General features: G+C 37.2%; 1 long non-coding RNA gene across 1 annotated transcript; it reads left to right on the top strand.

The window, feature by feature from the left end:
- Positions 1–21,426: 21,426 nt before the first annotated feature.
- LOC125925509 (uncharacterized) lies at positions 21,427–56,637 on the top strand. Its single transcript, XR_007458851.1, has 4 exons — positions 21,427–23,244; positions 53,849–54,006; positions 55,699–55,762; positions 56,402–56,637. It is a non-coding gene; the product is annotated as an uncharacterized LOC125925509 (long non-coding RNA).
- The last annotated feature ends 15,452 nt before the right edge of the window (positions 56,638–72,089 follow it).

The raw sequence follows: 72,089 nt of genomic DNA on the forward strand, positions 1-72,089 counted from the left end.
GAGATCTGCCGAGACACACATTGGATCCCAGCCTAGATTTACTGAATCCTCAGTTTTCTCTCAGGTCCATGAGAATAGAAGATTATAGTTTTAAGCTATTTCATTTTTGTGTCATTTGTTACACAGCACTTTTTATGGCAATAGCTAACTGATAGAGGAGATACACACCAACTGTAGTGTAATATTTCTATCTAAGGTGAAGAAACATAAATGTTTTGTACTCAAATGCTTTTTCTTTTAAAATTGTCTCTTATAAATATGAAAAAAATTAACATTTGTTAGATTCAGATGATAGATATATGTCTGTTGTAATTCAATATTTTGTACATATTTGAAATATCTTAGTACTTTTTCAAAAGATAAAATATTTAAAAAGTAAGACTAGGGGTGCCCGGGTGGCTCAGTCAGATGAGTATCTGACTCTTGGTTTAGGCTCCGGTCATGATCTCACAGTTCATAGGATGGAGCCCTGTGTCCAGCTCCATGCTGATGGCATGGAGCCTGCTTGGGATTTCTCTCTGCCCCCCGCCCCGGCTTGTGCAAGCATGCTCTATCTCTCTCAAAATAAACATTAAAAAAAAAAGTAAAACTAAACGGTGCTACATCCAGATATGGAATATTATTCAATGCTAAAAGAAATAAGTTATCAAGAGATGAAAGACGTGAAGGAAACAAGTGCATATTACTAAAATATGTAAGAAGCCAATCTGAAAAGGCTACATACTATATGATTTCAATTGTATGACATTTTGGGAAAAGCAAAACTATAGAAATAGTAAAAAGATCAGTGGTTGCCAGATGTTGGGGGATGGGAGAGATGAATAGGTAAAGCCTAGAGGATTTTTAGGGTAATTAAACTACTCTGTATGATGTTTCATAACGGCAGATACATGTCTTTATACATTTATCAAAACCTATAGAATGGACAACACTGACAGTGAATCCTAATGTAAACGATGGACTTTGGGTGATTCTGATGTGCCAATGCAGGCTCATCATTTGTAACAAATACACCACTCTGATGGGAGATGATGATAATGGGGGAGGCTATGCATGTGTGAGGACAAGGGGTATATGGGAAATCTCTGTACCTAGTGCTGTGAACCTAAAACTGCTCTAAAAAATAAAGGATATTATTAAAAAAATTAAAAAAAGTAAAATTAGAGCACCAATTGCCCACCTTTATATTACTTCATTTGTGATTTCAAGCCAATATTAATTCTCTGATACTTTTCCACATTCATTGTTGGTTTATTTAAATAACTCTTGTTTATAATTCATATTTATGTTTATGTTCAATTATCCCTTCAAAAATGTTTAGCATTTGTCCTCCCAGATTTTTCATTTTTTAATAAAATACTTATTGTATTGCATTAACATAAAATGGAATGGACTTGGTGACCTTTTATTTTATGTTTCCAATACCTGTCATGATTTAATCTACTAATCTGTGAATCATATGGCAGTTAAAGAGAGTTCATATCCAACACATGGTTAAATCTGAAAAGCAATGAGTGATAACATATCTCTCATTTTCCTCCACCTTTTCAGAGATATTGAGACCTACACAGTACCCAGAGATAGCCACATTCCTCTGGTTTTGCATAGCCACAGGAAAAGTATTTGAAGCCTTTTTCCCAGCTAGTGTTTTTTGCACCAGCCATTTGTGCCCTGCTCTAGCCTTTATCAAAATTGGAAGAAAAAACCAAAAAAGAAAAAAACAACTCATGTTAGTGAAGTCACTGGGAAATACAGGAATTAGAAAGTTAGTTGCACAGGAAGCCTCGCCAGGAAATAGATGCTGAGCACTCTTGCTGAAGAATGAGCAGAAGGTTGTCTGAATGCTTTTGCAAAAGTGTTTTATTGTTTATTCATCCCGTGGGTATCAACATACAACTACTCAGTTATTTTTTTATTTATCTTGCAACAAAACTCTTTCAGCAGCCATTAAGCCAAAGTTTATATTTAGTAAAAAGCTGAGTTATTTTTGTTAAGAAAGTTGATAATGGAAGTGAGCTTGCACAAAGCATTTGTCAACATTTTCCATCTATGGTGGCAGCTGCAGTGCTATGAGTGACCACATGAAAAACGGAAGACACAGTTGTACTAAAGCATCAGCATGTACTTTTCATAAGTGAGTAATTGTGTCATGAAGACTGTGCACAGAGATTATGAATATCAGCATGTGAGATATTAATGCAAGTCTCTGTGATCTTAGTTAAATAGAGCCTGGCAACCACAAACTGCTAGATCTCTCGGAAGCCACCTTGATATATTAAAATCATTTTACATGCTGACTGGAGGGCGGTTTAAACTTCATCTCATGTACTTACTCAATAAGCCAGTAACTCTGAGCCCTTCAGGCAATCCTCAGACACACGTCCCTCTCCAGTCTGCTATCGGCCTCTATATGTCCACGTTTCGGCTACCATGTCACAGCATGATTTTGAGGCACGCCCAAAGTGTGGTTTTCAATAAGGATAACATCCAGAAAGGCATTAGCTTCAGTTCATCCCATGTTCAATGCCCTCATATTTTTTAACATATTTTTTGTAAATTCGCGTTTCCTTCAATTGCCACTACTTTAAAAAGAGGAATTATAGGGCACCTGGGTGGCTCAGTCAGTTAAGCATCCGACTTCAGCTCAGGTCATGGTCTCGAGGTTCATGAGTTTGAGCCCCACGTCGGGCTCTGTGCTGACACCTTAGAGCCTGGAGCCTGCTCCAGATCCAGTGTCTCCCTCTCTCTCTGCCCTTCCCCTGCTTGCACTCTGTTTCTCTCTTTCTCTCTCAAAAATAAATAAACATTAAAAGAAAATGGAAAAAAAAAGTAAGCAATGGTGTGAAATACAGACAGCATTCTCAGTGAAATATTCCTAAAAAGTGGGGACAAAATGTCATTTTAGCTACATTTCTTGGTACAGAAAAATTTCTCAGTAATACAGTCTCTAATCGCAAAGATTCTTTACTTGGCCAACTTTAGTCAAGGCTCCTGAACCTTCTCCTAGGTCCATCTGTGCACTTCCTTGAAAAATCCAATTTTAGCCAGACCCTTGCTAAATCAGTTTAGCAAAACCCTCCCGTCTTCCATATCTGATCATTCTCAGTATCTAACTGAGGTCTTCATCCTCCATCAGTCCCAGGTGATGTCTGATCACTGTGCCCTGTCTTTGGCAAGAATCTTGCTTGGTTAGTTTGACCACAACCCTCTTACCCGTTATGCTCCTCTTAGTAATTTTTCATCCACTAACCCCCACTCTGCTCCTTGGTTATAAATTCCCAAGTGCCCATGTTATATTCAGAGTTGAGCCCAATTCTATATTGAGATCCCTTTTCTTCTTTTGTGTTACTCTTGAATAAAATCTATTTGGGGGCACCTAGTCAGTTAAGCATCTGACTCTTGATTTCAGCTCAAATCATGATCTCATGGTTCATGGGTTTGAGCCCCACATGGGGCTCTGTGCTGACAGTGCAAGCCTGCTTGGGATTCTCTTTCTCTCTCTCTCTCTCTCTCTCTCTCTCTCTCTCTCTCTCCCTCCCCCACTCCTACGTGCCCTCTCTTTCTCTTTCTCAAAATAAATAAAAATAAGCTAAAAAATTAAAAAAATAAAATCAATTTTTACTGCCTTTACTACTGTCCAGCTCTATTGTTTTATTAAGACTAACTTGTGTTCTCATAGAAATAAAAGAAATATTTATGTCAAGAAAGATTTTGTACCACTGGAAATAATATTTATAGTTCCAAAAGTCTGCCTTCTTTCCCCTACCATAAGAGCTATAAATTATTAAGTGTCTTAATATTATTATCCCTAATAATTTCTATTATAATCCCAACATTATAGCCATAAATATTAATCTCTACCAAAGACTTCACATAGTTTGGTACAGATTTTTTTCATCTTTGTGCTATTCTTATGAAGTTAGAAGTGATAAAAAATTTATTTTCTTTTAGAAATGGAGAAATTTTGTAGGCCCTACCAGGAGTTAATGAGGTAGGGATGAAATGAAACTTATTGATTCTCAGCTCGTGGGTTAGTCTCATTTTTTATGGGTTCCTCATTAGAAATGACTAGGAAAAATGAGAACAATGGTGATAAGATTATTGTCACTGGGAATTTTCAAGTTGTCCATGGAGGTGCTTTCTTTTTAGGAAAGAATATTCGATGAATCACAGTTCCTTGCATAAACCCCTTTGAAGAAAAAAAAAATGTTCAAAGGGGATGTCCAGAGGATAACTCTCTGAGACTACAGTGTATTGATTCTTAGTCAACAGGGGAATTTCTCAAACATTCTTAAAGCTCCACCCAGGACAGCATCTGTCAGCAGTATCTGTCTTTCAGGTCAGACACATTTACAACTGGAGCCTGAGATGTTAAGCATCTCTAACTCCCTCTTAAACTAACTGTTTTCATCCCCTTAAAAGAAGAGAAGCCAAATAATGGAACTCTGCATGTCTGACTGATTACTCATTTCCTGCAAATGCAAAAGCTAACAGTTCACATGAAATGAGAATAGCAACAAGTTGTGTATTATAAATTTGTTGCAAAGAATTAGAGCTCCTCCAAAATATTTCTGTTTAATTAAAGGCCAGACAAAGAGAAGTTCTTTAAGTCTGTCTCTACTCCAGGAAATTTCCCATGCAAACCACCAATGGGAATTTCTTTCTGCCACCAACTGGCAAAAAAGACCCTATTCATGTTGCTTATTTTGTAGTTCACAGTTCCTACACTAAATCATAGTTGTACAGGTGAAATTTCAAGGAACGCTGTTCATTAGCATTTAGCCTGAAACTGTAAGTACGCTAGAAATTTCTAACATTCATGGGATTGTTTCATAATGGTGAGTTGTACTTGAGGTATTACCCTAATCCATCGGACTTTAGGTAAAATCTCAGAAGAAAATATTCTAAAGAGAATTTTTAGAATTCATTTGGAATTCTGAAAAACATTTCCTTTGTTAAAAGATATAGAGAAAACGTGCTTTCATAACCATCCATGGCAAGTTGTTATGACATTTCATAACCTTTATAATTTAAAATAAACCATTATGAAGTTTTTATAGATAAAGTAAATTGTATTTTTATGATTTAATTGACTAGCAAGCAGATTTAACAAGAGTAGAAGAAAAAGGAAAAAAAGGGTAAGGCCTTCTCTTCTCAAAGATAAAGAAAACATTAGGTAAAGTGGTTAAAGAAGATTTTATTCATTAACTACTGATGGTAGGGGAAAGGGCTGAACCCCATTTACATTTGCATGGAAGCACTGTGGCTTTTGAAAGGGAGAGTGAGAGAGGGAGGAGGAGCAGTGAGGGGCTTGAGTAGAGTCCAGGGAGTGAAAACCTACGAAGGGTTGTTCAGGGTAAAGGATCAGCCAGCTGTGTCTGTTAGCAACAGTTATGCAAGTTAGGATTGTGTCCTCCCACAGAGACTGAGAGACAGAGGCCCTTTCCTTCCTGATGATCACTTTTCAAGGAACGGTTTTCAGGTCCTTGAGGAGATACAAATATATCTCAAAGGGACAGAGGAAGGATTCATAGTTGTAAGCCCTTTTTTATTCAATGCTCTAAGAAAGGGAGTCAGAGGCCTATCATCAGGAGCTGCCTACAACAAGCAGTAAATTCTTTTGACAGTTCTGACTGAGCTTTTTCAGAAAAAAGGCCTCTCTCTCTCTCTCTCTCCCTCCCCCCTCCCTGTCTTTCTCTCTCTCTCTCCTCTCTCTTATTCCTTCTTATTGTTATCTGACAGGATGAACTATAGAAAACAGAAACTATCGCTGTAGGTATTTTAAGCAAGATGAGTTTTAATACAGGAAATTATGTGCTTACACAAATATTGGAAATTATAAGAGAAAAGATTCTAGGCTGGGCCTTCAGGACTGATCCCAGATTGACCCCACTGGGAAGCTGCTATCTCTGAGGTCTTTACCAGAACGGTAAGTTTAAGAATAATTCCCTGAGCTGTAATGCAGGTGTTGGAACGCTAAAATGAAGAAGCTGTCACTGCAACCCCTGTGTGTGCCTTGCAATATTAAGGACACTAGAAAGCGGATTCCCATAGCTAGAAGTTAGGCATTGACTCTTGACATTCAAGGAGCTATAGGAAAGATGCTAGAAGTTGGCTGCAGGAATACCTCATGTTTCCACAACCTTGCTGGCAAGCAGAAATAAAAAGATAGCTTTGACTCTGCTGTACTTCCGAATCTTTCATCAACAGAAACTAATTTGTATCCAGAACACTAGCTACAAAAGTGCCTTTGTTTCTTTTCATTTTGCCCCTCTTTTTCTCTCCACCCCCATCTTTCAAATGTATGAGTATGTACTTATCCCACCAAAAGTGCTAAACTTTGCTGAGCTATGAAAATTACACACAACAGGTGAATCTCATGCTTTTATGTAGTTTGCAGTCTGGCAGGGAGATAGATGAGGAGTTGCTGTCCCACAGGTGAGTGCTGGAATAGAATTGTGGGTGCAGGGCTCCGGAAATATAGGAGAGGTTGTCTCTTGATGGTATCAGAGATGTTGTTACAAAAATGATCCTAATGTTGTCTATGAAAAAATGACTACAAAGTTGTCCATTGTCGGGGGGTCTCTTTAGAGAAATCATAGTTAAGGAAGTCTGGTGAGCTAATGGAATAGCAAACCGTTTAATATAGTTCTGATATAAGGATAGCGGCTCTAACTCTAGAAGAGAATAGTTGAAGACAAGACCTTACCTCTCAGCATGAGGCTATAATTTCTCAAAGCACAATAATATCTAAACAGGATGCCACTGACCTTTTTCCAACCTTGCTTCACAGTTGGTGTAGGCATTAGGTCTGGGCCTGTGATACCCAAAACGTGATTCCCTGATGAACAAATATTTTCCCTCTAACCTCCTAACTCTGTGTTTATTTCTTAAGCTTGAAAGAACACAGAATGCCTCATTATTATGGGCATACACATGTCATTTTCTGATTCATTTAACAAATAATAATTGCCAATTTTGTGCTGTGTGGCATACACAGTACAGAAGAAAAGCAGATGCTTATGTCTGTGATGAAGAATCTTTAGTCAAGATACAGATGTGTAGACATTAGCTATATAAGTGGACTACTGCTCTGAAGGAATAATGTGTACAGAATGCTCCAGGAACCCAGATGAGGGCTCTCCATAGTCACATGGAAACATCAGCAGAGGCTTCCTGACAGAAACAGTATTTGAACTGAGAAGTGAAGACTGAGTAGGAATTTTCTAGATGGTTTAATATAAGGAGATGGAAGGATGTTCTAAGGAGATGCTTTTCATATATCAACTGTCCTCAGTGAGAAAAAGCCGGCTACTGGGAGAAGGCCAGTGTGGGATTGGAATGGCACGTGATGATATGCAGATACATAAGACAGGTCAAACACTGCATTCAAAGGTATAGCAGAAATTGTGTAGTAGAAACTGCATGAGCTCCTGGAGAGGAGAGGTTTCCTGAGGCCCAGGGAAGGCAACAAGGACTTGTTGGGAAGTCCAACAAGGGGTGGAATTTGATTAAAACTTGGATTTGGAAGGACTTCGTTCCAGATTTGGCAAGTGATGTGAACTACTCTCTGGAGATAATATTAGTGTGGTCCAACTACTGGAGAGCATGAAATAGAGCTCGTCTTTAGCAGAGGCACATCTTTGAGACTGGCAGAAATTACTGTTGGCCATGTTACTGGCCCATATAATGGAAAGCTAAAAATGCCAAAGCACATTTAAGGGAGTAGCTAGAGAAGTAAGCCACTTTCAGTTCTAAATGGCTACATGGCTTTAAGACGTGTTGAAATTTCTAGTGGATTTTATTGTGGGTGCTATTGTTATTTAGCCTTAAGAAGGTAAAATTAAATTTGGGGAACTGGGATTTCAGCTCTGCGTTTGCTAGTTTCATGACCTTGAGAAAGTAATGGACTTTTTCTGAGTCTATTTCCTTATCTGCAGAGCTAGGATAAGGTTCGCCTTACCCACCACTAAGGTTGTTTGAGGATCAAATGTGATGACTATATAAAATATTGTGGGGGCGCCTGGGTGGCTCAGTGGGGTAAATGTCCTACTTAGGCTCAAGTCAGGATCTCAGAGTTCATAGGTTCAAGCCCCACGTAGGAATCTGTGCTGAATGCTTGCTCAGAGCCTGGAGCCTGCTTTACATTCTGTGTCTCCTTCTCTCTCTGCCCCTCCCCTGCTAGCACTCTGTCTCTCAAAAATAAATAAATGTTAAAAAAAATTTAAATATTGTGTATTCTATAAAGTGTTACAGGACGCATTTTAAAAGAGGTAAAGTAGCATACCGCATAGTAATCCTGTGTGAGAAGACATGATCTGGACGTAAGTAATGCTATGCAAATAGACAATAACAACAAACATATATGAAGGTACTTTGAAGGAAATGCAGATAGAAAATAGTGACTTACAGGGTTTATGGACAAGAAGATGAGTTGGAGGTGGTGAGCTGCTAATAATGAAAAGAGAGGTAGTTAACATATCTTTACAATCTTTGTGCTTGATGCAGGATCTCAGGCTCATCCTAGACCTAGGGAATTAGAATATGAGCCTTAACAAGATGTCCAAGTAATTTGTGTAAACATTGACGTCTAAGACCCACTGTGCTAGAAGATACCAAAACTGAATGTTGTGTCATAATAACAGTCGCTAATAGACTAATGCTGATGGAAGGCCAGAGACTGAATGGTCCCTGTGCCTCAGAGTGACAACTGAAACTGATGTGAGACTTTTCCCTAATCAATAAAACAGGGGGATTATTTCAAACAATGCTCTGCTTTCTGAGGAAGCCAGGCAGATAAAATGCTGTTAACTTCAACCAGAGAAATGTTGATGATACTTTGAGGACAAGTGGCGCAGAGAATTTACACTTAAAAAGAAAAAGAGAGAAAAAGAATCTGTTGAACATGATGTGACAAAGCCACCAATGTGAAAAGTGATGACCACAGCTCCAGCAAACAGCTCAACTGCAATCTCATGAGAGACCCTGAGTCAGAACCACTGGGCTAAGCTACTTCTGGGGAAACTCTGAGAAAATAAATACTTGTTGTTTTAAACTGCTAAAAACAAAACAAAACAAAACAAAATAAAAATAAAGTAAAATAAAAATAAAAATAAAAATAAAAAATAAAATAAAATAAAATAAAATAAAATAATATAAAATAAAATAAAACCTCTGTGCTGGACACTGCAGAAAACCGATTTTAATGCAAACGAATAGTACAGTAAACCAAGTTTTTGTTGTCGGGTTCAGAATCAAGCCAGAATGAGAAACTTATTTTTTAATTTCAAGCATATGCAAAGAGAACAAGATTTTAGAAAGATATGTGCATCTCTGTAATCTCTAGCAATATTTTAATACAAAACATTTTAGATAACAAAAAGATGACAATCTATTTTTTCTACTGTGGAGAAAAAAAGATCAATTACGAAGCAATCAAATTTTATCAGCTCTTTTCGGGATTGAAAGAGGATTTCCGTTTTTTTTTTTTTAAGTTTATTTATTTATTTTGAAAGAGACAGACATGGTGCAAGTGGGAAAGGGGTAGGCGGAGGGGGACAGAGAGAATCCCAAGCAGGCTCCACACTGTCAGCACAAAGCCCACTGCGGGGCCCAAACCCATGAAACTGTGACATCCTGACCTGAGCCAAAACCAACAGTCAGATGCTTAACTGACTGAGCCACCCAGGTGCCCCCAAGAAGAAGATTTCTTGATGCCTTGCAAATAAAGTCCAAGAAATACAAGTGCAAAGGGGACACTTCTAGAAATTGTAGTGAGTCCTGGGTACACAATCCTAGGGTACGTTTCTGCTCCAGGTTCCTGCAATCACTACCATAAAGGGAGAATTTCAGATGTAATGCTCTGTAATGCTCTCTTCTCAGGAATGCCACCAATCCTGATACACGGTGGCAGGAATGCAGACCTCTGGAGGTAATATTTTATGTGTTGCTATGGAACTGTCTAAATATTATGAACAGAGCAGTAGTATTTGACATACAATGGTACAACGTCGTGAAATTATGGCAACTAGAAATCATTTTCATATCTCTGAAAGGTAAGCTTCCAGTTTAAAAATGGCACCAGTGCCTTTAATAAATGAATTATCCTTTAAGCACTAAATTAGATCTTAGGTGGGAGATATAAAGTCTCAGACTTCAAAGGAGCTTGAGTGCAGGGAGAGTTGTGTGGACCCTAAACAAGGAAAGGCACAAGCACGCCAGGGAAGGCCTAGTGAAGGTGGGTTCAATAAAGAGCTTGGTAGTGAGGGGTAGCGCAATATGCGACCCCAAAACATGCCACTTTGGCATGTGGGTTATTTTGGGCTGAAGGCAATCGAGACCCAGCCAACTTAAGTAAAAAAATCCTTTTTCGTCTATAACTACTTAAAATAATTTAGATAGGGGCTTGGGCCAGAAAAAAAAAGATATTATCAGAGATGAACTTTTTATCTGAATGACCTACCTATATGGCAGGGCAAACATCTAGTTACCTAACATCTACTCTTGTTATTGTCTGGGGAGTTAACCTCTCCCCCTTTTGGAGCCTCAGATCTCCATCCCGTTCTTTAGCTCAGGATGGCATATAAGCCTCAATTTCCCAAATTGTCCCTGGGTCTTATCTTCTTATAGAACCACCCCCCCATACATACGTAATAAAATTTGTTTTACTCTTGTTAATGCATCTTATATCAATTTATCAGCCAAAGAACCAAGAAAGGGTAGAGAAAAAAGCTTTCTTTTCCAACAGTTAGTGTAGTTGGCAGGATACTTTGCTGGCTGGACACCACATGCTCCAGGGTTCTGCTGCAGGGAGATCCTGGCCCCTCTGACAAGCGCAGACAGAAGGTAAGAATTTTTACCACGTCAGTCTCCTGGACCTCTGCCTACAAGGGTCTGCTGGAAGAGAGAGTGGCGAGAGTCCTTTTTATTCCCTTTTCTAATTTTAAAATTGGCAGAAATGTTTGTGGAGGTTGTTTCTTGGATATAGTGACTCTGGTAAAGATGTATTATTATGAGCTATTGATTTTTATTGATACTTTTCCTTCCAGGCATGGTCGCTGTTTTTCTTTGTCTCTGCCTGTTGGGTTTGTCTTAGGAGGGAAACCATAGGACAGAGGCAAGCATGGGTCCTAGAAGCCTGGGGTTTAGTCAGTCTCACAGACTTGGTGAGGTTGTGATTCTCACCAGACCAGCATCTACTTAAACAAACTTTGTTGTGGGTTAATGTGCACATGAAGTAAGGGCTGTTGCTAAAGAACAACTTGGAAGCCAAAGCCACAAAGTTGGTGGGCATGGGTTCAGTACATAGAGCACTCACCACCTAACTCAAAAGACTCCCAGGCTGGGATAAGTTGGTCACAGAGTTGGTTGGACTGACAGTTGGTCACTTGCCAACCTCAAAAAAATTTTGTGCAATGAGGTACACTATGAAACGCTACACAATTCTCAACTCAGCAGCACATCCCTCTTAGGTATTAGTTTGGCACTAAGAGAACCAAGCCTTAACTAAAGATATTAAAGTGCATATAAGAAAAACTGGACGAGGTTTTCTTTTTGTCTTGTTCTGTGTCTTTAGAGCTTGGTCTGGTGACCAGTGAGAACATTCTTTTTGGTCTCCCAGCTGAAAGGTGCACATACCAGTGTGTATCTTGGTGGCCAGTCGAATAGACTGGGGTTCCAAGAGAGAGAATTACAAGGAACACTCTTTGTCTGACTGTGCCTGCTCTCGGAGACATGTCATCAAGGGCCCCAGTCTATTAGGGGCTTTTGTTGTCTCAACCTTCTTGCTTTGGTAGTGCTGGAAAAATCCAATTCCCAGGGTATCTGCCTGGTGTCACAGATTAGTGGGTCTGTGACTGGAGGTGTCATGTTTGTGTGGGAAACCAGAGAATAATACCATTTTCATTACACCTTTCTTACCACCTGTAACAATAAAGAGCTTTTACTTTCTTAGACTATCTTTGGGAGTGAACTTTCTGGATCTTATGAAGGCTGCATCCTTTGCATGCTTCTTTGATGATGCCTTTCACACCTTTGGTTAAACCATGAAAAGGCTTATTGGTTTGAGACACTATTAAGGTTAATAAGATCCTGCTCATCAAGTGGCCAGAAGATGGATCCTTTGAATTGGCTATATTTGAAAGAAAAAAATAATTTTCAGCACCTATGAAAAGATCAAATTGAAAAGTGGATACAAAGAAATATAATAGCTAGCTTTAGGGACACCCTTTACAAAATGAAAGTCCAGAAATTAAACTTAGACCAAAAATTAAAGTCCACATCCAATGTAAATCATTCTTCTCACCCCTTAAAATTTTGAGTTAAGCACACCATCTGCTTATTTTATGTCTAAGAACTGTAGTCCTGGAAGCCATATATATTGATAAAAATGACAAAAACTTACTAAGCTTGTTTAATGTTCTGAGAATTTGGCTTGTTAACTCTCAGGTTGAGAACTCCAAAATATGACCAGACAGAAATGTGGGTTGTGTTCCATTTGCAGCTAGATATAGCTGGATAGAAAATTTGAACTGAACTCTTGTGGCTAGGTCCTATCAAACTTCTGCCAGCCCTTGGGGGAATTACAACCTAGAACAATGATGACCATTATGAGAAACTTTCCAATGAGATAAGATCATTTAAGAAGGGCACTTAAGAGGTGCCTGGGTGGCTCAGTCAGTTAAGTGTCCTTGACTCTTGATATCAGATCAGTTTGGAATCTTATGGTCTCAGGGAAGAGTCTGCTTGGGATTCTCTCTCTCTCTCTCTCTCTCTCTCTGCCCCTCCCCCACTGGCCTGTGCATACTCTCTCTCAAAATAAACAAACATTAAAAAAAAAAGCTTCCAAATCAAATGAACGTATTGGAATATCTATTTTAATTGGTATGCAGAATCCTCCAAAAGTCTTCAAAATTCCAAAATAGCTTCACTGAAAGATTTTCTGTAAAACTGCTAATAAAAAATTAGAGATATAAGAGGTACCTAAAACAAAAGACTGTAAGATTGATGTAACTCATACTGCTCCTCTCTATCTTCCTCTGAATGTTCATTTTAATGATCCTTTGTTTAACTTGCTCTTCCACTCTGAAGAGACTATTACACCATTACCTTTTAAAATAAAACCACCAGGGGCACCTGGGTGGCTCTGTCAGTTGAGCCTCCAACTTCAGCTCAGGTCATGATCTCACAGTTCGTGAGTTCAAGCCCTGTATCAGGCTTTGTGCTGACAGCTTAGAACCTGGAGCCTGCTTTGGGTTCTGTGTCTCCCTCTCTCTCTGCCCCTTCCCTGCTCATGCTCCGTCTCTCTCTCTGAAAAATAAACTTTAAAAGAAATAAAAATAAATAAGTAAAACCACCAGAAGCTATAGGCATTTTTCTTCAGGTATCTTTTACTCCTTGGTCAAAGCTGAACTAAGGGCCATAGTTAAAGAATTTCTTAAACCCAGAGAGGATCCTCAAAAGTTTTTGTAAATGAACTACTTCTGAGATCAGTGGATACAGAAAATAAGATGAGAGGCTACTGGTCTGGTTGAACTTGAGATATTCAGAGCCTAATAGGATTTTTTTTTTTTTTTTTTTTTTTTGTCTTTTTCCTTAAGCTAAAATAAAGCTATGTGCCCACAGGGAAAGAATCAAATTGGATATAACACAGTTGGATAGATGGGTCCTTCCCTTGACATGCCAGCTAGAATCAAGTTCTTTGGGGAATTGGAAAAATTGTCTTTGCCTTGCAAATCTCTACAAAACCAGAAATGTGGATCTAGAAGGAATTCAAAGTCAACTTGCCCTTTTTACCAAACCAAAAACCTCTCCTCTTTATCTTTGGCTTGTAAGTATTGTCCTTAAGAAACCAAAGTCCTTCTTGGAGTACTCTGGATACTTCTCCCGTGTGATATAGATTTTCTACCCTTATCTTCTCCAGGACCCAAGAACCATTTCTTCAAATGCAAACTTTTAGGGAGAGGTTTCTTATCAGAAAAAAAAAAAAAAAATGGAGAGATGTATTTGGAAATTGGACAAATGAAAGGTCTTCTCCACAAATTATAGGGTCTCTGTGTGTCTGTATGTTTATGTTTATGTATGTTATATATGTATGTTGTAGATGTGTGATATTTTCCTACCTCTGGATGGGATTGCCAAACTTAATTTTTAAAATAGCTCTATTTAATTGGCTTAAACAAGCAAGCACTTATATAAATTTATTATTTATAAAAATTCTCAAAAAATGAAATAGAAACTAACCTAAATGCTTTTCAGGATCATGTTGCTTAGGAAAATATTGGTGTTGAAGCAAGTTTAAATTTGGTGGTTTCATTAATACAGATATGTCTTTAGAGTTTTTAGCATTAAGTATACTTTTATTCTACCTGTGTTATTAGTCAAATAAGCTCATGTTATCTCTTACAAAATTTATCAGCAAGAAAAAGAATTTAAGATGGTGGCTGACTGCTCTAATGGCTCATGAAAGCTTCAGGAAAAGTCTGAGTATGATTGTTAAGACCAAATGAATGAAATGGATGTAAGTGTGATAAGAGCTTTTAGGTCAATTTTTGAAATAGTTTCCCCAAATCTCTTGGTAACTTGAAACCTTAAAGTATTGCTGAGTTAAATTATATGATAGTCATTAAATATTTAGATCATTTCCAAATAAGATAAAATCTGAAATAATCACAAAACATAGATTTATCCATTTTGGGAGCTTCCTTTTACAGAGGAAATAAAACATTTGAATATTTTAGTAAACATGTTTTTGTGCTACATTAAAAAAAAAACCTTGTACTGTGAAAAGCATATGTCTCTAGAACTTCTGAAATGTATTCATAATTCTGCCAATCTAAAGAATGCTGGCATAATGTGATGAAGTTTTGGGGTGGTGGGGGTCCAAAGCCAACAGCCAAGAAAGAATTCTTAAGACATCTTTAGTGTAAAATTGTGCTTTTTAAAAATGTTTATTTATTTTTGAGAGAGAGGGAAAGACAGAGCATGAGCAGGGAAGGGGCAGTGAAAGAGGGAGACACAGAATCTGAAGCAGGCTCCATGCTCTGAGCTGTCAGCATAGAGCCCTACGTGGGGCTCGAACTAATGAACTATGAGATCATGACCTGAACCGAATGGGTTGCTTAACCTACTGAGCCACCCAGATGCCCCAAAAGGTGATTTTATTAAAGCACAGGGAAAGGACCTGCAGAAAGAGCTGCAGTGGGGTTGTGAGGAGTGACTGATTATATACTATGGAGTTGGAAGAGGCAAAGGCAAAAAGGAGGCTTCCAGAAGGACTCTCACATGCTAAAGAAGACTCTTAAGATACTGGAGGTCTTGCTATTGTCAAACTAAGGTTGTTTTCCCTCTAGTAAGGGATTAACATTAAGATAGTAGGGAGTTCCTGGAGAAAGGTTATACTCTGCCTAACTCAAGGATTGGTCAGTGGGCTGCAGGTTATAAGGAAATTTAATTTTACCTACTGTTTCCTTCTTGCCTTTGTTCCCCACGTCACTATGGAGGGGAGGGTGATGTTGGGGCTCCAGGAAACTGGAGTCTATAGGTTTCTAGAGATGAGGCTATTGATAAGATTGCCTTTTTCTTGTAATTTACTAAAACATTTGTAAACTGATGGAGACTCTTGTCCTGCGTGACAGTGATCTCTATCAGTTAATCATTTGTTTTCTTTCCTTTCCTCTTGAGCAGTCAAGTGTGTCTGTGGAATATCACATATATCCCACCTTGGGTGTGTGGGGGGGGAGGATGTTTGTGGGGTATCAGGTTGCCTTTGCTTCCTCATCATAACAGACGGTTCACAATTGCTTAATTCTTAGTTTTCACTAGAAATTAGGATTTCTGAGTGCTATGAATTCTAATTAGTATGTCTGGTTAAAGTTACTAGAAACAATAAGGTAAAAATCTCCCCATGCAAGGAAAGTAGTACTTTTAGCTAAAGAAGCTATGAGGAATGGAGATATATTTCTGTTGAAGAAAAAGAAAGCTGTAGAAGGTTTGTGGAGAAGAAATCTTTGCAAAGGAATTTTAAAGTGTAGTCAGGCTGACTAAGGTCAGAATAAATTTAAGTTTTTTTAATGTCAAAGTAAGCTGGTGTAAAATTAGAATTGTTTTTCTCTCTTTTAAAGATGATAATATTTTCTTGGGCTTTTGGTCTGCTTTTGATAATAGATTGTGAAAATGTCTTTACCTTTTAAGTAATCTGCCTAGAAAGCAAAAATTCTATCTTTTATCAAAATAATTCTCTGTGCTTTATCAGGTCTTTTATTGGTTTTGCTCATAACTATGTCATTCCTTGCATTTGCCCTTAAAATCTTTTCTCACTTTCATTAAATGGATAACTAAGTATTAGCTCATAATGAACTATGAATCTATTTAGCCAAGTGTCTACCTCTTTTATTATTTTTTGACATGTTTCCTGAAATCAAATTCTAAATAAGCCTTTTTTGACTTCAAACTAAATTTGAGAATTTTCAGATGGTCCCTGAAACATTTTAAAAGATTTGTTCTCTCTCCTTATAAAAAGAGATATGTTACACAACTTGGGCTTATTTGGTATGTTAAGTTACATGGGGAGTGTTGTCAAATAAGTGATGACAAACCTTTTTAGGTTATTATGTGGATAAATGTTTTTAATGTAAATATATGAAATTTGGTCTGAAATTTCTAAAATTCTGATATGTCCTGGTACAGTGTTATCAGTCACAATTCTAGTTATTACCTTAAACTGTTATGTGTTATAAAAATAACCAAATTCTGTTGTCAATTCCATTACAATGAACTCCTCAGATCTTTAGGAGCAGGCATTTAGGGGAGCCTGGGTGACTCAGTTGAACATATGACTCTTAATTTCAGCTCAGGTCATGATCCCAGGATCATGGGATAAACCCCACGTCAGGTTCTGCACTGAGCCTGGAGCCTGCTTAAGATTCTCCCTCTCTCTCTCTCTCTCTCTCTCTCTCTCTCTCTCATTTCTTTTGTCCCTCTCTCCCAATGACACACACATTCTCTCTCTAAAAAAAAAAAAAAAAAAAGAATGGGTTATTTAAAATCTTTGGTTTGGTCATTTACAGTTATTACTCTACATTGGTGTTTTGTAAAAGTCTTCCTGCGAAAGTACTTTGCCTTCAAGAAGATTCAAGGAAACATCTTTTGACAAGTACAGGTTTCTGATAACTTCAAGATTATGAAACTGAAACTGAGCTGGGTAAGAATTTCCAGAACTAGAGGAAAACTGGATTCAAGCAGAACAAGTGTTAATTACATGGGCCTGAATAAACTGACGAGGATGACTATAATTTTTATGACTTTTGTTTGAAACATTGCCAGTTCTTTTTTATTTTTCCAGATTTAAGGAAATTTTTTCTTTTCTCTTAGGCTATCAACAGTTTGGTAAGATATACCTTTGTGAGCAATGGTGAAACAATCACCTTTTTTCTCTACCTGATCCCTCCAGAATTTGGAAAACTTTGTATTCTTATTCTCATGGCAATATAGTTATTTATATAACTTCAGTAAGAATTCTTCTTGTGAAAGCTCACAATTGGAAACACTGGTTATATCACATAGGCATTGACTGGAATGTCATATTTGAGAGACATACTTGTATCCTCAGAGATATGACCAGACAACTTTAAGGAAGTAAGGTTGACTTTATGGAGCCAATAAAGCCTCTGGGAAAAATTGGCTTGGTACCTTGCTTACAGAGTTCTTAGGAGCCTTATCAGTTGAGTAAGGAAAGTCACTTCCTGACAGGCTCAGGAAACTTAAGATATTTGGAAGACTTTAAGAAGAGAGGAATTCACCCAAATTTATAGACATTGAATGCAAGGTCTGATGGTGGGTCCTTGGCATGGCTTCTTAGCTTCACAGTCTTTTACAAGTTCAGTCTAAAGTTTTTTATAAAGAGGCGCCTGGGTGGCTCAGTCGGTTAATCGTCTGACTTTGGCTCAGGTCATGATCTCACAGTTCAAGAGTTCAAGCCCCGAGTTGGCCTCTGTGCTGACAGCTCGGGGCCTGGAGTCTGTTTCGGATTCTGTGTCTCCCTCTCCCTCTGCCCCTCCCCTATTCGCAGTCTGTCTCTCTCTTTCTCTCAAAAATAAATAAACATAAAAAAGAAAAATTTAAAGTTTCTCATAAAAAATTCCATCAAAGCAGATTTAATAAAGCCTATATGGTCAATCACTACTCTTGCTGCACTTATATAAATAATCATGCCAAGATTCTTGAAACTAGACTTAATTTGCAAACACATTAGTCTTAAGTTGGCTATCTTTGATAGAAATGGGATGATTTGAGAGAAAAAATATGTTTCAGTGGAAATTATTATATACACTTTTGGGTCTTACATTCTAGTGCTGTTCATTGTCTTTGAGGTTTTAGACTGGATTTTGAAATCTTCTGTTTCCTCATATCTGGCTACAACTCTCCAAACTAACATTCCCAATTTTCTCCCACCTTTTTGGCTTGGAATCACTAAACAAAAGCTGCCTTCCCCCACCCCATCAAGTCCTTCAAAACTAAGGGTGAGCAACTTGTTACAAACTCATGAGAAATCACCACAATAGCTCATGCATGGATTGTTGCTGTGTGGTCACTCAGAAAGACCACCAGAGACATTCAAACTGTGAACCAGGAAAATCTGTCAGACTGCCAATGCCTGTCTTCATTCCATCTGAGATGCTTCAAGGCAGACATCTAGAAATCTCAACTGATTGCCTTCAGAACTCAGAAACCAGGATTATAGTCTGTTCTAATCATTAACCACTATGTTTCTCTTGTTGCAGAGAAACACCTCTTATTAAATACTGGACTGGGGTGCCTGGGTGGCTCATCTGGGTTAGCCTCTGACTTTTAATTTTGGTTCAGGTCGTGATCTCTCAGTTTGTGAGTTCAAGCCCTGTGTGAGGCTCTGCACTGACAGTGTAGAGTCTGCTTGGGATTCTCTCTGTCTCTCCTTCTCTCTGTCTCTCTCCTGCTCTCATGCTTTTTCCCTCCCTCTCTCTTAAAATAAATAAATAAACTTAAAAAAAAAAAAAAAACAACCTTGCATGATAGGTCTCATTTTGGAAACTTACCTGCATCACCACCTCCTGAAATGAGACACACTGTTTAACTGAACTGACCTATTCTCAGGACCAAGAGACTGGTTCAGTGAGATGAAGCAATCTACCAACTGCATTTATGGACTGTGAAACTTCTTGGGGAAGTTTCAAAGGTGTGACTGAGGAACAGCAAAGTAAGGGACTCCGAAATATGCCACTTTAGCATCATGTGGATTATTTTGAGTTGAAGGCAATCAAGCCCCAGCAGACTCAAAAAAACTTTTGACCTCTTCCTTAACTACGTAAATGAATTTAGATAGGGGGACTTGCCCAGAAAGAAAGCTATTATCAGAGATGGAGTCTTATCTGAATGACCTACCTATCTAGCAGGACAAACATCTAATTACCAAACATCTGCTTTTCTTATTGTCCTGTGAATTACCCTCCCCTTTGAAGTCCCAGACCCCTATCTCATTTCTTAACTCAGGATGGCTTATAAACCTCAATTACCCAAATCGTCTTTGGGTGTCATATTCTTGTGGGGCTTCTGTCTGTATGCAATTAAATTTGTTTTTCTCCTGTTAATTTGTCTTATATCAATATACCAGCCAAAGAAATCCAGAAGGATAGATTAAAAATGTTTTCTCCCCAACATTAGCCTCAGGGACCTCAGTTTAATATCAATGTTACAACTAGAGCTGCTTAAGTCTCACCCCAGAGGTGTGGTTGGAAGTAAACAAGAAGGCTCATCTCCCAGCTCTGGGAAATCAAAGCAAGGCCAAGGCAAAGCAATGACCCCTTCTTCCAGACCCCTCCTTTGAGCAGTGAGACCCCACACTCTCAGCTACTCTGGTTTTGGTGTTTGACTCTCAGATTCCAATAATTGTTTATGCAACTTTGTTCAAATTTAAAATCAGAAGTTACCTATCATAAAATGTATCTAGCCCCTCCCTCCCCTTTAAAGCTAAGGTGAAGTTCATTTAAATAAGAAATACAGCTTTCTGTGCACCTTTTCAAATAACAGTTCTGTGAATGCTATTTTCTTCTGCAGATTATGCTGAAGCCAGTTTCCTCTTTGAATGAACTGTTCTAACCTGTGAATTCAAAATACAACAAGCCTACGTCACAAGCTGCACTGAGTGAACAGGAACTAAGTGCAGCTGGGGCTTTGTGGCTTCTCTTGTTTTCTTTCCTTTTTTTTCCTCCTCTTCAGACTGTTGCTATTGAATACTTTTTATTTTTTTAATTAAAGAGAGAGAAATATGTTTTTATAAATCCTTTGCCTGCACCAAAAAAAATCAAATTAAAAAGTTGAAAACTTTCAAGAGAATGAAGAAGTTTCACTTTGCAGAACACAGAAAACTCCATTTGTCTCACTATCTGGTTGTTTCCCTAACAGTAGAGAGTATCTACTTCTCATTGTTTTTCTGTTTTCTCATCTGCCCTGCCTATGAAGAGAGGAAGAATGCTTTCTCTCTTTTTTTCTTTTTTTCTTGTTCCTCATTAAAACAAGAAGAAAATAAATTAAAAAAATTTTTTTTCTGTTTATATCAATTTTCTTAGAACTATCACCACCTGGATGTTCCTGTCTGGAATATACCTTAAAAAGTGTGGGAGGTATAGAAAAAATGCATAATAAGTAGAGGAAGTTAAAAGATATCTGTTGAATGAAATATTGTCTCAGAATTATTTCCAAGCATCGAATTGTCCAATATTCTTTTCTTTTCTTTTTTTGAGGCCATTCATATACAATTGATAGGGTGGGGGTCCAGAATTGACAGCCAAAAAAGAATTCTTGAGACATCTTTGGTGTAAAAAGGTGATTTTATTAAAGCACAGGAGCAGGATCCATGGGCAGGAAGAGCTGCACTGGGTTGTGAAGGGTGACTGGTTATATACTATGGAGTTGGGGGAGGTAAAGGCAAAACAGAGGCCTCTAAAAGGGCTTTCATGTGCTAAAGAAGACTCCTAAAATACTGGAGGCCTTGCTATTGTCAAGCTAAGGTTGTTTACCCTTTAGTAAGGCATCAAGAGAGTAGGGGATTCCTGGAGAAATGTTCTACTCTGTATTTGCCTCAAGGATTTGTCAATGTGCTGCAGGTTATAAGGAAATTTTTTATTTTACCTGCCATTTCCTTCTTGTCTTTGTTCCCCACGTCATTATGAATGAGGATCCTGGAAATAGAGTCTATAAGTTTCTGGAGATTAGGCTATTGATAAGATTGCCTTTGTCTTGTAACTTACTAAGACATTTGTAAACTGATGGAGACTCTTGTCTTGTATGACTGTGATCTCTATCAGCTACCATTTGTTTTCTCGATTCCTTTGTTCTTGGGCAGTCAGGAGTGCCTAAGGAACCTCAGGCCTATCCCGCCCTGGGGTAGGGGTGGAAGGGTGCTGTTGTTAGCTTGTGCTTTGCCAACAGCTTGCCGTAAGCTCCCTCAATCACAAGAAAGTTAGCAAAACAGGGTCAAAGTTCAACTACAAGAAGTGTAAATATAGGAGTTGTAAGAACTAATCAAATTCTGTGACATTATCGCTATTGTACCAAATATTATTCAAAATAAGAGGCATGTTCGTCTGGTCTTGAAAACAGGTTTTGCTACAGAGACTCTCATACTCCTCATAAGAAATGCTTTATGTGCATGAAGTCTGTACAGCTTCGTTTTTCTGCAAGCACAAAACAAAAGATAAGAATGCAGTGGACAAAAGAGAAAAGTAGTTCGGATTTACTTATGATTCAGTCAGAAGTTTCCAACTGTGACTTTTTCCATAAGAAATGGAAATGTAAGCAACTGGCAAAGCTTTTTAAAAGTCTGACCTGAAAATTAATTGCATTAAAAAGATGTCAGTGGTAAGGCATGCTCAAAGTTCAGCTTTTATCAGTAAACAGATTAACAACCAACAGATTAAAAAAAACCAAACAAACCTATAGTATAATTCTGTGGTCTTCCTGCCTTTTGCCCAGCTTAATGAGACATAGATCCTACTGAGTGGACAAAAAAACGGCCTGATACTTGCTGTTTCTAGGCTAAATTTCTGAAGAAGGAAGTAGATTAGTCAACTGTGTCATCTATGAGTGGCAGGACTATGACACCAGTATAACTGATACTTTGTATGCCTCATCAAATGACAGTGTGCATGGCGTCATTTAATAATTTTAGGAGATAGGATGTTTTTACATTATCTTTTTGGCACACTTTTGTTGTTTTCCATTGACTGATAACTTCAAAATGGTTGCTCAGAATGAAAGAATAACAAAATATTTTATGAAAATGAATTCAGTTCTCTATTGTAGACTGCAAACTAGTAGAGTTTGTATCAGTGGTTCTCCGCCAAGGGTGATTTTGCCACCCAGGGAACATTTTACATCTTTAGGAGATATTTTTGATTTTCATGACTGAGCTGGGAGTCGTGAGAGGTCCGGGATGATGGTGAACATGGTACAATGCATAGGATGGCCTCCCACAACAAAAAATTATCCAGCTCCTGTGTCTACGGGGCCAAGATGGAGAGATTCTATTTTGCATGAATGATCAGAAACAACTTACCTAACATGTACATGACATGATCCAGAAGTATTTTTGTTCTTTTCACATTACCAATTTTACATTACAGTGTTTTTCTACATATTTTCAGAGTTTCGTTATCAAACACAGAAAACAATTAGTCATATTATACTCACCTTGAGCCTGGAGGACAAAAGTATATTTTGAAACACACGGGAAAGATGTATTTCCTCTTCTGTTTGTGTGTCAGTATCAATTTGCTTTTTCCCACTCATTCATAAACCTTAGCATAGAGGCCATCTTCAAACCTGAGAATAAGTTTAATGCAAATTTCTGGAAAAAAAAAGTTTTATTTTACATTGAAGTTATAAGCACTGTCAACATTATTATAACCCACATTATACTGAGCTATTAAATAGTAACACCTCTAGGTTTTCTTCATCTTGTTAAAATATAAGAGTAGGGTGAGGTATAAAATATTTACACAGGGGAAATCTGTATTCATTTTGGATTACGATTATGAAAATTCTCTTTCTATCCACTGCTCCCACTGTGACATAGGGCAGGAAAAAGGACATGTGGAGAAGACTGGAAAAAATAATGGATGCAGTTCACTCAGCTTAGAGAAAAGATGTGGTGCTGCATTACTTAGCCAGCAGAACATATTGCCAGGAAACCAATTTCAAAGAAATCAGCTGGTAAGTACAGTGTACCTCAGGTTCCATATGGAACTAGAATATATATATGTTCATGCATCTTTTAAAAAGCTGGGGGTAAAAATGACCTCTCGTATCAATACACAGTGAAGTAAACTACAATGACTCTGACCCTCCCTCATTATAATTATTGAATAACCTCTCCTATAAATCATTCTCAGATTATTTCTGAGCTCCTCAAAGGGGGCCTCACAAACAGCCACCATATGGCCCCTCATTTCCTCCTCTCTCTTGTGTTGCTTCCTGTTGCTGGTGTTTCCTGTCTTCAGCCATCCCCCGCAGCCCCTTTTCTTTGGGCATCTCTTTTCTTGTGGGCATCTATCAGGAATTGAGAGGGATCCTGCTAAGGGGGCTGTCTCTATAGCCTCTCCCAGATGTGCTGGAATTGTGGATTTGGTTCTGAACAGGTCTAGGAAAAAATGCCTCTCTCTCGAATCTCTTGCCTCTTTTTGACACCCAGGTCCTTGCACGGCATTGTTTGAATGTACAGATTCACGATGCCTTTTCTTTGTAAGACAGCTCCTTCTATTCCATATTTCCCACAAGCAACTCCTAAAACTAACAAAAAACCCAACTCTTTTACTAGGTACAAGCGAAAGTCCAGACACCATCCATTGTTAGTCTCACCCATCCCTGACAATTTCTTTTCCTCTTTGACTAACAAAAATAATATGCAACCTTTGCTTAACCTACCAGTTAACATTCCTAAGACAGAATATTTATTTTCTGCATTTACATTAATGATGACATTATAAATATAATAGATGAAAATTTTCTTTACATTTATGAAATAGAAGGGCCATTTGGGAGATTAGAAAAAAAAATAGTGTGTTCCAAAATCAAATAGGAAAGTCAGCAACTGGTACAGAAAACCAATTGTGATATTTAGAAACAGTTTTCCCCAACTCTTTGCTGTTCAGTTTCAGCCAAGTCATGCTGTTAAATGAGGGGGGGGGGGAACCTTTTTAATAAAATGGAAATGGAGTATAAAGTAAATAGTACAAGATGTCATTAGCCAAGATCAATGTAGCACACAAAGGAGAATTTCAATTGATCTAGAACTTTTGAAGAATCTAGAGCAGTTGAGACTTTTACTTTTGGTTGCACTGAAGAATTAAGGCCTTTCTGATTACTTCCACATTTATATCTCCAGCTTGACCACTCTTCTAAATACCACATTCATGTATCCAACGGCCAACTCACTGTTTCCACTAGTCAAGTGTCTAAGAGGAATCTCAAACTTCTGTGCTGAGAACTGAACTCCTGATGTCTATCTCCACGACCATCCCTTCTGTCTCTGTCACACTTCCTTGTCTAAGTTCACAACAACTCCCGTTGTTTTCCTGTTCCTCAGGCCACAAACCTTGGAGTCATCCCTATTCATGCCTCTTTAAGTTTCTCTTTCTCCTTACATAAAACCCATCACTGACCTTGTCAGCTTCGTCTTCAAGGTGTGTCCAGAGTCTGGAAATTTTCACTACCTCCATGAGCACTGTCCTTGGACCAAGTCACCATCATCTCTCACCTGAATTATGGCAGTAGTCTCCTAGCCAGGCTGTTGCTTCCACTTTGGGCCCTAAACTAATTTAACTCAGATGCTGTAAGTTTGCTTAAAACCCTCCAATGATGTGCCATTTCTCTCAGAGTCAAAGTCAAAGTTCTTTGGAGGACCTGGGAAACCCTCCAGAATATGTTCCCTCACTTTCCTACTATTTGACCTGAACTTAAGTCCTGCCAAATTCAACTTCGTGGATGTCTGACCTGTGCAGTCACACAATGTCCTGTAATCAGAAGGTGCCCATGAATGGTTTAACGCTCCACAGTAGATAGTATGAAATTTTTAATAATCTTGAGCAGAGAGCTCTACATTTAAATGTTGCACAGGACCCCCCAGTTAATGTAACCAGACCTTTCTTCATCTTCTCTTTTCCTCACATCTCTCACGCTGACCCCTCATACTGCTGGGAACAATCCAGGCACTCTCTCTTCTCGGAACCTTTGTATTTATTGTTCCCTCTGCTTGGCTTTCTCTTCCCTAGAGTTTTTATGACTTCACCTTCATCGGCTACAATCTTTGTGCTAATGTTAATTTTTCAGTGAGACTCACTTTGACCACACCATGTATATTGCAGACTGTCTTCCCATTTTTCTTACTCTGATGTATTTTTTTTCATTGTACTTATGACACACACATACACACACACACACACACACACACTCTCTATATATGTATATATATACATATATATATATACATATATATATACATCTATATATGTATATATATATATAATAATGTTTTTATTTAGTTTTGAGAGAGAGAGAGAGAGCAGGAGAGGGGAGGGGCAGAGAGAGAGGGAGACACAGAATGCAAAGCAGGTTCCAGGCTCTAAGCATTCAGCACAGAGCCCAATATGGGGGTCAAACTCGTGAACCTCGAGATCATGACCTGAGCCTAAGTAAGATGCTCAACCAGCTGAGCCACCCAGGCACCTCATGACCTTCTTATATTTTTAACATTTTGTTGATTATCTATTATCTATATTTCTCTCTCTTGACTATAATAAGCTTCATGAAGCAAGGATCTTTATTTCTTCACTGTTATAAACTTTGTGCCTGATACATAGTAGGTACTTAATAAATGTTTGCTGAATGAATGAATAAGCATTGGAGATTATCAAAGTTCAAGATATAACGTCTATAGTTAATATGTAGAATATGGAACAATAAGCTTCATACATATAGTTTTCATTACAGAATGTGACTCATTTCATTCACACCAAATCTTTTTGTTGTGTTGATATGCAACTGGTTTGTTCTAATTCAAAAAGGAACATGTCAGTTTTATCCGCTGAAGTATGAAAGAAATCCAGTGTAGTTTATGTAAAAACGGTCAACTTTAGGCCAATTTTGAAATACAACATATTTTGTGAAGAAATATAAAACAGAAGTTTTTATAACAGAAATATAAAAGCCTAGTAAATTGGGATTCTTCATTAAAAACAAATAAAACAGGGTGCCTGGGTGACTCAGTTGGTTAAGTGTCTGACTTTGGCTCAGGTCATGATCTCATGGCTTGTGGGTTTGAGCCCTGCATCAGGCTCTGTGCTGACAGCTTAGAGCCTGGAGCCCACTTTGGTTTCTGTCTCTCTGTCTCTCTGTCTCTCAAAAATAAATAAACATTAAAAAAAATTTTAAAAAGCAACAAATAAAACAAAGTAATACTCCTCCATTCCTCACATGCCTCCCCCCTGACAAATAAATATGTGTAAATACACAAGAAGTATTTGGTGGTAAAACTGAAACCTGTTGGTGTTAATGGTTGAGTCTGGACAGAACTGGAGGCAGAAGTTATCAGCCAGATTTGACTTGTCTTTACTGAGTTTCATTTCCTTTAAGTGCAGCTCTAAGTACACGGCCCTCTTCGTCTCTTCACGGCTGTGTTGCAGATGGATACTCTGGTACATCAACACGTCTTATCCTGTCTTGAGCCCCAATACAGATGTTTGTCTTTATTTATTTATTTATTTGTTTGTTTGTTTGTTTGTTTATTTTTCAGATGTTTGTCTTTAAACAGATGGCAGGTTACAAGCAGGTCTCAGATCTTTCTCTCTGGACATTATTGTTGTTTTTCTCTTGAATTATATTATGAGTTCTACTCTTTGAACCTTTACTATCAGGTGATAATCTTGTTTCTCATTTTCCTGAGAAAATAGAGGCAATTAAAGGAGAATTTCTGCAAATTCCCACTACCTCATCTATTCAACCTTTGGCCTCTGGGCCTACTTATTCTATTTTCTCTGCTGTTACCATGGAGGAATTGACCCTGGTGAAGGCCAGAGCTAACTCTTCCTTTTCTAGAAGGATATTGCTACAGAAATTCTCTTTTCTCTGGAATTTTCTCTGTGCTAATGTGATCTTTTTCATCAGGATGTAAATATGGATTGAGTCCTTAATTCTCTTTTCCTATTAAGAAAAGTTACATTTCTTGATCTCATTACCCCCTTTCAACTACTGCCCTGATTTTTCTCTTTCTTCTGGTAAATTTCCATAATAACATAAACTGTGCTCACTATCTCTAATTTCTTCATTTCCATTTTATTCTGACTCAAGCTTTTGCTTTCATTATTCCACAGAAACTGCTCTTGTCTATGTCACTGAAATCTTCTGTCATTGAAACCAAGATCTATGCTCAATCCCCTTCTTACCTGAACAAAGAGCAAAATCAGACATGGTTGATTATCACTTCCTCCTTGAAATATGTTTTCACTTGTCTTCCAGGACGAGTCTGGTTTTCCTTTTACTTCACTGGCCATTTCTTTTCATTTCCCATTGCTGGTTCCTCTTCATCTCCTGACTTCTTAAGTTTGGAGGGGTCCTCAAATCTATTCTGTTCTGATTTAATTCTTGAGTCATCTCATTCATCCTTATGGTTTTAATGCCATTCATATGTTGTATATCTCCTAAATTTCCATCTTTCCCTGAATATCTTCCCTTTAACTTGAATGTTTAATTGGTGTTTCAAAATTAGGATGTCCGTATTTCCCATCACTCTTACCTTATGTTTGTCAAATTCCTTTTGCTTTCCATGGACATATAAAAATTCCATTTTGTTGGTGCTCCTTTAGAGACAATCTTTAGAGTAAATCTCCATACCTCTCATATCAAGTCTGTAGTACATCCTGTCAGCTTTGTCTTTAAAATATTCAGAATCTGATTCCTTCATATCAATTCCACTGCTACTAACCTGGTGTAAGCTTTCATTTCCCTGTACTTGTATTATATCAGTAACCTCTTATCCAAGCTTCCTTTTTTCTCCCCCATCTCATCTCTCACCTTTAGTCTATTCTCAATATAGCAGTCAGAATGAGAATTTTAAAAAAATCTGATTATTTACTCCTCTGCTCAAAATCCTCCACTGACTTTGTATTTTACTCATAGCAAAGCCAAAGTCACTATGATGCCCTACAGGGCTGTAAGCAGTCCGACCTTCTATAATGTCTCTAACTTTATGTCCTTCTTGAATACTTCATTCCACTGACATTTTTTCCTTGACTATTGTTTTCTCCACTTAGAATAATATTTCTTGAATATCTGGATGACTTGGTCCCTTATTTCTTTAAAAATTTTTTTTAATGTTTATTTAGTTTTGAGAGAGAGAGAGAGAGAGAGAGAGAGAGAGAGAGAGAGAGAGAGAACGAGCAGGGGAGGAGCAGAGAGAGAGGGAGACACAGAATCTGAAACAGGCTCCAGGCTCTGAGCTGTGAGCACAGAGCCCAACATAGGGCTCGAAATCACAAACCATGAGATCATGACCTGAACTAAAGCTGGTCACTCAACCGACTGAGCCACCCAGGCACCCCATCCCTTACTTCTTTTAAATTTTGTTTATATCTTGGTTTCTCAATGAAGTCTTGCCTGACTATGATATTTATATTGTGACTCTTCAAAACACTTTATTTTCCTTCCCTCCTTTATTCTCATCTACAGCAATTATAATCACCTAACATTCTATATATTTACTTGTTACTTTTTAAAATTGTTTGCTAACACTAGAATATAATTACCACAAGAACAGGTATTTTTGTCTTTTTGTCTATTGCTGTTCCCCTGGTGCCTGCATGAGTAGGTGTTCAATAAATATTTTTTAAGTAAGTAGGTGTTCGATAAATATTTTTTAAGTAAGTAAAAAGTGGCCTTGTGGTTGTTTAATAATTATTTTATTATAGATATTTTCAGCTTAAGAGTTTGCCTGGGCCAGTAGCAACTCTTTGGTATTGGGCACCCAAAGAGCCCATGCTGAAGAGGAGGACATTCTGACTCTGCTCTCCCTCAGAGTGTGAAATATGAATGAAAGATAAAGGAAAAAGGAAAAATCCTTGTTGTAACTTAACAACCTGCTTTTCTATGATTAAATCTTTCCCATATGTGCAAACACTCAAATTTTCAGATATTTAGTTTAATTATCCATTCCAAAACATGAAAATGATAAATCAGAAAGAAAAAACTTAGGGGAATGCATGAATGATACATGTGTTTCCTGTAATCTCTTGTGGTATATCCAAGTTAGCATGATTCTAAATGTGTGTGTGTGTGTGTGTGTGTGTGTGTGTGTGTATCTCTGCGCATGTGCCTACTTTTTAAATGTACTTGAAACTGCTCAAGAGAAGGGGATTGTCCTTGAGAAATCCCCAGGATTTGTCTTTGAAGCTGAGCATCTGCCTTCCCTCCATGACTCTCCTGATCTTTGACCAGAAGTAAATGGCATAGAGCTCCTGGGAAAGTGACTAATGGTGAGAATCTTTTAGTTCCTGGAATTTTTAAGGACAACTAACTTGATATTTATGGATGACTTTCTTTTTTTTTAAGACACTTACACTCCTTTTAAGGTATGTGAGGAAGAATGGATTCATTATGTTGTCATTCAGCAAATCCCCCAAAGTGTTTCTTCCAGGACCTATTCACTGAAAAGTTTAGTGAGCAGACCTCATATCATCCAATGAAAACACTAGAGGAAAGACAATAGGTGCCTCCAGTAAGTTCTCTGTTTTCTGTGGAAACTGTGTAGGTTGGTCATGTGGAGGTGAATCAAAGGATTTGGCCTTAATCTTTTCTTATCTTGGTTTTGTGATCCCAGGCTGATAACCACATGTGTGAATACTAACCACTTGTTTTTTCCTTGTGTGGTTTCTTTGTCTATGTACCTCCATATTTATAGGAAATATTTTATTAATTTATATTTCAAAATGAGCTGGTGAGAGTTCATGTTTAGTTACTATTGATGTAAGTTACATTTGCATTTGTATGTAAGTGATATGTTGCTCATACAAATAGAAGTGGACTCCAGAACACTGTCCATTATCACCAGCCAGGTGTGTAGGGAATTCTGCTGGAGATTTTATAAAATCAAGAGATTTCATTGAGATTGACTACATCCATATTATAAGTCACTTGTAAATGACTAAATAAATAATTTATACATGTTCAATTAGTAATTTGTTTTATTCAAAAACTGTTTATTAGTTCCCATCATGTTTTGGAAATTGTTCTAAATACTAGAAGTGTAGCAGAAAACAAAACAGACAATTTCCTGCCCTCATGGAGCCTACATTCTAGTGGGAATGGTAGTGCAGACCATAAGCAAATATAGAAATTAACAACATAATGCTTAATAGCGACATACGAGCCATGCGATTTTAAAAAGTGGAGGACAAGGCACTGACAATGTGGAGCTTGGTTGGGATTCTCTCTCTCCCTCTCTCTCTGCCCCTCTCATACTCATGCTCTCTCTCTCAAAATAAATATATAAACATTAAAAAAATAGAAAATATAAAAAGTGAAGAATGCTAGACAAAAGGAGGTGATAAGACACAGCTTGCTTCACAATACTAAATGGACATAGAGTTGTCAGGGATTTATGAAGGAGTTTGATGTAGGATGTGAGAGAAAGAGAGGAGTCGTGGATAACTTTAAGGCTTTTGGCTGAGCAACAGGTGAATGATGGTGGCTCTAAGTGACATGCAGAAGGCTTTGGAAGGAGGAATAGGTTTGGGTAGGTGGGTGGAAGATCAACTGTTCAGTTTGATAAATGTTAAATTTATCATTTAAATTTAAATTTATCATCAAGGCCCCATTAGGTATCCAGGAGAAGAGACTGAACAGAGCTGGATGCAGGAGTCTGGACTGAAGGAGAGAAGTGAGGGCTGGAGATAGAAACTTGGAGGACATTAGTACATAAGCGGGACTTGGTGAGAGCACCTACAAAGTGCAGATAGAGAAGAACCTCAATATTGAGAAATTGGGAAAAAGGGGGTGATCCAGTAAAGAGTCAGAGGAGTGGGAAGTGAGATCTCATGGAACCAAGTGAAGAAAGTAGATATTTTCATGAGGAGGAGGTCTATATGTGTTAAATGCAGCTGATAGATCAAGTAAGCAAAGGAATGACAAACAACTCCTGGAATTTGAAATGTGAAGATCCTTGGATCGTTATCACGGTGTGGTAATATGGTTAAGTTTCTAAAAGATTCCCTTTTTTTGCATCCCTATTCTCCATTATCTGTTAATATTTTCCTGTCTTTCTCAGTAGTCAAAGTCCTATGTTCATCTAAGTTGCAACATTATTTCTTTTTCTTTTTCTTTTTCTTTCTTAACTAAAAGGGCTTCTTCCTCTCATGTCATTTCTCAAAATTCAGATTTTAGGAAGTTTATTGTCACACTTCCAAACATTTTTTTCCAGCTCACTCTCTGTGGTCTATGTGTTAAAAATTGTAGGCTAACTTTTGAAAAGCAAATTCAATTTGTCTTTCTACAGTAATATCCTAATAGTATTTTATTTCAAACTTTTTATTATGACCACTTGCCAGTGTTGTTCCAGCTATGTGTTTGTTACTTGGGCTCTTAGTGTTTCAGAAGCACCAGTTTCTCTAGCAGAGGTAGATAGGTCTCTTAGTGAATCAACAGTGTTCCAGCTAAATTAGTGATGTGGGCAATATTTCCTAGGGAATGTTCTTTTTTCTTTCCCATTATTTCAGATAATGGCTTGCCTACGTAGTCACTGGTTATTCAGTGGGAAAGATGAAATATTATAGTTCTTCAAATGTAGAAGAGGGAAACACATTTAGAAAGGGCAGAAGGTCAACGAATTTGTGTTAGGGGGAACTACTATTTTTACCAGCACCTTCTCACTAACTGTCTGGAATACAGGAGAGGAATTGGGAAAATTCTGTGTTTTAGTTGGTAGTTGGTAGAACGACTTTGAGGATTTGGGGGTTTATAGCTCATGTTGTATTTTTATATGGGAGCTTTCAGGGCACTGAAATCAGAACACACATTGTCATTTTTTTTTTTTTTTTCTGGGATGGAATTTTGAGAAATGAGAGCTCTTTTCGGTACATGATAAAAAACAGCAGCCACTGCTGTGGCGCCAGTTCTGCCAGAAGTGACAATGCCAGCGGCAACTGGTCATTCTGATTAACCAGCTCAGCTGATATTTTGTGCACTTAATCTGTGCTTAGCATGTATGAGACCTTCTTTGTTAATTTTCTCACTTAATTTTCCTAACAAGCCCATTAAGTAGATATTACTTTTTTTTAAGTTTATTTATTTATTTTGAGAGAGACAGTGCAAGTGGCGGAGGGGCAGAGAGAGAGAGAGGGAGAGAGAGAGAGAGAGAGTGAGAGAGAGAGAGAGAGAGAGAGAGAGTCCCAAGCAGGCTTCACACTGCCAGCGCAGAGCCTGATGCGGGGCTTGAACCCATGAAACTGCAAGATCATGACCTGAGCCTAAACCAAGAGTCAGATGCTCAACCAACTGAGCCACCCAGGCACCCTAGTAGATATTACTAATGACATTATATAGAAGAAAATTCTAATACTAACCATGTTTAAGTAGTTTTATTAAAGACACACAGGAAGTAAATGATGGATCCCAGACTCTCTGAATTCAAAGTCTATGTCTAACCTCCTGACAACATTAAGTGCTAGATAAACAGATGCACATATACAGCTAACCAGCAGATAGTCTCATAAATATTGGCAGGAACAGGAATGATCTTTTGTTAGGGCCATAGAAGTATATTTTCTATTGGCTCTTAACAGATTAGCATGAGAGATTATGGCATTCCTGACTTTTGGAGAAACAAGAAAAGGCATAAAATCATAAAAATGATGATGTTTGTAGCTGCATGCTATATATCTCAATGAACTAATAAACTAGCTGTTGAAAACCTTTCTGAGGTAGAGTAGCAAGTCTCTGTATTCAAGAATTCATTCATACTCTTTGGCATTGGACATATGTTGGTAGTGATGGAAGCTGGTATTGGCATGCCTACCTAGCAGCTTACCTGAACAATCAGCAGCAGAAGGACAGTTGGAAACATGCCTTAGGAAAGTGCCTCAAAACCCTGGGCTATCGGAGATGCCTGGGTGGCTCAGTCAGTTAAGCGTCCGTCTTCCACTCAGCTCGTGATCTCACAGTTCATGGGTTCAAGCCCCATGTTGGGCTCTGTGCTGACAGCTCAGAGCCTGGAGCCTGCTTCGGATTCTGTGTCTCCCTCTCTCTCTGCTCCTCCCCTGCTCACACTCTGTGTCTCCCACTCTCTCAAAAATAAATAAACATTAAAAAAATTAAAAACAATACTGGGATATTGAATTATTTAGAGGGCCAAGAGTAGAATATGGAGAAAGAGGGCAGGCAGTAAGGGTAGGGTGTCTTCTCTTCAATTCTGCACTTATTATAAATATCTCTTTTGCCAATATTGATTACTTTTATAATATAACATTAGAAAAGTATTATTAATTGAAGACCTGAAGTCAAGTCAGCAAGAGTGTTGTAGAACTACAGTAGAGTATTGTAGTTCTCAGAGATCATAAAATCCATTCCAAGTGGATTAAAAATCCAAACCAAGTGCAAACTGACCTTGCAGATTAAAACAAGAAAGAAACATCCAGGTAAAAAATCTCCTTAGCAAAGTACCTCAGTCCAGGCATCAATTTGGGAAACAGGGCTAAATAATGGTAGTTCAGTAATGTGGTTTAATACTGAACCAAAGGGTGCTTGGCTGGCTCAGTCAGAAGAGCATGTGACTCTTGATCTCTGGGTCATGAGCTTGAGCCCCACTTTGGGTGCAGAGATTACTAAAATAAAAATAAATTAGGGTGCCTGGGTGGCTCAGTCATTGAGTGTCCAACTTTGGTTCAGGTCATGATCTTACCTTAGTTTGTGAGTTCGAGCCCCGCATCGGGGTCTGTGCTGACAGTTTGGAGCCTGGAATTTGCTTCAGATTCTATGTCTCTCCCTGTCTCTGCTACTCTCTCTCTCTCTCTCTCAAAAATAAATAAACACTAAAAGAATCTAAATAAATAAATAAATAAATAAATAAATAAATAAATGCTAGACTGAAGCCTTTCCTGGTATAGGATGTAGCATACCTTATTTCTATGGCAAGAGCTGCCTTAAGGGTAAACACTTCTCATTTTGTAAGTAAAGGCTTATTTATGTTTTACAGAAATGGGAGAACAGGGTCTCAAGAGATAGGCAGAATTTTTAGATTATGAGTTTGCAGTGACTCAGATCACCTTTTCTGCATCAGTTTTTCCAGTGGGGTTTGAGATGCAGTCCTGACTCCTGTGCTCTGTCTGCTTGTGTTTTGCTTTATGCGCCTCTGTTTCCCAGGTTGTCTGTTGAAGATGTTGTGAGGTCTTTGTGTCAGGGAACACAAATGTCCGTTTTGATATTGTGTGCAATACTTTCGTGCCGGGTCCAGCAGTTTTCACATTCTATTGCCCACGAAAGTCACCTGAGAAAATCATTACAAATGCACATTCCAGGATTCCTCTCCAAGGTGCTGTGATTTAGTAATTCCAGGGTGGAGCCCCGGAACATATATATTTTTTTAAAGTTTATTTTGAGAGAGAGAGAGAGTGCATGTGCGAGCTCAAGCAGGGGAAGGCCAGAGAGGGACTGAGTGCATGCACACGTGTGCGAGTGCACACAAGTGCACACAGGGGAGGTGCAGAGAGAGAGAGAGAGAGAGAGAGAGAGAGAGAGAGAGAATCCCAAGCAGGATCCATGCTGTCAGCCTGAAGCTCGACTCAGGGCTGCATCTCATGTACCATGAGATCAAGACCTGAGCCAAAATCAAGAGTCAGATGCTTAACTGACTGAGCCACCCAGGCGCCCCAGAACATATCTTTTTTAAAACCAGTTCTCTCTGGGGATAATGATTATACTTTGGAAAACACTAGAGTCATCAGTAAGAGCTCAAAAGACACATACCAAGTGATTACTGATGCCTGGGGAGTAAATAGAAGAAAGAGCAAAGAAATTCAAGAGATGTGATTTAATTTTGTTTCCTGTAATAATTACTGGCTCTCTTAGTTACACATGCTGTTGAATATTGCTTCTGAAGTGGTAAAGTTCAAAATGTTCGTCAGTGCAAAGTCACCCATTCGCACAGTTAATACACCTCTTCACTCCCACCCCCATTTGCTTTCTTCACTCTTTGTTCTCTTTCAAATTTTGGCCAAAATGTCACTTCCTCAGAGACTTTCCCTAACTTCTTTAAACACTTTAAGAACCCGGTCCTTTTCTCAGCCCTTACTATGTGGCAGCACTTACTGCAGCTGTAATTTTTGTAAATACACATACACACAATACACCTACACAAATGTATGTGTGTGTGTGTAGTCACTTATTGTCTGTCTAACTTTGTTTATTTAATCAGTAACTTACCTGCAATGTGTAATACCATTAGCATCTTGTAGGTTTTGGCAACATTTAAGAAACAGATAAAGGAATGGATGAGTGATCCATTTGGCCATCCATATGTTATATGGATAACTTTTTTTAAACATTGATTCTGAAAACCAAAGCTTTTGAGAATGCATGTTGTTGTGTAGTTTGTTTTGGTGCGTGCTATTTTATTTGGTTACTCTGTTGATAAGGTAGATATCATTATCCTTTTTTTTTAAGTTTATTTTTATTTTGAGAGAGAGAGAGTGAGAGAGAAAGTGTGCTGTCAGTGCAGAGCCTGACTCGGGGCTCGATTTCATGAACTGTGAGATCATGACCTGAGCCGAAATCAAGAGGCAAACGCCTAACAGAGTCAATTACAAGTAGCAAGTGGCAGTGTCTCATGTTTTCTGTCTCCAAATCCAGTGTGAGCTCTTTTATAGTACATTCTAAATGCAAGGTAATCAACCCTGCTATTGCAGGATAGTCTCTATTTCTCTAGAATCAAGGAAAGCATCTCAGGATCATTATCTCACAAACTCCACATTTCTGGAACCATGCGTTGGGAAAATCCATAATGTATGCGTTGTGTCTACATTATGCATTTTGGTGCTGCCGACAGTAGGCTGCACAGTGTGGTGCTTCTGTTGACTCTCCGACAAAGCAGTGAAGGGAGACTCTTTCTGCTTTCCTTCTCCTATATACCTAGGATCATGTGGGCAGAGTTTAATCTTTGGTTAGAAAAGTAGAGCAGAATGAGAGGACATACTCAAATAGAATTAATGTTTCTATTAACTAGCAGGCTGTGAGAAGTACTTCTTACTGACACTACCCCAAGTCTACGCTAGGTACGTAGTAGTGTGGGTTTCTCGTATTCACCTCTGGTGTATATGTGAACAAAATAATTGATTCATTCTTCACAACCGACAGAACAACATTCAGACGAAATTGTTAACCTCTGTCAACTTGTTTATCACAATACTCTATGCATGCACTGTGATGAGTTTTGAAACAGAGTAGTTTTCTAGGTCATTTGTGAACATCTCTAAGGGAACTAAAATTTCTAATTATGATAATTTCTGTATATTATATGGCCTCGAATAAGAATTCTTGATTAAAATATTTAACAAAACACAATGTTACCAAAGCCTCTATTAGTCTTTCTGTTTAGAGTTTTGTTTTGTAAATGTTATTTTTTAGAAAATTTTTTGTTTGGCATGGTCATGAGGAAACGAGTAGGGGTCTTTCAAGGTCTCTGATCTACTACAGTAGTCTACATTAAAGACAAGATTGAAAAGCAATACTACAAACTAATGTTACCTTATTACATATGGATTTCATTTCTCTTCCGATGGTTAAAGGTTGAATTTTATAGCCAAATAAATTTCATGTGATGCATCCATGTGATTTAATATTAAATCCAAGAAAGAGTATTCTGATCCCAGTTCAGCACATTGATTCTGAATATAAAGCACCATATAAAAGCACTCACTTTTTTAGCAGGTAAGAGTAAGAATTGAAGAAATTACTCCAGAGCAAACTTATGAAGTTCTGGACCAGTTCAGAAAAGATGACATACACTCAAATTTAACCCTGTCCCTGGGTGAATTAGGGTCTGTGATCATGCAAATATGAACTCTGGTGCATGGCCCCACCTGGTTTCTGACTAGATGTATGGCAATCATTTTAGAGCTATAAAAATGACTTTATGAAATCGTACAGTTAAGAGGGAAAGTTTGGTTGATCTTAATCATAAACTAGTAAGGCAGCTACCTGGCTACCTATCTATGTGATATTGCAGTATCTATGTAATAAATAAAAATGAAGTGTCAGGGCGCCTGGGTGGCTCAGTCAGTTAAGCCTCCAACTTCGGCTCGGGTCATGATCCTGCATGAGTTCAAGCCCCACTTCGGGCTCTGTGGTGACAGCTCAGAGCCTGGAGCCTGCTTCGGATTCTGTGTCTCCCTCTCTCTCTGCCCCTCCTCCACTCTCTGTCAAAAATAAAAACAAACAAAATGAAGTGTCAGGTCACTGAGTTCTCCAATTTTCAGTTTCTCCAATTGGCAGAATGAATCTTGGTTTTACTCCTGCCAAAAGAGCCAATTCCAAGCATGGATATTGAACAAACTTGTCCTCACATTGATCCACCTTGGTTTGGTATTTTGATGAATTATACACAGGAAATGGCCCAGTGCAAAAAAAGCCACCCCACTAGCTCTGAAGCCAGTCAGCTGAGAGTCACTCTGGGGAGGCAGTTCAGTGCACTGATTCTGAATATAAAGCACCATATAGCACTATTTAATGGGGTACAAGATGGGCTTTATTGCCTACGTATTTAAACCCATGCCAAGAATGTTACAAGGAATCACAGAGGGAAACACAGTAAAACATGAATTCTGAAATATGAGAAACAATTGTTGATTTGAAAACCAGAAAATTCCAAAGCAGTGAAGATATTCTACTTAGTAAATGTAACAAATCTATTTTTAATATTAAGTGGCATATACTCTACCCTAATAGAAAGTTTCTTCACAGCTTACTAAATACATACTGAAAATATGACTTAAAGAATATATTCACTTGAAGAAATGCCATATTATGAACCAAATGGGGCTCTCACGCTTCTCCTAATATACCTGGTCTTAACTTGGACTCCTGGTTTTTACCCTAAACATAATTTCCAGGTTTATTATATCACTTCGCTGATGAAAAAAAAATTCAATGGCTCAACATTACCATGGAAGGGGGCTTGAACTCCTTGGGTTTGCATTTATGTTCTGATTTCAACCTACATTCTCAGCCCTGGCTCCACTCTTCTCCCAGGCTATCTCTGCACAGCCAAGTGAATCCAACCCCTATTTCCTTAACTTCCCTAAAGTTTTCCTACTCTGTGCCTTTGTTCCACTTCTGGTTTTCTCTTACAACACCTCATTCTTCCATTTTATCTTTTCCAAAGCTCACACCAAGTACAATTTCTCTCTAGATTGCTTTACCTCAAAGATATTGTTATCTCACTGTGTACATATCTCTGATTATCAACATCAGTCATTTAGCAATATATTGCGTGTTGCCTTGTTTGGCTGTTCCTTTTTGCACTTAAAGTTTCTTCCCCCAATTGGATTGCAAATTCCTGAGCATCAGAAGCATATTTTACATGTCTTTTAATCTCTACAGCATCTACGAGAGTGCCAAGCAAATAGCAGGTATTCAGAATATAATTTCTTCTATAATCATTTTGGAAGTTTAATTTAAATAAAAAATTGCTGAATCATTTTCCCCCACCTGCCATAAGATTGTAATTTTAGATCTGAGATTCCATTTGAGCCCAACATCTTTGACTTTGTTATAAACTTTAACAGGTAGAGTCTGTATAATCAGTCAACAGAAACATGTCCTAAATTAATGTGGGTGACCTAAGTTCCTTTGCTGTATCTTGTACAAGTTTTATGTGCTGCATCAAGAAAAGCAAATGACTGCTGAAATGAGTAATACAGCTTCACTGGTTAGTCAATCTTCCTATTCCGGAAGCGAAGACTTCCACGCAAGGCTCGGTTACATCCGCACCCTGCAAAAGGAAGTTTTGGGCAGTGTCTGCAGTCTGTGTTCAGCATGCGTGTCCCACACAACCACATGGTCCTTATAAAACCACCTATATCCGTTCTCATACACCATGTCTCGCCATTGTGTTAATCATTGGTGACAGCTGCACTTTTTTTTTAAACTGCTGTGCTCTTTTGTGGCAATGTGGACGTGGTGGGTAATGAGTAAAGAATGCCACTTTAAAGGGGATCATCTCCTATATCACTTTTATATACCATCAAAAAGAGTTACTTTGTTACATATCCACTTCCTTACTTTAGACTTGGAGTTCTTGGAAGGGAGGAATTGTTTCTTATTTCTTTCTCTCATCTCCAGCACAGGGCCTGAAAAACTGCAGGTGTTCAGTGAATGTTTATTGATAAATGTTTGAGGAAGGAATAAAGGGATCGAGTTAGTGTCCATAGAAGGTGGAAGAAATTGATAGCAGCCCCACAGGCAGTGAATCAATTCACAAATGTTTGCCAAGCTCCTGTTTGTGAGCTGTGAACTTCAGAGTACAAAGGGAAATATGATAGAACAGTCATTAAAGCTCACTTTTTAGGGGCGCCTGGGTGGCTCAGTCGGTTAAGCGGCCAACTTCGGCTCAGGTCACTATCTCGCGGTCCGTGAGTTCGAGCCCCGCATCAGGCTCTGGGCTGATGGCTCAGAGCCTGGAGCCGCTTCCGATTCTGTGTCTCCCGCTCTCTCTGACCCTCCCCCGTTCATGCTCTGTCTCTCTCTGTCTCAAAAATAAATAAACGTTAAAAAAAATTAAAAAAAAAAAAAGCTCACTTTTTACCTAATTTAAAATGAAAGCAAGTGGAAAGAGGAAGTAGGAGGAAAAGAATTGTTTATTCTCCCCTAATTCCTTTACTGAGTGCAGACCTTGTATAGTAAGCTGTATGGAATGCTATGAATGCTTGTTTCTTCACTTTATGCGTTATTATAGAAAGCACAAACAGGTTTGTTTAGCCTTCTTACGTTTTAAAAAATAGAAAAACTTACATCAATATTGACACGTATGTCTATTCTTGAAAAGTATCGAGCAACAGGGAGGACTTCTGCACAGCCATACTTGTCTCTGAATGGCTGCCACTGACAAACAGGACACACAGACACTATTGCGGTCAGTCACTGTATATGTATGTTTGAGACACGTAGAGCTATACAATTGGAGTTGGCATCGCACGTGGGCGTTTCAGAAGTACTGATTAAGTTAGGATGGGGGGGGGCATAGACAGTAACACATTAGCTGATTTTTAAGTAAGTTATGTACTTTAGGTAGGTATAATGGAAAAGACATTGAATTGAGAATTTTTTGTAAACAAAATTTGTCCCTGCTTAGCTGTGTCTACGTCTTGACACATTCTGGAACTTATTCTCTTCATTTGTTTAATGATGTCACTTGGTGCTCACTAAAGCTGCTCTCAGTTTTACCATTTTCTGATACTTTAGTTAACTATCCAATGGAAGTAGAGTACAACACGTGTAGGGAGAGAACGAAGTAGAACTTAGAGGAAGCAAACTGACATCTAGTCCCTATTTCCCAGCTACTGTTTTGCATTGTATCTTTTTTTTTAATCGTTTAATGTTTGTTTATTTTTGAGAGAGAGACACACAGAATGCCAGCGGGGGAGGGGCAGAGAGAGAGGGAGACCCAGAATCCAAAGTAGGCTCCAGGCTCTGAGCTGTCAGCACAGAGACCGAGGTGGGGCTCGAACCCACAAACCGTGAGACATGAGCTGAAGTAGGACGCTCAACCCACTGAGCCACCCACACGCCCCAACTGCATTGTCTCTTTTAATCTTCACTAACGTATCATGAGGTAGTTGTATTATCTCCATGATATGGGTAAAAAACAAGGATTTGGAGTTCAAGAGCACACTATAGAGGCAAAAAATGTGTCCTGGTTTCTTTGATCTTAAATTTTGGTTGCTTCCAACTGGCCCTGTTGATTTGGGTGCCTTTTCTTCCTTAGAAAACTGGATTGGTGATGTAAGAGCTTTACCCCAACTCTGAATTATATGGTTAGATTTAGAATGCTGTGAAATCTTAAATGATATGACAGATATAAAGTACCTGGCATGAAACCAGGTAAATAATACACAATAAATAGAAATCCCATCCCTTTTTGATTGTCTTAAAATATCATTATATTTGCATATTTGAGTGAATTCACAACCTTAAACACTTACAGATTGAAAAAGTTTATAGCAATAAAATATGAGTTCTTTTCTTTATAGATAGTAAAATGTTCACTTATAGCCATATGTATGTATCTACAAGAGTCGATCTATCTGTTCGATCTCAGTTGAACTGAGTTGGGAGCATAGCTTACTTAAGTTAAGTAATATAGTTATTATTTCATAGTCATTGTCAGGAATCAACCTCGATCGTATGTATATCAGAAGGAATTACCATAACAAAGAAAATCTAATGTAAATCTTGGCATGGTGGTTACTAAATGTATTTGTAAAGAGTAATATAACAAATCTCTTTTGTTTCCAAGGTGCTAACACAGACTGAAATAACAAACTTTTCTGTTCTTGGAAACCAGAAATGTCTTGGGGAATCCTGGGGAAAAAAAAAAAAAAAAATCTCTGTAAGCTGATCAAGCCCAAACTGTTGCCAAATAAAATTAACTCAAATAACACCAGCTCAACCCTATCATTTAGCCTATTTTGGGAATCATGAAACACATATTTTATTTTATTCTGGCAGCCACATAGCCAAAGTGAATTAATTATTAGTGGTTAATAAAAATACTCAGAAACAGAAAAAAAAAGTTTCGTATTTCATGATAATGAATAAACTCGAATTGATGATAGGCTCTGGGATGAAATGGGAAGAAAAAGACAAGTAGAAAAGATTACTTTAATTGGTTTGATGTCGAGTGTGTGGTCCTACTTCCATATTGAGAAGGGTCTGAACCAGCCCAAGAGCCAAGCTCCCTGCTTTGTGGATGTTAGGAAGGAGCAGTATGGGAGTGGCAGTCAGCAGCTTACTTTATACTGAAAGCAGTCTGTACAGAATAAATTCAAAAACAAGAGGCCTCTTGTTGTCATCACCTGCTTCTATTTTTTTGTCCTATAATGTAAGAAGAGTTCTTAAAATTTATAAAGGACAAATATCAAGAAAATGAACTTTTTCTATAACTTTAAATAATTTAAAATTAGATAGCATCAAATTTGATAATACTTCACCTCTGTGCCTGTATGTTAATGCTTAGAGAGAAATGCATATGGCTTTATTTTTGTATTTCATTTAGCCTGAAAGTAAAATGAAGTTAGCTATATTTCTTCTTCCCTTTCTCCTTCTCCTCCTCCTCCTCCACCTTCTCCTTCCCCTTCTTCTTCTTCTTCTTCTTCTTCTTCTTCTTTTTCTTTTTCTTCTTCTTCTTCTTCTTCATCGTCATTTCTTAAATCTATTGAAGCCCCATGATCAATGCAAAACCACCCCTGTGCCCTCCACCCACCCACCAACACACATACATATATACAGACTTCTTTTTCCTTTTGGAAAATATGTGTGTTAACTGAACTAGAGATCTAAAATATTTTACTATTCAAACAAGAGTATTTCTCACACAGTATGGGTATCACAAAGCTTTTGAACAAATTTTTTTTACTCCTATAATTTCTATAATTCTTCACTTTATAAGCCTGATATGGTCACAAACTAGAGAACTGTAGAAGCTTATTGTAAACAGTGTCAAAGAGACTTAAAAAAAATGAATTTTGGCAGTTAATTGTTAGATTCACCCTCCCACACATCAACTCTGTGGCCGCGTTTGGTTGTCAGCTTTCCCATTCACAGTGTTCTAAGATAGGGAGACAAAAAAGCAGGTTTCTCAAGTTCAGATAAGAAAGTTGATCCTGACAGCACAATGATGAATTCTGTTCAGAGAAAATGCTATTGCAAGTGGCTCTTTCTAGACTAACCATTAAGAAGTAGAGTTGTTCCCTCTACCTCCTCCATTCTTATCATTCAAGCAAAATACAAATTGAGAAAGTAGGAATATGGAGTGTAGAAGATTAATGTTCTTTATTTTGTAAAACGGTAAGATTTTACTTAAAAGTAATAGGTTACAGACAAATAATATGGAGAAGGGCTGAAGGCCTGTCCTGTTGAAAGAGCTATTAAATGCTCTCTTGGTAGAAAAGAGAGCCTCCAAGCCTGGCATGCTTCCTTTGGGAATTGTGATTATTCTGCAGCTTTGGAAATGAGGAAAGCCCCAGCTGTGGGAAGTGGTTTCTCTTCCTTTTCCCCATGGGTGGTTCTGGGGGAAGAGAATCTGGAAATCCAGCATTAAAGACATTTAAGCTACACATTTCCCCAAATCAGTATTTCATCAATGCATCACATTGTGGGTGGGTGGAGGGAAGGTTATTTTTTTACATCAGTTCTAGCATGTAGGGAAAAGGTCTGGAAATAAAAATTACTGACAGATTAGAGATAGAAGAAGGGAATGCAAATTTGTTGAGTACTTCGTTTGTGTCACACACCAATCTATTACCATAGTGTCTTGTTTACTTCTTATTATTTGTTTGTTTGTTTACTTTAGAGAGAGAGAGAGACCAGGAGCAGGGGAGGGGCAGAGGGAGAGAGAGAATCTGAAGCAGGATCCATGCCCAGTGTGGAGTCTGAGGCAGGGCTCATCCCAGAACCTTGAGATCATGACCTGAACCGAAATCAAGAGTCTGATGCTCAACCGACTGAGCCAGCCATTCGCCCCAAGACTGTATAATTCCAGACTTGCACGGGTGGGATTGAACCACCAGCATTTCAGTTCACAGCCCAATTCGCTAGCCAATTGCAATTGCACCACAGAGACTACCCTCCAGCTTACTTTTTAGATGAGGAATGAGACTCAGAGAGATTAGGCAACTTGACCGAGTTTGCGTGGCTAGAATAAGCAGAACCAGGATTCGAACTAGGATCTGTCAGCTCCCAAAGCCTGCATACAACCTCTCCACTTCATTGCTCTGAACATCCAAGAGCTGAGAAGCAAAGCCTTTACACACGATCATCTTTCCTGGTTAAAACAATCAAATAAGCAAATGAACAAATCTTGTTTATATTGTTTCACTTTGTATAATAGCTTGCTTAGAAAGAGATAAAAAGCAAAGCTTTCCCAATAGAGCTGCTTCTGTCTTTTGCTTCTTGAAGTCATTCTTAGAGTGCAGGGTATCTGGGATGGCTCAAAAGGTCTTAGAAGAACAAGTGTCATAGGTATAGCTTTGCTAACCAAGGCTGTCAGGTGACGGCCAGTCTGAAAGTATACCTGGGGTGATTATACACTCATACACATACACATATGTGTATTTATAAATTGCATGATTATATTATATATAAATTATTTAGTGATCTTTGGATTTAAAAATACCTTAATAAAAACTCTGGTTTTAAGTCTAGGATCCTATTCTGGGTAGTAATAAATAACTGAATTTGATTTTAAGGATAGTTGTGAACTGTTCTTCTTAAACTTCAGTGTTCCTAAGAATCACCTGCAAGGTTGTTAAAACACAGATTCTTGGGCTACCTCCCAAGATGCTGGTCCAGGATGTCTGCAAATGGCACCTAAGGTTTGCATAGCCAACAAGCTCTCACTTGTGCTGATGCTCTGGTCCAGGGGGCCACACTTGGAATAAGTCTGGCTGGGAACTTGAACAAGACAGTAGAAGAATAGGGAGAAATTCTGAACATTTTCTTTCTGATATTCAGGCTTTAGCCAGCTGCAGGCATGAGACTGGAATTCATTCTTTTTCTCTGATAATTTCTTAATTCAATTCAGTTCAATTCAGGATATATTTTTGAGCATCTTCTCTGTTTCAAACATGGTACCATGGGCTGTGAATGAAATTTAATCTTAATGACTTTAACAAAATAGTTGCTAAAAGCTTTCACATTGTTCTCAGCTAGAGTTTAAAAAACAAATGATTTATTCCCCACCCCACCCCCCACCTTTTTTTAAAAAATAATTTTGACGTTTTCCAGACTTTTTCTCCTAACTGAGCAGTTAACAATTTGATGATAGAGTCAAGAATCCAAACATTTCTTGCTATGCTCACCCTTGTCTAAGCCACCATCTCGCCTATTGCAATGATGATTGCTAATTACTTTCTCCACATCGGTGTTGTTCTCGCTGCGACACACTAGCCACGAAATACTCCACCATAAACAGATAATTGCACTTTCCCGGTAACAATCCTCCAGGGTTCTCACTTCACTAACAGTAAAGACAGTCATTAGAAGCATGGGCAAGCCCATGTCCACCTATGCCCTCAACTCTGTGACTTCATCTCCCGTTACTCTCCTCTCTCTCTTCTAGGTGCACAGCTCGCCTTGCTATTTCTTAAACATACGAGGCATTTTCTGCCCTGGGAAGTGCTGCTCATGTTGTTCCTTCTACATGGAATGCTGTTCCTCCAAATATTTACATGGCTTCCTTCCTTATCACCCAAATCTTAGCTCAAATACCATCTGTTTAGTGAGGCTCTCTCTGACCACCTAATTTAAATAATAACCCCCCTGCACATAATTTCTACCTACTTTCCCTGTGTTATGCTTCTCCTTAGTATTTCTCAACATATAGCATATTATATATTTTTATGTTTTTTATCAATTGCCTGTTTCCATATAATATGTATTTAAGGGTTTTTTTTAAGTTTATTTATTTACTTTGAGAGAAACAGAGACAGAATAAGTGAGGGAGGGGCAGAGAGCAAGGGAGAGAGAGAGAATCTCAAGCAGGCTCTGCACCGCCAGCTCAGAGCCTGATGTGGGGCTTGAACTCATGAAACTGTGAGATCATGACCTGAGCCGAAACCAAGAGTCAGATGTTTAACAGACTGAGCCACCCGGGTGCCCCCTATGTGATACTGTTTTAAAAACATTTACATTATTAGCACAAAACTAGAAGTACTGCAGACAGTCATCAAGCTTTTCATGTCTCTTTGTGTATGAATCCAGGTTGAGTTTTCTTACTTCTGGAAGCTTTTCCTCACCCAGCCCATTTTCATTTCTCATATATACAGTGGGTGCTTAATTGTTCCTATGTGTATATATTATTTCATGTAATCTTCAAGTGTATGTACAGATGCTATGTATGTGCTATTGAAATTTACTCAATATATGGAATGGCCTCTACTGGATTGAAGATGAAGTAGTACTTTTAAACAATTATCATTTTTATCTTTGTTTAGAAACTCAAAGGAAAAACCCTAATTAGAGGTGATTATTGATATAAAAAATCAATAAATATAGTACCAACTTTTATCCTGATTTTTAAAAGCCATTTGGAGAGATAAATGGTTATGTGTAAGAATTTGGAGGATGAAAATGAAATTAAAAAAAAATTTTTGATTTTATGTAATTGCCATTTCTACTTTTCTTCTTCTTCTTCTCCTTCCCCTTCTTCTCTTCCTTCTCCTTCTACTTCTCCTCTGCTTTCTGCTCTTCATTTTCTTCTTTCTTCTACCATTTCTGTCTTCTTCCGACTGTACATAGTCTTAATTTTGTTTTATTTTTAAAACAAATATTCATCCTTTCTCCTTAGGAAAAAAATTTCACATTTAATTTAATGCTTCCAGAGAGCTAATATCAAAGTCATGGATGTGTTGGATGGGCAGGCTAATCCTGGGTGGATGGAGAGGATTAACTTTTTCCTGGGCAAAAAAAAAAAAAAAAAAAGAATAGCTGATTATTCATTAATTAAATCATATATATCTAGGCTGTCTTACATCTTTTGGGAGACACAGAAAAATATTAAAACATGATCTTAGCCTATGAGGAATTTATAATCTAACTGGGAAATATGAACTAATTAGTTAGCAATATATGATAGCAGGTGGATATAATTAATGTGTTAAACTTTAACTGTATTGATATTAAAATGATGACATCAATTATGACTTTCACTTAAGTGAAAGTTCCCTGTGTTATCCAAGTATTGACTTTAATGTGCCTAATCAGGCTGAATTGATCACCAAACTGAAGTTGATGTCTAAGAGTAGAGTCATACTGCCTGTGTGAACTGAGGGGTCCCCCTAATGGTTAAACAGTTCCCCAGAGCTCAAGTGGGGTTTCTTTTCTTTTTTTTAAATGCATATTTATTTTTATTTTTCAGAGAGAGAGCACATGTAGGGGAGGGGCAGAGAGAGAAGGAGACACAGAATCCGAAGCAGGCCCCAGGCACTGAGCTGTCAGCACAGAGCTGGATGTGGGGCTTAAACTTCCAAACTTGAACTCAGTGAGATCATGACCTGAGCTGAAATCAGATGCTTGGCTGACTGACCCACCCAAGCGTCCCTCAAGTGGGACTTCTTAATAGACATAGGAACTTCTCTGGTACTTTGTCTGATCTTCCTGGTCCCATCTCTTCTATGAAACTAGAACAATGACTTTTTGAAGTTTTATAACTAGCAAGTCCTGTGTCCTTCATCTTCCCTTCTGGGCTTCTGTCTATAAATACTTGGAGTGTCGACTCAGGAGCAAATATGGGCAACCGTTATTTTCTGTACCCTCGCAGTTCTTTTTTTGGTTCCAAAGACTGGCTGTGAGCTTTTTAAGTTGCTCACAGTACTTTTTGTTATGTGTTCACACTCTCAACTTTCTGACTTTGGGGAGATCTCTTTCCTTCCCTCTTGCCTCAGCACCAGCCTTCAGTAGCAATTGTTTATATCCATTGAGAGCCTGAAAAGCCTTGGAAGGATTTTTCTTGGCTTGTCCCAGTCTTTAGTGCACTGCTTCTTTCAGGGAAGGCCATCTGTGCCTCAAGGAGGGTCTCTTAGTTCTCTTATCCCCATATTTAAGCCCATATACCTTGAAGGTTTGTAGGCAAATGGTTGGTGGAGCAGACTTGCTCCCAGGTCAGGGCTCCTAGGGATTCTAATTCATTATGCCAACCCTCATGTAGTCATTAATAGATAATTAAGGATTTAAATAGTTTTTTTCTTATGCTAACATATGGTAGATTCCTGCTCTTTCTTCACCATTCTGTCAGGGAAGAAAGCAGAATTTGGTTTACTTCTCTTCTAAGAAGGACTCACCGCTTTTTGGATTATGCTCCTTTAGGTTTCTTTCCATCGTCAACATTCTGATTATTTTTGACCGTGGTTTTTGTTGCTTGTGAAATGTTTTCTCATTAGAGGGTGTGTGCCAGTCTCCTGTGACTTTCTGGGCGATTTCTTACAGCACAGGTCCCAATTCAATTTCATGGTCCTTACAGAAAAATTTAATAAATACTTTTACTTGAGTGGAGTGAAGGTAAAGGATGTTTTATACAAATCTTTGAAAGATGAAGGTTAATTTTACAGAAGTTCTTTATGGTCACAGAACATATTTTTGAAAACCTTATAGCTTGGTGCAGAATTAAAATATATTTTTTAAACATTTGAAAAACATTTTTTTTTTGTTTTTAGAGAAAGACAGAGAGAGGGCAAGCGAGAGGGGGCAGAGGGAGAGAGAGAGAGAGAGAGAGAGAGAGAGAGAGAATCTTGAGCAGGCTCCACGTTCAGACCCAATGAGGGTCTCAATCCCACCATCTAGGCCAAAATCAAGAGTGGGATGCTCAACCAACCACCCAGGCACTGCTAAAATTTTTTTTGATAGAGAGAAAAAGATGATAGAACAGATTATGAGAACTTACAAAACCATCAATGACATCCTTTTTTGAAATAAATATTTATACTTTATCTCATTAAATAAAAAAATACATTCAATTATGTATATATACTCATACTTAAGTATATATACGTGCATATATTATATATAGAATGTGCATATTATATATATATAATTCTTACATATATATAATTCTTACATATATATAATTCTATATATTAAATTCTTTTAAAAGGTATATTTATACTTCATCTCCAGTAAGACATATTCATTATTAAAAAGTCAAAAGACAGGGGTGTCTGCATAGCTCAGTCAGTTAAGCTTGGGACTTTCAATCTCAACTCAGGTTTTGATCTCAAGGTCTTGATCTTAGGGTCATGAGTTCAAGCCCCTCAATGGTCTCTGCTTTGGGCATGAAGCCTACTTAAAAAAAAATTCAAAAGATAAAAATAGAAAGTGAGTATTTCCTTAATGTTACCTTTAAAGATGATCGTTGTGACTTTCTTGGTATGTATATTTCTATATTTTTAAATTGTCCATATACAGAACTATCTAGATTTTTAAAAACAAAATAGAGATCATGTTAAGAATTGTATGACATGATCTATTTTAATTGTTATATATGGAAAGATAATACTCTATTATGCACTTTCCTAACCAATTATTTTCACAAAAAGCATGCCTAAGTACATGTGTTAAGCAAAATTAAAAATAAAACTTGAATATGTAAATGATTTTAAAAATAATTGTGTTTTGCCCTAAATAATTTTTCATATATCAGTGAGGAAGGCAGATTTAATTAAATCTGAGGAAGGCATGTTAATTAAATTCAGACAAGTTAGGATGTTTGTATTAAACTGAAAGAAAAGCAAAACAGTCTGATATTACAAGAACTGTAAGTTACAAAATTGATTGTTTACAGTCAATATAAAAGAATGAAACTTTGAAGAGAAACAAGGACTTATGTAATGCTTTGATCTTCATGGATAGCTGAAAGATTAGAGTGTGAACATTGACAAAACAAATTTAAGAGTAGAGTATTTGTACCTGAAAATTATCTGTCAATATATATGCATACTTATAAACATGAGCTATACAAACAACTTAGTATTGGATTTTATTTTTTTTTGAGAGAGAGAGAGAGAGAGAGCAAGAGAGACAGCAGACACCTGGGTGAGTGGGGGAGCAGCAGGCAGAGGGAGAAAGAGAATTCCAAGTAGGCTCCATGCATAGCACGGAGCTCAACATGGAGCTCAATCTCACAACACTGGGATCCCGACCTGAGCCAAAATCAAGAGTTGGATGCTTAATGGACTGAGCCAACCAGACGTCCCAGTTTTGGATATTTATTAAACAATGCACCACGTGTGGTGAATGTGACAGCATCACTCCAAGATTCTGGCAGTAAAGTGCTAGATCTAGTTTTACCTTCCAGCATTGGTGAATATGGAATATACTCATGAGTCACTTACTCCTTTAGTGAGACGGAGACCAAATGAATCTTGGTTATTCTAGTGGTGGGTGTCAAAGATTGGGTAGGTGAAGGGCAGGAGGGTGGACAGAGAGAGATTACATAATATTTCCAAACCAGTTAACTCATTTCCAGAGTTTGGCATTGTAAGCAGAAATAACATTTCTGGGGGCGCCTGGGTGGCTCAGTAGGTTAAGTGGCCGACTTCGGCTCAGATCATGATCTCGTGGTCCGTGAGTTTGAGCCTCCCGTCGGGTTCTGTGCTGACAGCTCAGAGCCCGGAGCCTGTTTCAGATTCTGTGTCTCCCTCTCTCTGACCCTCCCCCGTTCATGCTCTCTCTGTCTCAAAAATAAATAAACGTTAAAAAAATTAAAAAAAAAAAAAGAAATAACATTTCTGGAGGCTACCGTTTCTCTATTGATTAGAAATAATTTGTTTTTTATTCAATTCACATGAAAAATGCATAATAAATGACATTTTCTAGCTATTTAAAAACCAATAATCTTCAAAATGGAGCGATTGTTATATGACTAGCAGAAAACAATTGAGTTAATAGCAATTTAACCAAAAGCAGTTTGACTCAAGTCTAACTGAAAAATTAAGTTAGACATGATGATCAAAAAAATTGTGTTGTGGTATTGATAACTTTGGTGAGCAATGGGTAGACTTGCAACATTTTGAGTACTTTTCCTACATTTTATTCATCTTGTAAATTTTTAAATTTTATTTAATATTTGTTTTATAATGATAGTTAATATTTCGATTATCATTTTTATATTATTATACTCTCTGAAATGCCAAAAGTTGAAAAAAATTGAAATATGCCAAACTGGTAGGTTAAATTCTTAACAATCTATTAATAATTTATCACCTATATTTAAAAAAAATTAAAAATTATCAATAGCGTTTATGCAAAAAGTGTCACAAAACTTTCTATAATGAACTAAAATTAAAAATATTTGAAACATAAATGTTTGGGAATAACTTTTTCACCAAACTATTCTTATAGCTAAGTGTCAAATTAATCAACTTGCTGTTAGTACATTTTTATTCTAATAAATTTCTATCAGACATTTAAAAAAAATCAAATAATATCATTGCATTCTTAAAGGGAATTAGTCTTTTTTGGGGGGAATTAGTCATTTTTATGTAAAGAGATAAAGTAGATATTTTATGATCAGTTATATATGTACTTATAATTCTTAATTAATTGTGAATATGTTAAAGTATTATATATAAGTCATTTGTTAAAGACTTAGTATGAGATTATTATAATTTCCCTAAAAATATTAATTCATATTTTTAAAAGTAACTTATCATCAAGTGATTAATATTTCACAAATTTCCATTAAACTGTATTACCTCATGACTTCTTAATTGAATGCATTGATTTGCTATCAAATATAAACTAACATTAATGATGTAAATAATTTTTAAAACTTTTTATTTAGAAAAAAATTGAACATATTTTAAAATTGAAATATCACAATGAATCCCTACCTACCCACTACCCAGCTCAAATAATTACCAACAATTTCCCATTCTTATTTTGTCTATTCCCCCTCCAACCTATGTGATTTTTCTGTAGGTTATTACAAAGCAAATAGCAGATATAGTATCATTTCACCTATAAGTATTCCAATATGAATCTCTAGTAGATAACAACTTTTAAAAAACATTACTTAGTAATATTTCATTGCAAATAATGTTACAAATAATGAAAAATAACATTACAAATAATCATATCATCTACTAATCTGTGTTCTATTTTCTTGTCTAAAAAAATGTCTTTTTAGTTATTTGAATTAGGATCCAATCAAAAGCCATGCTTTGTTTTTGGTCAATATGCCTCTAAACACCCTTTTATAATGCTATATATTTATTGAGATATTGGTTCATTTGTCCTGAAGCATTTCTCACATTCTTGATGTGGCTGATTATATTTACTTATTCTTCTTTTCCCCGTATCTCTTGTAAATCAACAATGTATAGCTTTGATTAGATTGAAGTCAACTTTTGGGGAAAAAAATACTTCATAAATGTTGCTATAGGTATAGCATCTTCTGTCACATCAGGAGCATTAATAGTAGGTATCCCATTTGTAGTGATATTAAGATTGATCAGTGGGCTAATGTACTGCTAGCCTGATAAAGTTTCCCCATCAAACTTTGACTCAATGATTTTAACCATCAGTTATAGTGGTGGGCGGCCTAGATCTATTATTTCATTACAAGCTGCCATTGGTGATTTGCTAAATTTATAATTCCTTCCGTATTTATAAGAATTCTTTGATAAAGAAAATTCTCACACTAATCAACCATTTGGTTACTATTGTAGGTTGATTTTCTTGGGAGGGAAACACTAAGCTGGAGATTAATATGCAGGGCATTTATTAGGCATTGCTTTTGGAATCAGTATCTTTGGAAGGGAATTTAAAATTTCCAGGTACAACAAGCTAAGATACCCCATCATATGTGTGAGAATCACATTCTCTCCCATATAGAAAACTGACATTGGTGGTGCAGATTTGTGTTGTCTATGATTTTAATCTTTGGAAGTTTGGCTACTTTTATGGACCTTATTTTTGGCTTCTTTTGCTTCTGTCTTCCCACTGTAGAAGACGAGACATGTCTCTATCTATCTATCTGTCATCTATCTATCTATCATCTATTTTCTATCCATCTATTTATCTATCATCTATCTATATCTATCATCTATTGTCTATCTATCCATAATCAATCATCTATCTATCTATCTATCTATCATCTATCTATCTATCTAATCTATATCAGTCATCTATCATCTATCACCAGGGAGGCCTATAGCTGTTACAGCTAGCTTTTAACTGCAGATTAATCATTCTCAGTTTTTATTTTTTTTTCAGCATGTCACTTGAGCTCACCCACTTCTTTTCCTTATCATTACTATTTCTCCCATGTTTCTCAAATGTCTGACACATTGCATGACCAAATGTGTTTTCTTTCATCAGTACACCAAACCAGTGAAAATATCATCAATTCCACTGCTACCTTGTGCCAGAGTCTGTGTTCCACCTGCCTTCAGTAAACAAGTTCCCGTGCCAAATGGAAAACAAATGATTCAGGTCTACAATCCTCTGTTAGTATTTGCTTCCTTACACCACACATGGCAATAACTGCTTGCAGCGGGTTGGGACTTTTGGGAAGCAAACTATGTGATGGATATTAACATCCAGGGCATTTATTTAGTGAGTCCTCTTTGGAGAATAAAGAGCAGGAGTGAAGTCTCAACAATGCCTCCAACTGGTGCTATGGAGAGATTTAGAGCTTTGATGGCCTTTTGAGTTATCCCAAGTTGAAGCCACAGATTTTATACAATAGTTGCCCTGGAAAAGTGTATAGCATGAAATATACACGGAAAAAACAGAATAGATCATGCATAATCCCTTCCCTTTTTTAAAATCAATTTTTTGGGGAAACTTTTAGTAACTATTGAAGGTGACCAATGAATGTTTACAAAATTTTCTTTTGGTATAATTACTGACTCATGATTTTATAAATATATAAGATCAATTTCAGGCCTTTCCAGTCATTTCTATTGATGCTCAAACTGTTTCTTAAATTGGAAAGAGCCTCTTTAGTAGCTTTCTCTGCCTCTTTGTTATGACCTCTGTAAGCTTTGACTGCTATCTTGTTTTTCAGCACAAGATGTTGCAGTTTTATCTGACAGATTTTCCACTCAGACCTGGAATCAATCAGTTTCCCAAGGAGGAAAATATAGTTCAGAGACCAGAATCAGGGACCCAGAGGTGGTCATTGCTACTGGTGTGTCTCAGCTTCTGGAACTTTTCAGTGGACAGGTATTTATATAATACGCGTTTTTAAAAAGATAAATACATGTAGGTGTCTTAGCCAGCTCAGGCTACAAGCCATAGACTTGATGGCTTAAGCAACAACATTTATTCCTTACTGTTCTGGAGACTGGGAAGTACAAGATTAAAGTGCCAGTAGATTTAATGTTTGGTGAGAACCTGCTTCCTGGCTTGTAGACAGCCATCATCTCACTGTGTCCTCACATGGAAGAGAAAGAGATCATTTCTCTCCTGTCTCTTCTTATGAGGGCTCCACTCTTATAACCTAACCACCTTTCAAAGTTTCCACCTCCAATTACCATCACTTTGGAGATTAGGACTTCAACATAGGAATTTGGGGGGGAAACATTTAGTCCATAACAATGAGAATATAAATTTTTTTTAGAAAAAGAAAAAAATCATGAATCCGTAATGATACTTATATTTCAAATATGTGATTACTATGTATTAATTTACTTGGTGTTATACTTCTCATATTTTCTTATATTGAAAGTGTTGGTGACATGATATGTACATCATTTCTTATTTGATTATCCTATACCATAAATATACAATAGTTTCAAAATAATAATACCAATGTTATCATTAACAATAAGGCTACTGACTGCAGCTTATGATTTATTTGTGGTAAATTTTATCCGTAGGATATATCTCACTAGTGATGGACACGAAAAATATTTCAGTTTAAAGTCACTTGAAATAATTCTTCTCTGTGTATTTATGTCAAAAGTTAGTTATACAATTAGATTCTTTTTTTCCTTCTATTTACTACTTTTAAGAAATTCTTAGCTTTTTTATTTCTGAAATAATTATATTTTTTATTACAAAAGAAATTTACAGGGTTCCCATGTAAATATATATATATATATATATATATATATATATATATATATATAAACATCCAGTTTCTGTTCCTGTCTCTTTCCCCATAGTACCATTTAAAAATAGCTTATGGTTTATCTGCCCATCATGTCAAAACATTAGTCAATTTGTATTTGTACTCCTTATCTGAAAGCATTTCTTTAAAATTGAAAATTAGAAGGATTTTCAAACATAGTCATATAGTTAGTAGCATGGCCTGGTCCTGTAGTTAAACTGTATCAGATAGAAGCTTGCTTCATCTTGTACTAGTGTAGAGAATAGAACTTCTTTAAAAATTTTTTTTTTAATGTTTATTTTTGACAGAGAGAGAGAGAGAGAGAGAGAGAGAGAGACAGAGCATGAGCGGGAGAGGGGCAGAAAGAGAGGGAGACACAGAATCTGAAGCAGGCTTCAGGCTCTGAGCTGTCAGCACAGACCCCGACGCCGGGCTCGAGCTCACAGACTGTGAGATCATGACTTGAGCTGAAGTCAGACGCTCAACTAACTGAGCCACCCAGGTGCCCTGAGAATAGAACTTCTAATCTGAGAAAGCAAGGGTTATAAATCCAAAAGGAAACATATGTGGGATATAATAAAAATAGAATATCAATTCATATTCATATAGTGCTTTTCAGTTTATATGGCAATTTTACTGTTAATTAATTAATTAATTAAAGTATAATTAACACAAGGTGTTATATTCTATTGGAATATAATGATTCAACAATTCTATACAACAATTCTATACTGTGAATTTATTAATTCGATTTTCACAATAAACTTATGTTTTTCTCTCTATTTTACAAACTGGAAACTGAGGCATGGGGACAAAATTCCTTTGCCCCAGGATTTGCTGAGTTTGCACAGCTAATTACTGACAGAGGTAAGAGGAGAATTCAGGTTGTCTGCCTCCAGCTCTGCATTATAATGACACGGACTCTCAAATTACTTGCAAACACATATGGAACTCTTGTGTTTTAACCCATGTCTTCTGTAGTCATCATACATTACTCCAAATAAGTTTTAGGAGTAGGAAATCCTCTATTCCCATTTTATAGATTCACAATACAAAATAACATTAAGTAAAGTCTCTGAAAATTTCTGTATTTTAAAAATCTGTTTAGTGTTGTATTTCTTAATGTTTCCTGATTTTACAAGACCGCAGAACATCCTCCCACCCACAATAAGCCTGAAAATGTGTCGAAGCCATAAGACTTGTTACTGTTAAAAGTGTGGGTTAATCCACTTACTGGCAGGTTCAATCAGCAATTGTTTTCTTGATATAAACCATGCTCCAGAATTATACTTGGTTTTGATAAACATTTATGGCTTCTCAGAGCCAAAGTTTGAAGATCATTTGTATTATAATTTGATTCAGTCAATCTTTTAGCAACTTGACAATCAGGTGACAATGAAAAAAAATAAACATTGGGAATATTTTTCTCATAAAAAATTCACCTATATTTAGTTAATACACTAACGAGAATTTTCAGCAGCTAGCAGTGTTTCTGTGTGTTCCTAGCAACAAGAAACCATGACAGAGCAAGGCCTGAAACCAGAGCCTTCTGCATTTTCTCATCTGTGATGACGTACATTGATGCTGGACGTTCATGAGCCTGAAGATATAAAGAAGTATTTACCATTGGAAAATGTGCTCTACACTAAAACAGAGACAAAAAAATAAAGGCAAACAGAATATAATATGCGGAGCTGTAAAGCATTGAGTTTTCTGTAAATTTATGTACAAAGTAATAAAAAATAAATACTACGATTACTTGAGATAGCTTATATGGTATTCTTATTGTCTCCATTTTTTGTTATTTTTATTATGATTATTTCAAGTCAACTGACTTATTTTTTTTTAAATAGGAAATACTATTTTGAAGAAAGAGGAGACTCTTTTTAAACTGGATTTTTTTCTCCAGTAAATTTCTGAAAATTTTCATTGAGAGTTTAAACTTTTGAAAGAGCATAGTTACATACAGAGGTAGAGATAATCTCTGGGGATTTATAAGACCTTCAGGGTGTGTGGGGGGAGAGTAAATTGAAAATACTGTTTTCTTGGGTGAGTTCTTTATAACAGTGGAGCAATTAATTGTAAGATGGATTTTTCCAAAGGTAATTTTAATTCATTCATTCCCCAAGGACCACACAATTATGGTTTATTAATTGCTCTGGATCCTGATAGGCTCTGTGGGACATAAAATCCAAATGTGGAGAATTCAAGGTCCATGCTTGCTATTGGCAATGGAATGGTGATCTAGCAGGATTACAAGATATATGATTGTGATAAGATAGTATTAATATAAGGGGAGCTGCAAAGTAATTCTTTATGATGAAACACTGAGTGGATTTCAGAAAACTATAGGAATTTTGAATACATATGTGTGTGTGTGTGTGTGTGTGTGTGTGTGTGTGTCTGTGTGTATATATATATATGAAGGCTGGAGAATCATAGAAAAGTTTTGTGGTAAGTGATGCTATTATGAAAACCTCAGGTAGTTGGAAAAGAACAGAGAGAGCTTCCTGTAAAGGAAGACTGACGGTGTTAGCAGAGATCAGGAGAAAATACCCATCAAGTTGGTTCAGGAGATGAGTAATAACAGAGTTTGACTATAGGGCACAAAAGTATGAGGAGAAAAACTGACATCAATTGTTGATGCATAAGAAGGACACAATTTCATCTGTAGAGCACTAATGTTCAGAATATTTAAACTTAATCTAGCCATTTGAAAATCTAGATTGCAGAACATTCTGGAAAACAATTGGTCTGGACCTTAAAAAATGTCAATATCATGAACAACAAAAATGACTGGGAACAGCTTCAGATTAAAGAGACATGACAATTAACTGCAAGGTGTGATCCTTGATTGTGAAAATTTTCAAAGTAAAAAAGAGAAGTAAAATAAAATTTCTGTTAACATTTGGATGTTCACAATTTTTTGTTTTACAACTTCTTTTATTTACTTGATACTCATTGAACAACTGTTGTAAATGACCTCATGGTTATATCATTCTGAGTTTGTTGTGATCATTTTTGTGGAAATATTTGCTTTATAATCATCATTAAGAATTTTATTATCATAGTGTGATCTCATTGTAGAAATTAACTACTATGGGGGGGGCACCTGGGTGGCTTAGTTGGTTCAGCATCTGACTTTGATTCAGGTCATGATCTCACAGTTCATGAGTTCGAGCCCCACAGTGGGCTCGCTACTCTCAGCGCAGAGCCCACTTTGGATCCTCTGTCCCCTTCTCTTTGCCTCTCCCCTGCTTGAGCTCTCTCAAAAATAAATAAACATTTAAAAAATTGGAAGAAGAAGAAAATAACTACTATGGATAACTGTGTGCCAATTTTTTTCCTTGAGTGATAGTCTCATGCAACATAAGTAGTCTTTTAAAATGGTTCTAACGTTTACTACCATTATAAAATATTTTCTTGTAAATATTTCACTTTTATTTTTTAAGTGTTCACAAAATAGTATAGATTAATTTGTTATGAAATACATAATTCAATACATATTTGTTATACACATTTTCTTCGATTTACCATGAGGTTGAATCTTAATAAAACCATTGTAAGTTGAAAATGCGTGGGGTGCCTGGGTGGCTCAGTTGGTTAAGTGTCCAACTTCAGCTCAGGTCATGATCTCACAGTTTGTGGTTTCAAGCCCCACATAAGACTCTGCATTGACAGCTCAGAGCCTGGAGCCTGCTTCACATTCTGTCTGTCTGTCTGTCTGTCTGTTTCTCTCTCTGTCCCTCCCCACTTGTGCTCTCTCTCTCTCTCAAAACAAAAAAAGTTTAAGAAATATATATATTAAGAAAAGAAAATGCATTTCATACACCTAACCTACCAAACATCATAGCTTAGCCTATCCTATCTTAAACATGCTCAGATACTTTCATTAGTCTACAGTTGGGCAAAACCATCTAACACAAAGCCTATTTTGTAACAGTGTTGACTGTCTCGTGTAATTTATTGACTCATGTATTGAAAATGAAAAAAAAACAAAGAATGCTTGTAAGGGTACAGAATGGTTGTAAATGTATTGGTTGTTGACCTTCGTGATTGTGTAGCTGACTAGTAGTTCGGACTCTTTGCTGGGAGAGAGTACTCTGGGAGAGTATCTACCAAACATCATGAACCTGGAAAAATATCAGAATTTGAAATTTGAAGTATGGTTTCTACTGAGTGCATATCATTGTAAAATTGAAAACCATGGTAAGTCAGGACTATCTGTGTATGTATTATATGCCTACAACTTGACCAGGTGCAGTTCTTTCCCTCAAGGAATATATGACTGGCTGGTTCACTCCAGCAAATGTTGGGCAATGATGGGATGATGATTTTCATCTGCCCTAGGAATGATGAGAAACGTGGTGTGAATTTATAACAAGTTGAGATTGGAGAAAGAAACTTTGATAAATTGCATTGAGGTCAAAGATTTGAGTTGTTCCCAAGGAATTATGGCTTCTAGAAACTGCCAGCTATGGATAATTCTCCTTATTTAGAGTTGTAGTAAGGGCCTTCCCTTTAATCATTCTGTCAAAAGTGTTGGCCATTGCAGCTCTTTGGTAACCTGCTCTCTGCTGGCATCTGGAAGGAGTCACTTTTTATAGGCTTTCCATCTACTAAGATGATTAATACCAGATCAAAATACTAGTAGTTGTTTTTCTTAACGGCGTTTGTGGGCGTGCACTGACTCATTCACCCTCTCATATCCTGTCTGCACCGTGATCTTGAGCATGAATTTTCAACAGGACTAGTCAGGTCAGTGCCAAACTATAACCATGAAACAAAACCAAATTAAATGTTTCACAAGCTAAAAACTTGGCTGTGGAAATGCCACACTCTAAATAATATATCCACCATTTTGTAAGAAAGTTAGCAGTTTACTTCATCTGGTTCTACTTTCCGTGGTGGGGAAGTTAACATTAACAGAAAATTCATCTCACTATTTGACTGGGTTGAAATAATGCAGCCACAACATTGAAGCAAAATTGGCATTATTGTAAATTGAAATCATGGTTCCCATTACAGTATAAATCTGATAACCAAAGAGGAATTGATTGGAAGGTAGATATGGAATTTATTTCTTTAAAACACTCAGAATCCTGATCTTCCCTAAGGTGTGACACAGAGAAATTCAAAACAAAAACCCTAAAACAAGACCCATAATTGTGAGGAAAGTTTTCATTGACATGATGGAATTTCAGAAGCGAACAGATGATCAAGTGTTCTGTTCACTGCAGAGCATGGGGTTGACCCAAGACATGGCCATACTATGGAGTATTCCAAAGCTAGAATTGTAGCAAGTGAATCCAGTGTGTTTTAAGATGGCATGTCACACACCAAAGAGGAGAGTAGACATGGAGGATTAGGAAAGACAAGATCTATGCGCTTATAAGAATTATTTTAATCTACACAATATTATAAAAAATTATTAAAGAATTTAATTTCAGAAAGAAGATGCTGGGGAGATAAGTTTAAATAATTAAAATTGATTATTTCCAACTCACTTTCCATACTTATTGGAAATTTATATTGAAAGTCTTATATGCATATATTTAAAAAGAAAATATAAAAATCAGCGATGCCTTCATTTCAATGTTAGATATTAGAAAAAACCTAGAAAATTAAATCTAAAGAATATAAAAGGAAGAAAATGATAGAATAGCAGAAAAATGATGAATAGAAGAACACACAAGGGATTAATAAAGTCTAAGTAGCTATATTAGAAAGATCAATAAAATTGTTAAATCTTTAGCAGATGTTATATGTAATGGTGAAATATTAAAAACTTCTCCATTGACATCAGGAACAAGGCTACCATGATGTTGTCACTACTTTATTTTCTAGTATAATGGAGGCTCCAAGCAATGTAGTAAGACAAAGAAAAAAAAATTAATGTTAGCAAAGTAAGACATGAAATTGATATTATTTGCAGAAGACAAAATTATATGTATAGAAAATTCAAGAGATTTTACACATAATTACTAACAACTAAGAAAAGAACTTAGCAAGTTTGCTGACTCCATCCAGGGTATAGAAATCATTGCATTTATATATATCAGTAACACAGAAAAAATTTAAGAAAAAGATACTATTTAAAGGAATACAAAAAACCAAATACCTAACTCTAAATATGTGCAAGAAGTCTATGTAGAAAATTGTAAAATATCTTTTAGTGGAATTAAATGAAACCCATCAGTACTGAATTCATGGATTCTAAGATTCAGTTTTGTAAAATTGGCAATTTTAAGGAAGTTTTTTAATGCTTTTCAGTCTAAATCCTAGCAGATTTTTGTTGTTTCAGGGGTTTGGTTTGTTAGCTTGTGTGCATGTGTGTAGGTATAAATTAAAAAGCAGTTTTTATTTCAAGGTTGGGAGTCAACTTTTTTCATGAGTCTCATATATTTTTTCTAATACTTGAAAAATTTATAAGCCTCAAGCACTGTGTCTATAGCACCTAATGAGTAAAAAGTCCCCTTTTATGATCCCAGGCTCATGGTATTCTCACTAGGATACTACTGTGTACTTCTGCCTCTGTTGTAGAGACTCATGGACTGTTTAATTCTCTTCTAAATTAAAAAAAATTATGCGTGTGTTGTTGAGTTGTTTGCTTTAAAATGCATATAGGTAGAGGGTGGAGAATTGTGCCTATTAATTTTAGGAAACTATGAAGTTAAAATAAGCACATGATATTTTATCTGACATTTGTGTGCTTATATGTTAAGCATATTTATTCTACCCTCTTCATTGGTTGCTGCAACAGAAGAAACATGTTAAAAAAATATGGCTTCTACTCATGGGCATTCAAAAAGCAAACCAAGAATATACTGCTTTTCCTGGTACTGATTTTCCACTGTACTTGTCTACCCTCTAGTGGTTGAACAGCAAAGTCCCAAAATAAGATTCCACAGTCAAGAATCAGATGATGCATTTTTGAGAAACTATTATTATTTTTAAGTTTAGCCTAGTTCTCTGTGTAACATGTTATTAAATTTAGAAATCTACTACATGTCAATAGCATAGACATTAACATACACCTGTTCAATGCTGTTACAGGTGGTATTGTAAAGTAGGTAAGATATTTTAGCTTACTCCTAAGCTAAAAGACTAATGTCAAAATGATGCAAAAATTGATAAAAATAACAAAAAATAACAATGGCATTAAACACAAATAACAACACAGATAAAATTTATTGAGCACTTACTCATTGTGGTATGCACTTTCCACACATCATCTCATTTTATCTACATAGTAGTTCCAGAAGCAGGTTATCATTTTACAGGTAGGGAAACTCAGGCTTAATGTATTTAAGCAACATGATTAAGGTCAAATATAAATACTGATAATGTCTAATATTTTAAAAGCAATTTTTAAGTATCAGAAACATTGTTAAGCAGTTTTTATGTCTGTGTTAGGGTTTAGAGTAGGAAATAGAAACCACTCTGGAAAGTTAAAGTGGAAGTAGGTTAAGACGGGTAATGAGGTCCCTACAATCAGAGGGAGGACAGGAGGAGTAGGTTTTTGGGTGGACCGTCTGGGATGACTGTTGAAACAATACAAAACCGATTCACTAGGAAGTTCCACCTCTGAGGCTGTCACTGTTGTAATGCCTCAAATCTCACAACACTGAAAAATCTGGAAAACGGACTCATTTCCTGCAGCATAAAAGCTTCCTATTTCTAATGCCTTTCTGCCAGCAGAGATCCCCAGCTTCTTGCTGACATCCAACTTCTGTCTCTGATTGGTAGAACACAATTCACATCCAGAATCCTCGCTGCCAAGGAGTCGAGGAAATGTAGTGTTAAGCTTCCCATATGGGAAGCTTATGGACCAGAAAGAGGCATAGAAAAGGGTGGGGTTGGGCGCTGGGGACAATTGACCACATCAGGCACAACATGTTATCCTGTGTAGTCCCCACAGAGATAAGTATTTTTGTTTCTCCATTTTGTAGATGAGGAAATAGAGGCACTAGCAAGTGAAATAATATTCTGGAAAGTCAGAATAGAAAATGATATCACTTTTATTCCAAAGCACAGCACATCCCACTATCTTGATATGATCGTACTATGTCATCATTAACTCTATGTTGGAATAACAGGGAACCTACACACACACACACACACACACACACACACACACACACACACTTTTCCTCACACTTTTTATCAGGATGAGAATCAGATTCGAAGAGAAGTGATTTAGTGCCTTTAGTGTCTCCTGAGTTGAGTGGGTTTCCTGGGCTTGGGATAAAAAGATGCAAAATCAAAATACAACTCTCCTGCTCATATTCTTTCAGGAAAAAGAACTATGTTCATTAATACTTACAAATTTTCTAGGCAAAGGGAGCTAATGGCATTGCTGGCACTAGAAGGTGACTGTGGTTGGCATATTTGGAGGAATTGAGGGGTATTATCTACTTAAGCAGAAGAATGTTATGGGGTGGAGACAGGAGATAGCAAAGTAATAGATGCTGTTCTTGTCTCTCACCAAGTCACCTCTCCACTCCATGTGCTCACCAGACAAGGTTCTCCAGCTTCTGAGGTGGATATGGATCCACATCAGGCCAGTCTGATTTCTCTTGTTGGGAATGAGAACCTTGACAATAGACATATAGGGACAGAAGACAGTTATAACTGAAAAAATTTGGTGGCAATGTTTGACGCAGTCTTTTGATGACTACACCTCAAAGAAATGCCCATGATTCCTATGGAGATTGCCGATTTGTATATCTTCTGAGGTAGTTTTTCTGGTATATATATATATATATATATACACAAGCCAGAAGATGCTGGCTTGTATTTGCAAGGCAGTTTGAAATATTGGGCTTGTTCTCATCCAAGAGTGTATTAGAAGCACTCAAAAGGCTTTATAAAAACTCATAACCTAAGGCTATACCCCTGGCAGTTGTGATTTAATGCACCTGAATGGATAGAGTGGGGCTCAGAAAGGCATATTTTGAAAATTCTCTGGAGTGATTCTAAACCTCACCCTAGTTGTGAATTAGCCTAGAGTGGATTGTGCTATGATCTCTTTATGAGAGAGCCGACAGAAGACAGCGTTGTAATAGCAAATTGAATAAGATAATGTCATGAGTTAGTAATGTCAGTTTCCTGGATTAGAAATAGCTTATTTAAATTTTAGGAGTTGGAGAGTTAAAAATGTCAGAATCAAGAATGTTATATTCTTAAGGAAATTAATTCTAGTCCTTTTGAAGGGCACCTGGCATTTAAAAAAGGGGTGTCTACAAAACAGCGAAAGTGCCTCCAAGTGGCCAAAGTCTATATTACATTTTATTGAAAATAAGATACACATTTAAAAACTGAGCAGAGAGGAAAGAGTTTTTTGGAGTCTAGGATTTTAATTGAAGATGTTAGGAACTGCAGTTTGAAAAGGAGATATGTATACAATGAGATGTGTCTTTTAACTGAAATTGCCTGCAAAAATTGGTGATGAATTATTTTCATACTCAAACCTCAGGTGTGCTAGGGACATACATCACCTTCTAAGGTCCATGTTCCACCTTTAATTAGGTTTTCTTCTTGGAATCTGGAATGACCTCCTTAGACTTACTTGACATTGAAATTCACAAGGATTATACCTTTTGGGGACACTGAAAAATAATTACACATTTTATGAGTCTTTATTTGTTAATAATGAAAACTATTTATTGCTTTAGCCAATAAATATTAATTCAGCAGCTATTTTGTGCCATAATTGCTTTGGGCATTGGGATCATTGGGATCACAAGATTCAACTAAATGAAAAAGATCTCTGCCCTCAGAGATGTATGTGGTGTATATGTGAAGAGAAGACAAACGATACCAGGGCACCTGGGTGGCTCCGTTGGTTAAGTCTCCAACTCTTGATTTGGTTCTGGTCATGATTTCACAGTTGTGAGACTGAGTTCCACGTCAGGCTCCTGCTGACAGCATGGAGCCTGCTTAGAATTCTCTCTCTCCTCCTCTCTCTCTGCCCTTCCCCCATCCGCAGTCTCTCTCTCAAAATGTAAATAAATAAATACAGGTTATTTGAAGTTCTCAGAAAGAAACTTGGACATGTGATAGAATCTGGTGGGAGTACTGGCAACTTTTGATGGGATTGGCAGTGACAGACTGTTAGAGTTGTTGTTTGAGTCAAGATATGAATAAAGAAAAGTGACTTCTATGGAAAATAGGGAAAGAGCAGGAGGGAAAGAACTGAGCATGTTTACAGCCGACACACATGAGAAATGGGGCAAATGGGTCAATATGAGGCAGACACGAACCAGATCTTGTTCACCGGACTTTATTCCAAGTTCACTGGGAAACCATTGAAGGATTTTGAACAGTGGGGTGTGAAATAAGTCAACTGGATTTGCATTAAAAAATAACTCTTGTGCTGTGGGGAGTATTGCTTAAAGAGGGGCAGCAAGTGAAACAAAGACATCAGCTAGGAAGCTATTGCAGTAGACCAGGCAGGAGAAGATGCTGGCTTGAACTAAGATGGATTGAAGTGGACACATGCAAGATAAATATCTGAGGGGCAAATCTGACAGATCTTGTTAATGACCTAGGTGTGAAGGATAAAGGAAGGACAGAATGAAGATTGCTCTGTAATATTTGTCTTGAGTAACCGTGTGGAGGGACTTGCCCTTTATTGTGATACATAGTACAGAAGGAGAACCTGGGATAGTTTAGGAAAGAAAATTTTCTGTCTTGGACTTGTTACCTTTTAGATGCATGTGGTGTATATGCTGAAGTGTCAGTAGGCAGCTACCTACAAAAGTTAGCACTCAGAACAGCATTGAGAACTGGGGCTATCCATTTGGCAATACTAATCTAAGCACATGTGTTATTTAAAGCCATGGAAGTGAATGAAATGTTCCACTAAGAAGTTAGAAAATCAAAAGTAACCTGAATTGAACCTGGAGAATTATAACTTTTTAGGTCAGGTGGATGAAGTGAAGTCATCAATGGTGACTAAGATGAGTTATGGTGAAAAGCAGAAGAGTATGATGTTGCAGAAATAAAGGATAGTGTTCAGGAATGAGTGAGTGGCCAATTACACAGAAGTTGTGTGTCAACTAAGACAAGAATTGAGAAATGTCTACAGAATTTGGCTACATGGAATTGTGAGACCTTTATAAGAACGATGTCAATAGAAAAAAAAGAACGATGTCAATGAGTGATGTGGAGGAAAGCCAGATTAGAATAGATTCAAGAGTGAAGATGTAATATAGAAAGAGATATCAAGCAGAAAACTTCAAGAATTTTCCTGTAATAGGGAGCAAAGAAATAGGTGGCAACTTAAGATTTTTCAAGTAGTTTTTTTTCCCAAATGGTAGTTACAAAAGTATGTTTTTGCAGTTAATGGGTCAGCACCCCAACAGAGAAAAACATCCACAGAAAGTAGACGACGTAGAAATGAAGTCCTTAAGAAAGTAAAAGGGGATATCAACCAAAGTCACATGGAAGGAGGGACCAGTCCTTTTATGTAAGAGAGGCAGGAGAGACAGAGACCATGGCTTTAGACATGTATCGTATTTACCTTTAATAAATTCTGCTCGACCATCTTTAAAAGTCTGGTACTTCTGAGCTATGAGATCACATTCTTTGCCAAAAATTTTTTACACTTTCCAAAATTTGGGAAATATTTGGCTAAATGAACTTTCTGTACTGTGGGACTTTTCAGACTCTTTGATCTGCTCATCTGTATTGTAAAGAGTTTATAGATTGCAACAAATCCCAAACTGATTTGACATATAAGTCCTTTCTCATGAACCACCCTTTATGTCCAGGAAGAAGTTTTCTAAGGAACATACTTCAGGGGATTCTGAATAATCAAAAGGACTAGAGTTTTTTTTTTTTTTTTTTTTACTAAAACTGATTTTTAAAAAGGTCTTTTTTTCTTTATATTCTTTTTCATAAAACCCATTTTTCTAGCACTCAAATAAAAGGAAGAAGGAGATTATATGGTAAATATATGGACACATGTTATTTTTAGCTATTCCTTGACTTTTTCTTAATAAACAAAACCCTAGCAATGTAAGCATGACTTTTTACCTGATATAGTTTGATTAATATCTATTGCTTTTTGTTACTGTTTTGTATTTGTTTGCAACACGTTGCCCTTATTATTTGTTCTTATTTTTGTCTTCAACTCTTTTTCTGCCTTTTGTGGTCTTAACTGAGCATTCTATGAAAGTCCATTTTCTCTCCTTTTTAGCCTATCAGTTATACCTCTTTAAAAAATTTTTAATCGTTGCCCTAGAGTTCTCAATATACATTTGTAATGAATCCTAGCCTACTTTTAAGTAACACTAGATCACTTCATAGCTAATGTGAATACCATATAATAAAACAATTCCTGATTTTTCCCTCCTGTCCCTTGCATCATTGCCGCTATTCACTTCTCTTACACATAAACATCTTAAATGTGTATGTACATAAGATATATACATAAGCACGTGTCCTTGATACATTGTTGCTATTATTTTGAACAAACTGTTACCTTTTAGATTAATTAAGAATAACATGGGGTGCCTGGGTGTCTCAGTCGGTTAAGCGTCTGACTTCGGCTCAGGTCATGATCTCAAGGTCCATGAGTTCAAGCCCTGCATCGGGCTCTGTGCTGACAGCTCAGAGCCTGGAGCCTGTTTCAGATTCTGTGTCTCCCTCTCTCTCTGACCCTCCCCCGTTCATGCTCTGTCTCTCTCTGTCTCAAAAATAAATAAATGTTAAAAAAAAATTAAAAAAAAAAAGAATAACAGAAATAATTTTTTTAAGTAGGCTTCACACCCAGTGCAGAGCCCAATGCAGGTGTTGAATTCACAATCCCAGATCAAGACCTGAGCTGAGATCAACAGTTGGACACTTAATGAACTGGGTCACCCAGACTCCCAAGAGAAATAATTTTTGTGTTTGCCTTCACTTATTCCTTCTTCAACGCTCTTCCTTTCTTTATGTAGATGAGTTTCTGACCCATATTATTTTCCTACTCTCCAAAGAATTTTTTTTTTTTTGGAATTTCTTGCAAGGCAGATCTGCTGGCAACAAATTCCCTCAATTTTTGTTTATTTGAGAAAGTCTCTATCCTTCATTCTTGAAGAATAATTTTGCAGGGTATAGAATTCTAGGTTGGTGGCTTTTTTCTCTCAACATTTTATTTCACTCCACTTTCTTCTTGCATGTTGGATGTAATTCTTGTCTTTTTTCTTCTATAGGTAAAGTCTTATTCTCTGATTTCTTTCAAAAATTTTTCCTTATCTTTGAGTTTTTGTAGTTTAAAATGATATGCCTAGGTGTAGGGTTTTTTTTAAGTTTATTTATTTATTTTGAGAGAGAGAGTGCACACACATATGCATGTGCATGTATGAGCCAGAAAGGGGCAGAGAGAGAGGGAGAGAGAATCCCAAGCAGGCTATGCACTAACAGTGCAGAACCCAACATTGGGCTTGATCTCACAAACAGTGAGATCATGACCTGAGCCTAAATCAAGAGTCAGAAACTCCACAGACTGAGCCACCCAGACACCTCTAGGTGTAGGTTTTTATCCTACTTGTGTTCTCTGAGCTTTCTCAGTTTGTGGGTAGGTGTCTGACTTTAATTTGGGGAATTGTCAGTATTGTTTGAGGTTTTTTCCTGTTTCTTTCTGTCTTTCTTCTCCTTTTGATGTTCCCATTATATGTATATTAAACCTTTTGTAGCTGTCCCACGGCCTTGGATATTCTGTTCTGTTTTCTTCAGAAAACCTTCTTTTTGCTTTTCAGTTTTGAAGGTTTGTACTGAGATATCCTCAAGCTCAGAGATTTGTCTTCATCTGTGTCCAGTCAACTTATAAGTCCATTGAAGGCATTCTTCATTTCTGTTACAGTGTTTTTAATCTCTAGCATTTCTTTTTGGCTATTTTGTAGGATTTCCATCTTGCTTCTTACATTGCCCATCTCTTCTTACATGATGTCTATTTTATTCATAAGGTCATTATGAATGGTATTCAAAGGTCATTAGAGACCTTTGCATATTAATCCTAATTGTTTTAAATTCCCAGTCTGATTATTTCAACACCCTGCCATGTCTGGCTCTGATGTTTGCTCCGTCTCTTCAAATTGTTCTTTTCGCCTTTTCGTATGCTTTGTAATTTTTTTCTTGACAACTGGTCATGGTGTACTGGGTATAAGGAACTGCTGTAAACAGGATGCTAGGAATGTAGTGTTGAGGTGTGAGAGGAGAGGAATATTTCTCTAGTCCTGTGACTACACCTCAGTTTTTATTGAGACTGTGCCTCTAGACTGTGAACTTCACAAGAATTTCTGTTTTTTTTCCTTCCCCTCTTAGGTGGGACAGGATGGCTAGAGTGGGCTGGAGTTGGGTATTTTCCTCTCCTAGACCAGTTAGACTCTGATAATGTCCCATCAGGTTAGGCACTGGTTAACTAGTTTCCCCTGAGTGCAGCCTTGTTAAGGAGAACAGAATGCAAGATGGTTCCCTATCCCTGCCCTCTGCTGGAAACCCAAGGGGATTTTTCTCTGATATTTACTACGGGAACCTGGTTGAGCTCCTGGAGATAAATGTCACAAAATTGTGGGGCTCCCTATGACTGTGTTTTTAGCTCTCACAATTGTTCCTACTGAGTCTCCAGCAATTTGTTAATTAATGTGCAGGGATCCTGCCCCCGCACTTGTTCCCATAGGTGTTTCAGCTCTTGGGCTTCTGCCTCGGTTCCCTTTATTTGACTTTTGTCTCTTCAGTCTTGGGTGCATTGATTTACCCTGTGTCCTCATCTCTCTCATAGATCCAAGAACAGTTGTTAATTTTTCACTCTGTTCATAGTTTCACTTGTTAGGATGGCATGGAAACTTCCAAGTTCCTTACACGTGGAACTAAAAACCAGAGTCTCACCCTTTCTTTTTCTTATATATGATACGAAACTGTGAATGAAAATCCCTTTGTTTACAAAGAGAAATAAAAATGCATCACAATCAAATGTCACCTATGCTTTGAATATAGTAAGATTTAGGAACTCTCAAACTGCCTAATATACTGTAGCATCTTCCTGATAGAAGACATTTCACAAATAATTTACTGAATGAGTAAATAAATGCATGAGGTTCCATTAACTGTGACCATATATTATTAAATGTAAAGAAATCCAGTTCACTTGCAGTATTTAGAATAGTTTGAATTATCTACCTATTCAATCTACTACTATATTGGAATGGTAGCAATGGTTTTACTGTTAGAATAGATTCTGGAATGGGGTGGTGGGAAGGAAATTGCATTTTCCCTTCCCTAGATGAATTAAAAACCTTACTTTTTAAAATTAATATTCTAATTAATTAAATAGTAGATATTTAACTACTCAAGGTCTCATTTTTAAATCCATGGTGGAAACTGGCAGAACAATCTGTACATAGTAAGGACTCAGCAAATATTTGTTTAATTTAATTAGATTTTTCAAAAGGACCTGCCTTGATTAAACTTAGTACAAAAACTACATATATTTGTTTCATTTCAGGAAACCCAGGAAGGCCCAATTACTGCAAATCATTTTCATATGGAGACCAATAATATCTGAGATTCTGCCTCAGAACATTGCTTATTTACTCATCAAATGTGGATGAAATATTTATTATGTGCAAACCACTCTGCTAGGTGTGGTGAATGCAAAGAACAATAGTCTAGAGTCTGGTGCAGAGAGCCAAGACTGTAAATAATAATCACCTATCTTGTTGTCTATATTTAGTTTTTGACAAGTGATTTTTATCTGTATTTTGTTAGTGTGTTCCTCTCCACATCTTCCTCCTTCTCTTAGTTCTTTTTTTTCCCACCCTTATTGTTCTTAGTATTGTTTATTCTGGAAAGACAAACAGTTCTGAAGAGTTGGAAGAGGCATCAGAGAGGAGGGTGGGCTTGCAGTTTATTGAAATTCGAACAGCCTTTTCCAAATGTTTTCTCAGTCTCCTGTGTTCTAAGGTAGTAAGAAGGTCCCCTGGGGCTCTGGGAAATCTAATATATTTCTGTTTTAGTATGGTATGGTGTGTGTGTGTGTGTGTGTGTGTGTGTGTGTAGATGCATGTGCGTGCATCTGTGTGTTTGTCTACACGGGCCCACATAGAAGATCTTTTTTTCCTTTCCAGCTGTCCAAGATCAGAAGCTTTAGGGTTGTGTATTACCCATATTACCCATATTTTATTCTCTATGCTGTTACTCCTAATGCAAAGACCGCTTTTCTATATATTTCCTCTTTCGGTTCCATCTTCCTGGACACTTGTTCGAAACAAAGCTCCTACTGACCATCGCCCACTGGAACCTTGCTGTTTTAACAAGGAGGCCATTTTTTGCCCCCAGAGGATGAACTCAAGGCTGAGTACGCTGCCTGGATTTTGGAGAGATATTGTCCAAACTTTCAATGCTTTGGTCTAATTTTTGTTTATATTTTAAATTAAGTTTACTTATGTATTTTGAGAGAAAGAGTGAGACAGCAAGCTCACACAGTGGGGGGAGGGGCAGAGGGAGAAAAAGAGAGACTGTCAAGCGGGCTCTGTGCTGGAACCCACAAACCGGGAGTTCATGACCTGAGCCAAAACCAAGAGTGAGTCATTTAACTGAGCCACGCAGGCGCCCTCCTTGGACTAATTTTCATTGCAGTTTGGAGCTTTTCTTTATTTGTTTTCATCCAGGGGTATGGACTTTCATTACTGTTTATTGAAAATGAAGTGGTCTTTTGGCTGTTTTCTTTGTTATTTTTGGATAGTTTCTAAGAAGGAGAGGGGCAAAGAACCTTTTGCTCTGCCTTCTCTTCCTAAAATTCTCTTAGAAGGCTTAAAATATAGTTGTGATAAGGGGCACCTGGCTGGCTCATTTGGTAGAACATGTGACTCTTGGTCTTGGGCTTGTGAGTTCGAACCCCATGTTAGGTGTAGAGATGACTTAAAATGAACAAATAAAAACTTAAACAAAGTAGTTGTGATGAGACTGAGGGAGAAAAAACTGGAATTGTTTTAAAAATTGTTAGTGATAGAATATTAGAGTTTAAGATTTAAGAGTGAAGTTTTAGATGGTGACAAATTCAAATATACTTATTGTATCAGAGGTAGAGTGGAGATGAAAAACAATGGAGATGAAAAGGTAAGGAAATTGTCAAGCTGGGGCATTGATTTCATCTTCCGTATGAGAGTTGAAGAATAATTCCAGTAATTGGGGTTCAAGAGGCTGT

The sequence above is a fragment of the Panthera uncia genome, chromosome F1 (genome assembly GCF_023721935.1).
Source record: "Panthera uncia isolate 11264 chromosome F1, Puncia_PCG_1.0, whole genome shotgun sequence".
NCBI lineage: Eukaryota > Metazoa > Chordata > Mammalia > Carnivora > Felidae > Panthera > Panthera uncia.